This window comes from Danio rerio, chromosome 9 (assembly GCF_049306965.1).
Source record: "Danio rerio strain Tuebingen ecotype United States chromosome 9, GRCz12tu, whole genome shotgun sequence".
NCBI classification, from domain to species: Eukaryota; Metazoa; Chordata; class Actinopteri; order Cypriniformes; family Danionidae; genus Danio; species Danio rerio.
In genome coordinates, this window is record NC_133184.1 from 35,672,009 (window position 1) to 35,744,097 (window position 72,089).

General features: G+C 37.9%; 1 long non-coding RNA gene across 1 annotated transcript; it reads left to right on the forward strand.

Moving 5' to 3' along the window:
* The first annotated feature begins 16,218 nt into the window (after nucleotides 1–16,218).
* Nucleotides 16,219–25,809, forward strand: LOC137496485 (uncharacterized). Its single transcript, XR_011016878.1, has 3 exons — nucleotides 16,219–16,504; nucleotides 23,791–23,947; nucleotides 25,076–25,809. It is a non-coding gene; the product is annotated as an uncharacterized lncRNA (long non-coding RNA).
* Nucleotides 25,810–72,089: the final 46,280 nt, after the last annotated feature.

Consider the following 72,089-nt stretch of genomic DNA (forward strand, 5'->3'; position numbering starts at 1 on the left):
CTGTTTTAATGTTTTTTTTGTTTTTACGCATTTTTATTATTTGTTTTTATTTTTATTTTACTTGTTTCTTTTATTCTTGTTTATGTAAAGCACTTTGAATTGCCATTGTGTATGAAATGTGCTATATAAATAAACTTGCCTTGCCTTGCCTTGCCTTGCCTTGCCTTATTACAGGATCTGGTATAACATTGATGTTGTTTTCTTATGTTTACACAGATAAACATAGCTACGGTGTAAATGCACAGTGCAGTTATGATTTTATTGCCACATTAGAACGTTATGATAACATGATATATGCCTTCAGGGATTTCCTGAAGATAAATACCAATAAATAATGCAACTGGAATAACTACAGTAGCCACAAGCATCGATCTTATATGAAGCAAGAGATCGCAATGACATGATGATGTGTGCAGGTGCTGTAGTGCTGTCCCATTTCTTAGAGGTACATTTTGAAGCCCTTCCCCTTCACACTCTGTTTTTCAAGGACCAAGGGGAAGCGGATGTGGAAGAGGTACAAATATAGAATTGGGATTGGGCCTTAAGCATCCATTTGGTTGTGTATAGCGTAAAAAGAGACAAAAGACAGTTTAAGCGCAAGCGCCATCACTTGCTGCAGACTTGCACAGAAATCCCATAGAAAATACTGGGGTAAAATTCATTTCTATATTTTAAAGACATGGCACAGAAAAATATAATTTAATGAAGTGCTTCTTGTTTGGTCTGATGCCCACTTTATATTGTATCTCAGCCATGCAGTGAAGATCGCTGTTTTTCAAAGAAATCAGATCCTAAATGTGTCAATTTTGTATGGGATGACAATTACCCGGAAGCCTAGAGGCTGGCTGGCTAAAATTAAAAGTCTGTGTGCATATACCCCATTACAGTTACTGACAAAAATTAAAATTGAAATATATTTTGTTTGACCAGTTTTGTGAGGTGCGCAGCTCATTTAAAGGAACAGTTCACCCCAAAAAAATTAAGTCTGTCGTCATTTACTCACCCCTCACTTTCTTAAATTATTGTTGTTGAACACAAAAGAAAATATTTTTAAGAATTTTGAAGATATTTTTAAGAATTTTTTCCTTACTACGGAAGTCTATAGATGCCATCAACCATCATTCTTCAAAATATCTACTCTTGTTTAGATAAAAGAAACTCATAAAGAAAACACAAATAGAACCACATTTTCATTTTTCTGTGAACTATTCATTTAAAGGTTGTTTAGTAAGGTGATGTATCTATTAGGTCTGGGACGATAACTGGTTTCAAGATTTACCGCCATTTAAAAAAGTCAAACTGCCAAAGTTTTCTGTTATACCGTATAACCGTTATAAGGTATAAGAAACATTTATGTTTTATTTTTATTTATTTTTTTTACATGTTTTATTTTACTATTTATATTACTTTTTACTATTATTTAAAGAGCCCCTATTATGGGTTTTTGAGAATGACCTCCCATGTAGTGTGTAACACAGTTCTAAGTGAAGTGAAAAGTCCAGCTAATGCTTAAATCTGATAGTGGACAGTGTTTAAAACTATTGATTAATTTATAAAAGAGTTGACTCCTAGTACTTCAAATGAATCCTCTTGATAAATAGTCTTTAGCTGTTTCGGCATGAGGTCGATACAAAACTTAAGCCCCACCCAGTTGTTGCATGCAAAAACCAGGGAAAATTGAGCTGTCCTTAGCTGGATACTATTGTAAGTGTGAGGGAAAGTTAGTGGTATTTTCTCTACCCAAAATTGAAACTACACGCTCACGACAGGGCATTTGTTATTCGTTAAAGTTTGTTAATCAGGATCAGAAAAGACTATTGATGTAAGGGACTGTCAGTACATGGATCATCGATCAGTTTCTTCCTCCATTTCACAAGTGTAAGTAAGTGCGATTAAAAGGGTTGCCTCCTTGTTTTCTCTAGCTTGCAAATTATGTATTTAATTGTGTTTTGTTACTTGTAACAACTTGTACTGTATCAAGTTAACTCTTTTTATTCACATATCGCGAATAATGCCACCTTGAAAACGGGACACATGCCGCTTTGTTTACGGATTTAAATGCGTTTATGAGCTTGCGTTCCACTGCCGTTTGTCGTTGCTATGACCTCCTTCAGCTTTTCTTGCAGCAGTCAAGTTTTAAAACAGTTGGATTAATACTGGATTAATACTAAATGTGTGTCATGGTTAAGAACAGAGCAATAAGCTGGTGTTTAACTGCACACACATACCTGCCAACATCTGTCCCTGAAAATCCGCGAGACCGGTTATGTTCGGGGTGAGGTGTTTGAATAACACTCAGGGCCGGAGCAAGCTGAACTGGCGCTCTAGGTGAACGCCAATCATGCCGCCCTTAACCCGAAAGTGAAAAAGAAAGTGACCGGTTCGCGGATGAAAGTGAGGACCAGGGGGTTCGTGGATGCCGCTCTCACTATTCTGCCGCCTACTATTTGTATGGACGCACCGGCCCTGACAACACTCGTGAAAACCAGGTACTGTGTACTATGGTGTTAGTAACTAATATGAAGCGTGTTTGCACTCTGACTACTTCTATATTGTTGATAAGCTGTGCTGGGCATTTCACTCTGTCTCGCGCTGAATGCTGTCAGTGTCGACCAGTCGCAACAGGCTGTCATCGGTCCAATCAGCGCAGATTTGCTTCGCGCTAAGGAGGGGTTTGGGAACAAATGAATTGCTGAACGGTTCATAGGAGTTCATAGGAGTTGCTTGGTTAATTATGTAAAAATAAATTCAGATTATAAGACCATGAAAGTGTTTTTTGACCTTGCATGCATATTAGACTGTTGTTGGAGACCCTTACAACCAAAATATGACCCTATTTAATGGATAATAGAGGCTCTTTAACATTTTGTTTAGTTCAGCTACTGGTCAAAAATATTTTAAATGTTTCTAAATATAAAATACATTGTGTTCATGCAAAAAGAACTTATTTTAGAGCAGTAATTACAATAACGTGGTACAGTGAAACCGTGATATAACCATGATAAGGTTATCATACTATTTGAATCTAATACCAGCCCGTGCCTAGTATCAGTTCTCAGGTTACGACCTTTTTGAAAATTGCTACCTTGGATAGTAATGAATATGTGTTCTAGTGCTGAAATTATAAAATTAATTTTATCCAGAATTTTAAGAATGTTGCTGGCCCAAAAGATCTATTGAAATGTGTTGTATACTGCATACCAAATCAACCATTTAAACCAGCTAACACAAATAAATTCACACTGTGATAAAACAAACACACACAGGTATGTTCTGTCACAAAGGTGTCCAAAAATTGCAAATGCCCAAATGAATGATCAAAAAATATTGTGCCAGACAAACAAACTTCATCCCGAATCTCCCTATCATGTAACATCATGGAGATTCTGGGCTGCATCTTTCTCTCCCTGATACTCCACCCAAAATGCATCCTGTGCAGCAGATGAGAGAGACCACAGGCTGACAGTGCCTCGTCTCCTCAGTGGGAGAGCTGGTGGCAAGCAAATGACAGAGAAGGAGGCAACGCTGACGGAGGCCCAGCCTAAAAACCCACACACCAGCACAGGCCGTGGCCTTTCAGCCGAGCCTCCAGAGATGATGTAAAAACCTCAGAGTTCAATCAATCACGCAGCAGGATGAAAGTCGGCAGAACTTCTGCTACACGCCACTGCGACACCCATGTACAGACTGGAAACCACAACTTATTACACACAAAAATTGCAAAAGAAACAGCAGCAGACTTTATTTAGAGCGTAATGTTAGTTTGTGTTGTTAGCATTTCAGATGATATATTTTGCCGCTGGATACTATAGGGTGCTGTAAAACAAGCAGGTGGCTGACAAATGTCCCGCTCTAATGAGGCACAGCTCTCCAGTTTAGATTGCTACAACACCACAATGGCACAGTAGGACAATTGAACAAGCTGGCAAAACCCACCTGGCACGCTGCAGCTCTGTCATTGAGAGGTCACAAACTGGCAGACAGTGCCAAAGGACACTGTAAGAGTCTGGCTCACTCGCTTGTGGCTTTTAATGTCTCCTGGTGGAGAAAAAAATGTACTGGTGTCAGTTAAAATTTAGCTTGTTGTAGAGAGGAAGTGTATACAAAAAACGTTCGAGGTTACAGAAGTAACCCTTCGTTCCCCGAGGAGGGGAACGGAAGTGCCATGAATGGGAGGATTCGGATCAGAAGCCGCTTATCTGGAGAGTATTGAACGGGCCAATGAATGAAATTAATTGGCAGCGTAAGCTTGCGCAGGTGTGCGACATCTGCAATCATCTCAGCATATAAGCACACCTGAAGCCAGCAGACGCCATCCTTTTAAGCTGAAGAGACTTTCAAACAGCTAAGGGACAGTCATTATGGCGACGGAATATGGCACTTCCGTTCCCCTCCTCGGGGAACGAAGGGTTACTTCTGTAACCTCGAACGTTCCCCTTCGGTTGGGGAACTTCAGTGCCATGAATGGGAGAATATGGAAAGCGCCATAATGACTGCACCTTACCAACACCCCCGATGAGGAGATAGTCAAGCAAGCGTGACGCACCCACATCATGGGGGGCGCGGTCCTCCAACGTGTCCCTGGCCCTAATTTATCCTACTTCAACAGAAGTTTTACGGATTTAGATATATTTTTTGGGAAGTCGTGAGCATCTAGATAATTCTAGGAAATACGACAGTACGTTGGGAAGCGTGCAATCCCGATAGGGAGGACGCTGCGGAGGCCATCCGTTACCCAAGGGGGGGATAGATGGCAGAATTTACCTATGGACTAGCCCTAAAAAGGGGGAGTACGCATAGCAAAGAGTGGTTAGCGGAGAGGGAAGACACGGGTCCGCCCAGGGGGGGGACTTAACCGTGGCGGAATAAGCATATGGGATCGCCTAGTGGGGATCACGCATAGCAGGCACCTATACCCAAAACGCGGGCTGACCAGCGGGCAGACCTACAACGTAGTGGGCCAGCAAGTGACTCCTCCGCTGAGTCAGTGCTGGGGGCCACGGAGGAATCTGCAGGGCTCACCTGACGGGGAACTTTACTGACAGATAAAAAAGGCGCACGTACCTCCGTGTTAGGGAGAATGGCGCAGCAAGCGTGTTTCAACACCCTACCGAGTTGTCTCCTCAATCACCAAAGGGTTACCTAATACCCTTGAGGAAACCGGCTCCACTCGCAGATTGTAAAACCTTGCAAATGTGTTGGGTGTCGCCCAGCCCGCAGCTCTACAGATGTCTGTTAGAGAGGCGCCGCGTGCACGCGCCCAAGAGGATGCAACGCTCCGAGTGGAGTGTGCACGTACTCCCGGGGGACACGGCTGACCTCGACTCGAATAAGCGAGTGAAATGGCATCCACAATCCAGTGGGATAATCTTTGTTTCGATACGGCACTTCCCTGCTGCCGACCGCCATAACAGACAAAGAGCTGCTCAGATGATCTAAAATTCTGAGTACGGTCCACATAAATGCGCAGAGCGCGAACTGGACAAAGTAAAGAAAGGGCTGGGTCTGCCTCCTCCGGGGGCAGCGCTTGCAGGTTCACTACCTGATCTCTAAAGGGGGTGGTAGGAACCTTGGGCACATAACCGGGGCGGGGTCTCAGGATAACGTGAGAGTAATCCGGCCCGAATTCCAGGCACGAGTCACTGACTGAAAATGCCTCCAGGTCCCCGACCCTCTTGATGGAGGCCAACGCAACCAGCAGAGCTGTCTTCAGGGACAGAAATCTTAGAGATACTGATTCGAGTGGCTCAAAGGGATCGGATCGCAGACTCGTGAGAACGAGGGCGAGATCCCAAGAGGGCATGAGAGGGGGGCGAGATGGATTAATTCGCCTAGCACCCCTAAGGAACTGGATGACCAGGTTATGCTTTCCCACGGTGCCGCCAGCTACCGCGCTATGATAAGCGGAGATGGCGGCCACGTAAACCTTGAGAGTGGAGGGCGACAGCCTGCTGTCCAACTTCTCTTGAAGGAAAGAGAGCACAACACTAATCTGGCAATTTCGGGGGTCTTCTCTGCGAGAGACGCACCATTCAGTGAATAGACTCCACTTCAGGGCGTAGGCGCGCCTCGTGGAGGGGGCTCTAGCCTGAGTGATGGTATTAACCACCGCAGTCGGTAGGTTACCTAAGTCTTCCTCGCGTCTAGGGACCACACGTGGAGGTTCCAAAGATCGGGGCGAGGGTGCCAGATGGTGCCCTGTCCCTGAGAGAGTAGGTCCTCTCTCAAAGGGATCCGCCAGGGGAGGGCCGTCGCGAGGAGTGAGAGCTCTGATATCCAGGTCCGGTTGGGCCAAAGGGGCGCAACTAGCAGAACCTGTTCCTCGTCCTCCCTGACCTTGCACAGAAACTGCGCGAGCAGGCTCACTGGGGGAAACGCATACTTGCGCATGCCCCGAGGCCAGCTGTGGGCCAGTGCATCCGTGCCGAGAGAGCCCTCGGTCAGGGAAAAAAACAACTGGCAGTGAGCGTTCTCGGGGGAAGCAAACAGATCGATCTGGGCCTCCCCGAATCGCGCCCATATCAGCTGAACAGACTCGGGGTGGAGTCTCCATTCTCCAGGGCATAACAGCTGTCGTGAGAGCGCATCGGCTGCACGATTGAGCGTGCCTGGGACGTGAATGGCGCGCAGCGATTTCAGCCGCGGGTGACTACAGAGGAGCAGACGGCGGGCGAGCTGAGACATGCGGCGAGAGCGCATACCCCCCATGCGGTTGATATACGCCGCCGCTGCCGTACTGTCCGTCCTGACCAGCACGTGTTGCCGCTCCAGCACCGGTAAAAAGCGGTGGAGAGCGAGGAACACTGCCAACAGCTCTAGGCGATTGATATGCCAATGCAGCTGGGCACCCTTCCAGAGGCCCGCAGCCGCATGCCCGCGACACACGGCCCCCCAACCTGTGTTGGAAGCGTCTGTTGAAACAACAACATGGCTGGACGCCTGTCCTAGAGGCACACCGGCCTGTAGGAACGAGGGGTCGTTCCAAGGGCTGAGGGCGCGGCGACACAGCGCAGTAACCGAGACCCGGTGTGTGCCCGCGTGCCATGCGCGTCTGGGGACCCGATCGTGAAGCCAGTGCTGAAGTGGTCTCATATGGAGCAACCCGAGCGGCGTGACGGCGGCTGCGGATGCCATATGCCCCAGGAGCCTCTGAAAGAACTTCAGTGGGACCACTAGTTTGCTGTCGAGCTCCCTCAGACAGTTCAGCAACAGGCGAGCGCGTTCCTCGGAGAGGTGCGCTACCATGGTGATCGAGTCCAGCTTCATCCCGAGAAAAGAAATCCTCTGCACGGGGGCGAGTTTGCTCTTTTCTCGGTTGACCTGAAGCCCCAGTAGGCGGAGATGCCGAAGCACCTCGTCCCTGTGCATAATCAATTGCTCCCGCGAGTGGGCTAAAATCAGCCAGTCGTCGAGATAACTGAGTATGCGAATGCCCGCGAGCCGAAGGGGCGCTAGGGCACCCTCCGCGAGTTTGGTGAAGACCCGCGGAGACAGAGAGAGCCCGAAGGGGAGGACCTTGTACTGCCACGCTCGACCCTCGAACGCAAACCGCAGAAATTGGCGGTGGCGTGGAAGAATGGAGACATGGAAATACGCGTCCTTCAGGTCTATGGCTGCAAACCAATCCCGAGGACGAACGCATTGGAGAATGCGCCTCTGCGTGAGCATTCTGAACGGCAGCTTGTGCAGACAGCGGTTCAAAACGCGCAGATCTAGGATTGGCCGTGACCCACCGCTCTTTTTGGGTACGATGAAGTATGGGCTGTAAAACCCACTCTCCATCTCGGCTGGAGGAACCGGCTCGATTGCACCCTTCGCCAGGAGGGCAGCAATCTCCTCTCGCAAGACAGGGGCGGACAGGGGGTTGACCCTGGAGAAATACACGCCCGTAAACTTGGGGGGCCGTTTCGCGAACTGAATCGCGTAACCGAGTCTGATTGTGCGTATGAGCCACCGCGAGGGGCTGGCCCGCGCTAACCAGGCAGGCAGAGCCCTCGCTAATGGAGTCATCGCTACAATCGCTGACGTACCAGCGGTGGGGCAGCGCGGAGTGGGTGTGCTGATCCGGGAAGCACGAGGGTCCCGCGGAAAAGCTGGAGGAGAGTGATTCGCTCTGGCTCCGCACCCTGACTCCGGAGAGGGGGCTGGAGGGCTGAGGGAAGGGAGACCGTCCCCCCAGCGCTCGTGAGCCACTGGCGAAGCACGTAGAGTCTGCGAGCCGGAAGGCAGCGCGTCCCGGACTGGCAGAACTCGTGCAGTCACATCCGGGGAAGGGAAAAAGTGCTCTTTTACTGATGTTTTGGTGGCACTGAAAAGTACCGTTGTTATCGGGGCCCCGCCCTCCAGCGGGGAAAGAGCAAGTTTCCTCTTCTCCGGATGGCCTGTCTCAGGGACGCTTCGCGGTCCGTTTACCGGACTTAACGGCGCCCTGGGCAGGAGGGGCTGCCTGCTTTCGAGGTGAACGCCGCGCCCGCTTGGCCGGAGGCGCAGGCGGGGGCGGGGCAGCACTCGTTGGCGGGCGCCCTCGGCGAGGAACAGCGGAGGTGGATGGCTCGGCGGGCGGAGCGGGCTTACGGCCACGCCGATAGATGACATTGCCCATCGCATCCGACTGCTCTTTCACCGCCTTGAATTCCTGGGTGAATTCACCGACGGTGTCGCCGAACAGGCCAGCCTGGGATATGGGCGAGTCAAGAAAGCGAACTTTGTCAACGTCGCGCATATCGGCCAGGTTTAGCCAGAGGTGGCGTTCCTGAACCACAAGTGTGGACATCGTCCTCCCCAGCGCACACGCGGCGGACTTAGTAGTCCGAAGAGCATAGTCGGTCGCGGTGCGCAGCTCATGTAATAAGCTTGGGTTGGACCCGCCCTCGTGCAGCTCGGCCAGCGCCTGCGCTTGGTAGCGCTGGTAGGTGGCCATCGCGTGCAAAGCAGAAGCAGCCTGGCCCGCAGCCTTATAAGCTCTGGCTCCGAGGGAGGCAGACAACCTACAGGCTTTGGACGGGAGGCGGGGCAAACCCCGCCACGTAGAGGCGCCGCGCGGACAAAGATTGACCGCGATAGCGCGCTCCACTGACGGGATCGCCTCATACCCCCTGGCAGCTCCGCCGTCAAGGGCGGTGAGGGCGGAGGCACTCGCAGCACGGGCAGAGAAAGGTGCCCTCCAGGACTGCGTGAGCCTACTGTGCACTTCCGGGAAGAAGGGGACGAGAGGCTTCGAAGGCTTCGCCTTCTTGTCCTCTACGTAGCACCCATCTAGTCGGTCCGGCCGCGGAGCTGGGGGATAAACCATCTCCAACCCCACGGCCGAAGCAGCCCGGGAAAGCACGGCTAACATGTCCGCTTCAGGATCCGATTTGACAGCGCTCACCTGCCCGGAGGGGGCGAGCGGGTCCGGATCTTCGTCGGACAGTGAAAGCCCACCCTCCGATGCCGCGGAGGACATCTGATCTCCGGTGTCAGCGAGTGTGAGAGCTACCATCTGGTTAGACGGATCACTCTCACCACCCGAAGCTTGGATGGAGCGCCGTGAGGAGCGAGAGGTCCGCGAGCCCGTGGGCGGCGGATTAGCTCCCGCTGAAACCCTCAGATCTGCCCGAGCGCCCGCTGCTTTTTTAGAACAGGAGGCAACTGGGGTGGCTCGCTCTCTTGCGAAAGTTAGCCGCGATCTTAGCTGTGCAACGGTCATGGCATCGCAATGACGACATGAACCGCCCGCGAGCACCGCATTAACATGCTGGACCCCCAAACATGCAATGCAGTGATCGTGTCCATCATCCGGAGACAGGAAACCCCCGCATCCAGAAACGCACAGTCGGAGCGCCATCCTGAAAAGGACGTGCTGCACGACTGTGTTGCTCTTTTAGGAAAGTTGCAACTATACGCACCGCTCTGGAGGACCGGACCCAAAGAACCGCAGGCAAGGGAGTAACCCAGCTCGACCGTCTGCCACCGCGAAGACCCACTCTGGACCGGGAGACACACTCGTTCGCTCTGAAGTGCTGATCAGCAAGAGGAACCCTCATCGACTCACTCAGAAAGGATCTGAAGCGAAAAGGATGGCGTCTGCTGGCTTCAGGTGTGCTTATATGCTGAGATGATTGCAGATGTCGCACACCTGCGCAAGCTTACGCTGCCAATTAATTTCATTCATTGGCCCGTTCAATACTCTCCAGATAAGCGGCTTCTGATCCGAATCCTCCCATTCATGGCACTGAAGTTCCCCAACCGAAGGGGAACTGCATAACTCAGCCATATGATGATGATGAGGATGATGATGATACAGGAGAAATCAAACGACTTCAGTAATTTCACTTTCTATGTTGTCAAAGTACACAGGGGTACACAATTTATTCACTATTTAATTAATTTCAAGTAGTTATAAACATAAATGTGTGTCTTTCTTCTGTTGAACACAAAAATATTTTGAAGAAAGCTGAAAACCTGTAGCACGTTATCTTAAAGGTGCAGTAGGTGATCTGCCTAAATGCTAACCAGTTAGCATAATACTTTTGAAAAATAATCCCTTCCCGGCTCTCCAAAGCCACGCCTCCTGATATCACGAATGCGCACATTAAAGATGACAGAGACCACAAATAGATCATGTCAATCACCAGTTAGAAAACTTTATAGAACTTTATAATCTACAATTCTGAATGAAAAACTGTATCTAGCACATTTTTAGTTGTATAGTTAGCAAGTATAACTTGTCATAATGTGCAATATTTCATGCAAGGACTGCTGTCCCTCTAACGTGATTTGTCCTAATGCGACTGTACGCTTCGTGTTTGGCCGGCTGCATGCAGGAACTACACTTGAGCCATACTGACAGGCTATTTCAGAATATTCAAAGTAGCATGGTAAACAATATAGGGAGTGCGTCACAGGTTGTCATTGTTCAAAAATGAACCAATGTGAATATAAAACCAACTTCACCTCAGTAGAGCAGGCTAGGAGGAATAGTGCTTTTTACTGATGTTTTGTTGTTAAACTACAACAACGACATTATCGATGCTGTAAAATGTCCCTTATCAAATTGAAAATAGTCACATTCATTTTTCGCCTGAAGATTTCAGTGGCTGAACAACACATTCGTGCATAAAACCCATTCATAACAACAAAATCTACATGAGCTTTGCATGACTAAAAAAGATTTAAAACAGAACATGGCCTGTCTAAAAGAAATACTTCAGCCAAAATTGATTCAGGATTTTAAAAAGTTTTGATTCAGCATTTGTTTTTACTGCTCCGCAAATAGTGGATCTGTGTGAACGGCTGCAGATGTAAATCTACATTTGTTGACATACAGTTTGGGCTACTTATCAGAATTATGGGAAATGTCGGCCGGACAATATTTTAATTGGATGAACATTTTTAAGTCTTATGGCTTACACAGAATATAAAAATACATATACACTTAGATCATTTACTTTAATCATTACTATTGGAATGTGAAGATACTTTCAACCAGCACAGCAAAAAAATGTTCCTGAAGAATCACCTTTAACATACATAGAACAAAAAGCAGAATCTATGAAGGTCAACAAGTTTTCAGCATTTCTCACAATGTCTTTCTTCGTGTTCAAAAGAAGAAAGAAACTCTGATGTTTGAAACAAGTGAAGGGCGAGTAAACTATTCCTTAAGTAATGTTGATATACATGGTTTGTAGGGGTTCTATGAAGTAAAATCAAAGTCAAATTTAATTGTTAAATGTAAAATATTTAATTAAACATTTTTAAGGTTAGCTCCAAACAATTATGAATCATTTGAAATCAATACAATACAATATCTTCTCTTAAAGTGAATTTTTTAAAATTGTCACCAGGAATTATAAGGTTCTATCTGATATTTTTGTCAAAATTGAGTTATTGACAAATTCTTATTAAATGACAACTTATTTACATTATGGGATGTTTTTTAAGAAGTTGTTTACATTTTAAGACTTTTTATTTAAAAAAGAAATGTTACACACATACTGTTTGCTACGGAATGCAAAAATTTGAAGCTCAATATCTCAAAATCATTCAAAACGCAGATAACTCCATAGTGGTTTTAATTCCAAGGTGACGAAATAACTATAGTGTATCAAAATACAACTTTGTGTTGATCTTGGTTATGTTTATTTATTAATTTTACTTGTAATTTGAAATACTTGTCATTTTAGCATGTAATTCAAAAAACACTGCTCCTTAACACTAGTAGTAAGGGAATAGTATGGGAATAGCTTTACTGTACTTTCTGATCACAATGTAAAAAAGTCATGATTTTTCTCACTATTGTCAATTAGTGATACACTCGGAAATGATTTAAAGAGGATTCCTTGGATTTACTACCTTTTTTTTAAGTTAAATGAACAAAAACAATTTATTTAGGCTGAATTTATTTTTTTTAATCTAACAATTTAAGTTGAACATTACTAAATTTATCACTTTGCTTAAATTCAACACATAAAAAGATGTTTTGCAGACATCATTTTATTTTCAGTGTATTAATGTTTAATATTAGTATTTATTCTTTAAGACACAAAGATTTGAGAAGTAAAACATCCTTAAAGGATACTAGTAAGGCCTTTTTAAGATCTAAAAAAACTTTGAAAATAGTATACATTTGATTTTCTATTTATTTTCTTCGACTCCCTGAACTGTCTCTGAACTGTTTCTAGCAACAACAAAAAAAAAAGATCAATGAACATATGTATGCATGCAAGCATATCCACATAAATATGCAAGACAGAATGATAACACATTTAATTAACATTCTTTGCGATTAGTGATAAAGCGTGTATTTCATAAATTAAACATTTCCTTCACTATAATTTCAATTAATTCTAGCAAATATTTATATTTCTTGGAATATGGGGGGATGATTGTGTGGGTACAAGATTGCACCCAAAGCAAAAAGCACAAGTTACATTTTTGGTAACACTTTGGGTCTGATTTGTTAATTTCATTCACAACCTAATATGAACTAAGTATAGTTTTAACACATTTATTAACGTTTTGGTCATTAGTCCATGGTCCATCAACTCAACGTTAACAAACACAACCTTTGTTTATATTAATGTATTACTACATGTAAATATACATTAACTAAAATGAATAAATCCTGTAGAAGTATTGTTCATTGTTAGTTCATGTTTCTTTTCTTAACATTTACTGAATTTTCAAAAATGAATTTAAACCTAAAAATATGCAATTTGTTCTTTATATGTTTTGGATGAATCCATTCAGAGTAAAACCTTCAGGTCTTGATGTGCTCACTTATTTTTCATGCTGGTAGAGACAATTAAAGCAGAACTTGCTCCCTACCGGTTGATTAGGAGCAATTAGTCTCTGAAAGGATTTTATACAAGGTTAACCTACACTCTTAAAAATAAAAGCACCAGGAAGAACCAAAAATGAGTTTTCAGAGTTTTCAGAGTGATGTCATGAAATAACCTTTTTTGGTTCCCCAAATGACATGAGATCTTCAAAGAACTCATTTTCCTTAGTTTGAAGAACATTTTTATAATCTAAAGCACATTTTCCCACATTTCTCATGGAATGAAAATGTTCCATGAATGTTATAGTTTCTTGGAAGCATCAATGCCCATAAAGAATATCATGTTATAAAGGGATAGTTCACCCATCATTTATTGTTCTAAAACAGCTGAACAAGTAAGAAGATACTAGGAAAAAGGCTGGAAACCTGTAACCATTGGCTTCCATAGTATTTTTCTACTATGAATTTCAATGGTTACAGGTTTTTACCATTCTTCAAAATATATTCTTTTGATGACATGATGGCATAACTTTCAATTTTGGCTGAATAATCTTTTTTTGTTTTTTTGTAGTTGAACATGAGAGAAGATGTTTAGAAAAAGGTTGGAAACCTGTAAACATTGGCTATCAGGGTGTTTTTTTTTCCTACTATGGATGTCAATGGTTACAGGTTTCTAACATTCTTCAAAATATATTATTTTAGGTTTAAACCAAAAAAAAAAAATAATAATTAAATACTTGATCTGGTTTAATACATTTTGAGCATGAGTAAACGATGGCAGAACTTTGATTTTGCATGAGCTATCCTTTTTTCTGTCCTGTTAAACATTAAAGAAGAAGTTTAGAAAAAGTTTGGAAACCTGTAACCATTGGTTTTCATCATATATGTATGACAATGGTTACAGGTTTGTAACATTCTTCGAAATATATTATTTTGTTTTCAAAAGAACCAAAAAAATAAATAAAATAAAAATTCTATCTGGTTTGGTGCAAATCAAGTGTGAGTAAATGATGGTAGAACTTTCAATTTTGGATGAGCTATCCCTTTTTTATACTGTTAAACATGAAAGAGATATTTAGGAAAAGGCTGGAATCCTGTAACCATTGGCCATCCTATTGTTTGTTTTTCCTACTATGTATATCAATGGTTACAGGTTTCTAACATTCTTCAAAATGTATTATTTTGCATTCAACGGAACAAAAAAACACCCACTCGATCTGGTTTGGAACAAGTCGAGCGAGAGTAAATGATGGCAGAAATTTACATTTTGGGTGAGCTATCCTGTTTTTTCGCACTGTTGAACATGAAAGAAGATATTTAGTAAAATACACACCAGATGCGCCACGACACGTTGCGGATATGACAGTTAAAATATGAAAGAAGAAATTTTGAAAAAGTTTGGAAACCTGTAACCATTGGTTTTCATCATATATGTTTGTCAATGGTTACAGGTTTGTAACGTTCTTTAAAATATATTATTTTGTTTTCAACAGAACCAAAAAAAAAAAAAAAACACTTGATCTGGTTTGTTATAAATCAAGTGTGAGTAAATGATGGTAGAACTTTCAATTTTGGATGAGCTATCCCTTTTTTATACTGGTAAACATGAAAGAGATATTTAGGAAAAGGCTGGAATCCAGTAACCATCGGCCATCCTATTGTTTGCTTTTCATCCTATGTATATTAATGGTTACAGGTTTCTAACACTCTTCAAAATATATTATTTTGCATTCAATGGTACAAAAAAAACTCCACTCGATCTGGTTTGGAACAAGTCGAGCAAGAGTAAATGATGGCAGAAATTTACATTTTGGGTGAGCTATTCCGTTTTTTCGTACTGTTGAACATAAAAGAAGATATTTAGTAAAACACACACCATATGCGCCATGACACGGCGCGCTATTGACTGTTTAAAATATCACACACTGGACGCACATTCGCATGATATTTAATATGAAACAATTCAGATGGCGCTCTGTGGCGCAGCAGAAATATGAATAGTGTCCTGAATCGTGGCTGGGCACCGCGGCCAGCCGCTGACTTGCGGCGCCGGTATATGTACCTGATAGAAACCTATGTTTGAATTCTAAAATGCATGGTGCTGCGTGGCGCGTTGTCGAGCAATGCTTCTGGTGTGTGACCCCCTTTAGTGTTTGTTTTTCCTACTATAGATGTCAATGGTTACAGGTTTATAAAATTCTTCAAAATATATTATTTTGTGTTCAACAGAAGCAAAAATAAAAACTCAGTAAGGTTTGGTACAAGTTGACTGTGAGTAAATAAAGGCAGAACTTCAATTTTGCTTGTGCTATCCCCTTTTTTTGTACTGTTGAAGATGAAAGAAACCTGTAACCGCTGGCTTTCATTGTACTACGTACTACTATTCTACTATGTATATCAATGGTTACAGGTTTATAACATTCTTCAAAACTATTTATTTAGCATTCAACAAAAAAATTGGAACAAGTCAAGCAAGAGTAAATGATAAAAAGTAAAAGCAGAACTTTCAATTTTGAGTAAGCTATAAGTGCATCACATCTTTTGAATGCAAAACATTCAGAATGGATCACATTGTTCATGATTAGACCAAAAGTCTAATCATTACCACACTGGTTATTCTGTACATCAAAACTACCTCAGATAACACAGAATTAAAGCGCTTCATTTACGTTCCTCAATTCTCCCCGATTTCCCTCTCTGAAAACAGTGAAATTCCACAGCTTTGGTGGAATGTTCTCAGTGCCCCTTTGGAGCAGGGGCTTGTGTGGGAAGGAGGAGAGGAGGGACTCTAATAGCTAACAGTGGATTTACATTCTTTGTTGAACATAATGGGGGAGCCAGAGGGGCCGTGAGCCAGGAGGGAGCTGCCCCACTGCGATTCCTCCTGTGAAAACAGCAACCCCGTCACTCACCACACAAGTACCTCATTATCATCCACAGTCGGCTCCAAGTAAATCACTCCAATGCGCTGCAGCGGAGGTAAGCGGCCAGGCCGACATGTTCAATGCAAATCATACATACCGAAATTTCTGCCGCCGAGGACAGGACATAATACAAAACATAAGACAAACACGTCTGGTTTCCAAGCAACAGAGCCAGTCTGAACGCACCCTGAGGGAGGTTTTTCGTTTTTTTCGGGGTTCATCTCGAGGAGATTTCCTTGTGGTATTTGACTCCTCTGACCTCCCTCAAAAGGTCTGGATTTGCGTACCTTGGGAAAGCAGGAATTTTTTTGCGCCCGAGGTTCGTTTAAAGTACCATCAGACTTGTTATCTGTTGTAATGATTTATTGCAGCATCTGTCTTTGTCACAGGACCGTGAGTATTGACCTAATGGCTCCTTCATAAACACGTCCCTCATTTGATGTGAGCTGTTGCTCTGATTTATTTATCTCGCGGGCACCGTAACTTAGTTTGTGTTAATACTGTGCTGCTGTGCTACTGACCGAGCTTATAATAAACATCTCAGACTTGTACAGCTTAATATTTGACTGGAGAGAGGCAGTACTTACAGTGTAGAAGAACAGGATTGAGTTGTCTTTTGAATTTAATGGTACAAATCACTTTACAAATGGCCTGTCACGAGTGACAATCTGAGAAAGTTATTAATATACACAGAAATATAGGATTACTTAAATCTTGAATAGTTTAATCTACCAAACAAGCTTTTCTACATTGAATATGATACTTGAAAAAGCTTCTTATATTATGATACTTCAAAAAGCTTCTTATATTAGGATATTTGAAAACGCTTGTAAGTATAGCTTGGATAAAAAGAAAAAAAAATCACGGTTTCATGGTCTCACGGTATTGTGATTACTGCTCTAAATTATGTTCTTTTTAAATGTCTGGGTAAAAAAAAAAAAAAAATTTTCCCACATTGAACACAATATATTTTATTTTAGGAACATTTAAAATATTTTGTAACAGTAGCTTTTGATGTAGAGGGTCCAACAAAATAATATAGTCGCAAAAAAACATGTAAACATTTTAATTGTATATACTTTAGGAATGGTATGACAGAAAATTCTGGCGGTTTCTAAATCTTGACTTTTCCATACCGTGATAAAACTCCAAACTGGTTATCATCCCATGCCTAGTCAGCAAATTCATGAGATCACATTAATCAGTTATAGATGTATAGTAGATTGTGTAAATCCGATAATGCAGGACAAAAATATGCTCACGTAATTTCTAACAACATTTTAAGGACAAAATTGTTAGCTTCTTTAAACTAATTTTTTTCGATAGTCTACAGAACAAACCATCTTTATACAATAACTTGTTTAAATACCCTAACCTGGTTAACCTAATTAACCCAGTTAAGCCTTTAAATGCCACTTTAAGCTGTATAGAAGCTTTTTTTTTAAATATCTAGTAAAACAATATTTACTGTCAACATGGCAAAGATACATTAAATCAGTTATTAGAAATTAGTTATTAAAACTCTTATGATTAGAAATGTGTTGTAAAAAATCGTTTTTCATTAAACAGAAATTGGGGAAAAATAAACAAAGGGCTAATCATTTTGACTTCAACTGTATGTTGTGTCAACACTATGTGATTGAAAACACAACAACAACATCGACAACAAAACACAAGATTAAAACAAGTTTAACATACATTTTACAGGTGTAATTCCTTAAAAAGGTGGCGAAATTTAAAAATAAATTTTCCAAATCACGTTTTGTGGTAATTTCATAGAACACAGGTACCAAACTCAGGCTGTTTCTCAATTCCAAGAACGCAGAGAACAGACTCGCGTTCTTGTGAAGACTATTGCAAGGTCAACTCGGAAAACAAACTCGGGAGATCACAAGAACAGAGAACGTGTCCTGTGAGAACTGAGACGCTGTTTACTTTCACGGTCTCATTTAGGGAAACTCCTGAAATAAATAAGCTAAATCTCTGAACTCTAATAATACATCTATATAAAAAGTTGTGCTTCCCACCTCCTTTATTCATTTTAAGGCTTCTAGAGCGAGTTCTGTGCTCAAGTCTGCATCGGTGCATCCTTAATATCAAGAACACATTCGGGAACTTTTATCCATTCTCCGTTCTTGTGGTCTTAAGTTTTAGACCTGAATTTTGGTGGTTGATGATGACTTTACATGAGAACACGAGGACGCAAGATAACTGAAGAACGCATATTGAGAAACAGCCTCAGTTCCTGAATGGCTACAGCTCTGCACAGTTTAGTTCCAATTCTAATTAAACACACCTGATCAAACTAATCGAGTCCTTCAGGCTTGTTTGAAACCTACAGATAAGTGTGTTGAGGCATGGTTGGAACTAAACTGTGCAGGGCTGTGGCCCTCCAGGAACTTTGACAAGCCTGTCAAAGAAGAACTATTATTGTTTCCCCAAGAACCTTCTTTAAAGAACCCCTTTTTCACATTATAATCTAAAAAACTTATTTACACTGTAGCTTCTTTGGAGTGAAAAAGTTCTATAAATGAAACGGGGCATTCATGGAAACATTGATGCTTATAAAACTAATAAAGGTTTGAAAAATATTCTCTGGTTGTGCTCCTGATTAACAAATAATTACTTCAATATTCCACAAGACACTGGCTCTTTAAAATAAACTTTGAGAGTCACTCCACCGCTGAACTCAATTATTAGTGATGCATTATTAGTAATTGTAAATGCATTATCTTATTAATTTTTTAATGTAATTGTATTTTAAATATTTTTGTTCAAATTGAATATGAACATTTGAAAAATCAGTTCGCTGTCCAACCAACAGTTGCTTTAGAATAACTGTAATAATACCTGTTACTAGTGCCATTAGAAAAGTCAATGAAGTAGCTGTTGTCTAAATTCTAGTATACAAATCACATTCACGGTAGACGTTAAGTGCTAATAAATTGCATTGTGCCAACTCAAAATAATAATATGTCTTGCCATACTGAACTCATGGCACTTGTGGAACATGATGGGGTACAATGTCAAAACTAAACGACTGCTGTTCTATTTGATCTCAAGATTAAGGCATCCTGTAATTTGCAGTGAATAATATGATAATGGGACTTTTCTATAGACAGACATGTAACAGAAATGTTGTTTAATTTGAAATAAAAAAGTCAAGTTTATATAAATATATAAGAGCAATTACTAACACTTTTCTAACATAAGGTGCAGTGCATGCTAGTTGCAACTCTAGCTCCTTTATCCCACTTCGCCTTGATGTGAAACATTTCTTTAATGAATTTAAATTAACTAAAGTATTGTTGAGCTCAGTGCCAGAGCCAGAGCCAGACTCTGGGTAACAGCCACCCTGCTTTAGAAAGACTAAGAGATTAATTTGATGGATCTTTCAGCCGAGCACTTTAGTCTATGGCAGCCTGACATACGTCTCCTCCCTCCAGCCAAGTGTTCTTCGCACATTTCCTTTCATTTCCTGATTGAGGCCTTCCGCCTGCACTCAGTCGCTCTACCTGTCACACGTACAATTATTGCCAGCCACCCCGAACATTAGATCCGCTATTTGCCTTAAATATGAAAGGAAAAAAAAGCGAACTCATTTATGTCACATTTTCTTTTAGCTCAAACATCAGACACACGCGGGGAGAGCTAAAATGTAAGCTAAAACGGAAGGCAGCTCCAAGTACAGCGAACTATTTGTCGGGAAATGTGCTGTCTTTTCTCATCTCGAATTTCAGCTTTGAAAGTGTGTGCAACATAACCAGCTTGCAGCCATTTCTCTCCTGATTTTTTCGGCGAGTGTGTGATGCACTCGCGCACACCGCGGGGGTGTTCGCTGAATCGCTGAGTACCGAATTGAAATGCACTCAGTGGATTAGTGCTATTTGAGAGAGGAGTGCCTCTCCGAGGGGCTGAATGTGCCGCAGGAAAACTGACCTGCGCCCATCACGATTAAAGCCGCCCAGTTTGTTATGCAACAGCGCTACAAGTGCAGTCAGACAACTCCTACAGCTGTTTCATGCAGGAGTCACGACTCAAATGTGTAGGCTCTCCATTACCTTTTGTCCGCTAGCAGCGCTGATTTTTCACAGACTGCCGCTGCGACCCATTGTGGCCCTCCTCCACCCCCACACGCTGGATTGTGAGCCCCCGTTTTGGAGTGTTTCAAATGGAGATGGAGGTGGTGGGGTGACCCCTCAACTGAGTGTGGGAAGCCCGTTTGGGCTGATTAAGCCTTCCACATCCCCTGTTGTGCTCCACCGTGATGTAACACCTTCTCTCCTAGACCAACGTTGCGCACAAAAGCTTCAGCAAACCCTGATGGTTATAATAGGAGAAAGTGCTCGCTATGTGAGTGTTTGGAGATGAGAAATGAGAGGTGATGAATAAATATGAAGCCAGCCTCCGTCGCTCGATTCATCCCCATCTGGATGGACCGGGAAAGCGACGAACGAAGGCTCCGTTCGCCTCTTTGTCTTTGCGTTCTGCGCTGATGGTCGAGTGAATGTATGCATGCATGTGTGGGTGTTTGGTAATGTGATTCTGCGGCACCATTATCCTAACACTCCCTCTCACAGAGCCCAGCAATGGCGTCACCTGTCTAATGATCCAAAAGGTTTGGTGGCATACGAGATTTGTCCTTGATGGTACCTCAAATTCTTATTAAAATGAAAAAGAGAGAGAATAAGAATTCAGACTCCTTTTCTTTTGGCAGCTTTTATTCTGGAACGTTACGGTATTCAAGGGTTTGTTGATGAATTAATATCCATGAGCAATGTCAAGTGTGTTTATTTGGTCTGCTTAGGAAATGCATTTCAAAATCACTGAAAAAAGGCATTAGTTTTTTTGCAGCCCTCAAAATGAAGTCCAATATATTTAAAAATACAAATGCACCACTATTAGAAAATTTGTAGTTTTTTCATATTATGGTAGATTACTGAAAAATGGCAAGTCCTTATTAAATACTACAGCATTTATAAAATTGTCACCTTAAAAATTATAAGGTTCTATTTGACATCTTTGTCAAAATTGAGTTATTAACATATTTTATTAAATGACAATTTATTTACATTATAGTATGTTTTTTTTTTAATTGTTTACATTTTAAGGTTTTTTTATTTAAAAAACAAAAAAGGCTTTATCTACAAAGTCGAACTCTAGCTTGGCTCTATAAGGTTCTTTCTGTGAGCCATTCATTCTGTGATCCAAATGTTTCAGCATTTCAAATGCATGCACAAAAACCAATCAGGATCAGCTTTTTTATTATTCTACCACTGCTCCGTTTACAGGGGGAATAACTAGAAAGAAACACAAAATTAGTCGATTGAAATTATTCAGTCGACTAAATATTGCTGCATCACACAAAATTTAGAACTGAAAAAGGGTGTGAATGTGATGATTTAGAAGTGTTTTTTGACACAGATCAAATGCTACATTTTACCTTGTTGAAAAAGAAATGGTTATTAAAATAACATGTAATATATTAAATGAGTAATATTTTGATTTTTTGTGTGTGTGTGTGTGTGTGTGTGTGTGTGTGTGTGTGTGTGTGTGTGTGTGTGTGTGTATATATATATAGTCAGTGAGACATTTTTTTTTATTTGCTCATTGTCTGTTTCCTTTTAAAGTCTTTAAATTTGCTATTTGCCTTGAAGGGCAAAAACTTAATTTAATACATGGGACATGATTGATATCAATAGTGCCCTTTTAATTACATAGAAGTAACATCTGCATTGGATAAAATATTAAGCACAGCCTTGTATGCTTAATTTGAACAAGAAAATATAGTCATCCTAAAACATAAAATAAATGTTATAAATAACAGAAAATGTTCTTTCTCAAACATCAAAATATTGTTACAACACCATTTTTTATTGTATTTCTTGATAAGTATTGCTTCAGTGAATGATCTGCTAGATAGAATCTTATAATTCCAAGTGGAAAATTACTTTTCAGAATTAGAAGATTCTATCTACATTTGCCCTGTTTGTTTTACCCCAATTAGCAAATGTAAGGGAATGTTGATGATTTACATTTAAAGTACATTTAGGGTCTCTGTCATGCTGATGTATGAAAGAGAACTGTTACACACATATTGTTTGCTTTATGGAATGCCAAAACTTTGAAGCCTTGGACAACATGTGTGTAACAGTTCTCTTTCACACATTAAATTGACAGAGACCCTAAACATACTCTAAATGTAAATGATGCCATGATTGTTGCTCAGTGAAGTGATTGGTGGGCTTTGAAAGGTGAAAAGTTTTTCATTTATTTTAATATCCTGATTACGCGACATAAATAAAAAAACACATCCATATCTCAGCAGGGTCTGTCATGGTTTTGGGTCCCCTAGAAACAATTTTGTTGTGTTACGTGCCTATTTACAAGTGTTGTGACCAATTTTCTGCATGTTTCTTCAGTTGTTTGTGTTGTGACCAATTTGCAACACGTGTGCTATCAAATTGATAAAGATTGTGACGTTATTTGCTGGTGTTTTTTGTAAGTGCATGTGCTTTCTTAAATTGCAATGCGTTGAGCTCTCTCGGCCACCGTAGTTTCTTCTCAATTCTGTGTGGTGCAGCATTATTTAGTCGACTTTGATTTTGTGTTTCTTTCTGGTCTTTCCTTCTGTTAACAGAGCAGACTGGCAGAAATGCTGTTTGGACCTTGTGCATTTGAAGTGATGATTGGATCACAGAAAGCACCTTATAAAACCTATATACTTTTTTTGTTTTTTTAAATAAAAGTCTTAAAATAAAACAAATATTAAAACAACTTATAAAAAACATCACACAATGTAAACAAGTTGTCATTTAATAAGAATATGTGAATAACTAAACTTTGACAAAAATGTCAGATAGAACCTTATAATTTTATTATATATATATATATATATATATATATATATATATATATATATATATATATATATATATATATATATATATATATACATACATACACACACACACACACACACACACACACACACACACACACACACAYAYACAYATATATATATATATATATATATATATATATATATATATATATATTTAAAATTTACACCTAAAATAAACATGCAATTCAATTCAGCTTTATTTGTATAGCGCTTTTACAATGTAGATTGTGTCAAAGCAGCTTCACATAGAATATCATAGTAAATTGAAACAGCGTAGTTCAGTTTTCAGAGTTTAAGTTCAGTTCAGTTTAGCTCAGTTCAGTGTGGTTCAATAGAGTCCAAACACTGTAGAGAAAGTCCATCGATGAGCAGCTCTACAAATCCCAAACCATACAAGCCAGACAGCGGCGAGGAAAAAACTTCACCAATTGTCGAAAATGAAGAATTAAAAAACCTCGAGAGAAACCAGGCTCAGTTGGGCACGACCATTTCTCCTCAGGCCAAACGTCTTGTGCAGAGCTGCAATAAATATGCATTTTTTTCACTAAACCGCTTACATTTTCTAATATCAGCTTATAACATTATTCAGATATATAACGCACATCCATATTAAAATAGTTTAATAACAGTGGTAGAACCACTCAAACTATGTGTCCTAGATTTAATCATATTCTTTTGTTCTTCGGCTTTTCCTTTTCCAGCTGGTGCAAGGATCTTATGAAGGGGATGCATCTGAAACATCTCTATTATCAGTCTGACAGCGGCTCGCTCTCCTCAAGACAGCAGTCCAGAAACTGCAACAAGAGGCCCGAGATCCTCTTGATTATTTTTAATGGTCTGTTTTACACCCTTTCAAAGGTACAAAAGCTGCTTGTTTTTTTGCAACCCACTAGCAACATACTTCTATACTCAAGACAAGTCTTATTATTAGAGAACAATAGAGCCTAAACAATAGCATCTTATTATCGATTAACAAAATAGTTTTGACTCATCTCTCAATTTTTTAAAGTGTATAAAAACTAGCTTACTAAAAAGACTGCAGTGGAACATTGTAGCATTTGACTGGAGATTTTACATTTCCATCAATAATGGGCAAGATTTATTAAATTTTATCAATTATTTTAGTCTAAATGTGGGCATGCATTAACAATTTGTTCCCCCGTTTTAAAACATCTTGGCTATGGTAAACTAATTCATTCTCCTGTTTTAATTTCAAGAACTGTTTTACAATGTGGACACAATTTAGTAAAACGAGGGAAAGAAGAATTATTGGCTATAGTTAAACTGTCCTTCCTGTAGTTAAAAGCTACAGTTACCTGCAAACTGTGCAGATGCAAATATTAACTATCCTTACCTGCATAATGTTACTGTACATCACAAATAATTCTTTTTGGTATTGTAATATGTGGTTAGACAATGTCTGTACTTAAGTTATGCACACAATTTTTACACAAACACACATAATAATTTATGTTTTAAGTGTATTAAAAATGTATTCAACCTGCTGCCTGTTTTCTGCCTGCTAGAGTTCTATTGTAAGCACAGTACTGTGAACATCCATTGTTTTACAAAATGAGGGACAAGACTAAATTACTGTAATCAAGAATGCCACAGATGCCATCCATAGAGATTTAATTGTAAATAATCCAGAACATTCTTTAGGTACATCAAGATACCATCAGAAAGAGTATTAATGGCTTTAGAAAATCAAAATAGATAGATTAATTGATTGATTATTCTATCTATCTATCTATCTATCTATCTATCTATCTATCTATCTATCTATCTATCTATCTATCTATCTATCTATCTATCTATCTGTCTGTCTGTCTGTCTGTCTGTCTGTCTGTCTGTCTGTCTGTCTGTCTGTCTGTCTGTCTGTCTGTCTGTCTGTCTGTCTGTCTGTCTATCTATCTATCTATCTATCTATCTGTCTGTATGTCTAATATGAAAATTATTCATTCATTCGTTTTCTTTTTGGCTCAGACCCTTTATTAATCTGGGGTCGCCACAGCGGAATGAACCGCCAACTTATCCAGCATATGTTTTACTCAGCGGATGCCCTTCCAGCCGCAACCCATCACTGGGAAACATCCATACATACTCAATTACCCAATTCACCTATAGCGCATGTCTTTGGACTTGTGGGGGAAACCAGAGCACCCAGAGGAAACCCACGCAAACACGGGAAGAACATGCAAACTCCACACTGAAACACCAACTGACCCAGCAGAGGCTCAAACCAGCAACCTTCTTGCTGTGAGGCGACTGTGCTACGCAAAAGATGATGACATTTAAAAGAGAACAAAATCCATGTCTGTTCTCTGACTGTTAACAATCTGTAATTGTCAATTGTTAATAACAGACGTTCAAGCATTCTGCCCAGCAACATGTCAGCAGCATCTATTCAAACCAGGTCTCAGTCTCTTCATGCATATCGCTGGCATTTCACTACGAACATACACTAGGACAGGAACATGAACCAACAGGATTGTTATCATTTTTTTGTACTGTTTGCCTTGAATGAACTTGCAGGATGGTATGATTCAGTCACACATGCTTAAGGGGCTGGAAGAGTGACAGTGAAAAGGAACAATAACAAAAACTAAACCTACACCAAATATACATGTGCATCCAATGCAACAGATTCCACAAGTAAACTAAATTTAGGTGGGTGGTGTTTATAGTAAATTGTAAAAAATATTGTAATAGATTAACAGTGGTGCTGTATATATATATATATATATATATATATATATATATATATATATATATATATATATATATATATATATATATATATATATATATATATATATATATATATGATTAAAAATGCCATTGGCTATCTTAAAACAGCATTTTTTGTTAAGATTCTTTAATGTAAAAATAGCTCCTATGATCATTGAAACTTACATGGTCTACAGCTCTTAACATAGTAAGAAGAGAGGTTGTTGTTTTTTTACAAGTTGGCTCAATAATGACACTAAATGAAAATGATTGTGAGTCAACCATGAAAAAGACATTTGAAAAGGATGGATGTGTATAAATGCCCAAGGTAATCCCAAAGTACTGCATAACATACTGTAGAATGCTTCAATACATGATGAGTCAAACATTAAATAAAGCAAAACGACAGGAAATAAAAAACTAAAGTATTTATCACAGATTTCAAATCGATTATTTGGCATTAGTTATTATTCTTCCATCAAATGCATGTGATTTCAATTACAACAGCACAATTCTTTTGAACCAATTTGGAACGTCATGATTAGCTAGTCAGCGTTTTTCAGTGATGCACTATTGTACTATGGTAGGTAATCAGTGAATTGTGTTGCTGTAGGTGTAATGCACCCGTACCGTTTCTTTAACGGCTCTTCCCCGCTGATAAATCCAGTTAGGTTAGAGCTGATGTGGTTCTGGTTTAGCTGGAGGACCAGCAGGTGTGGTTCTGAATGGAAGCATGGGGTGAGATGGATCAGAGTATAACATCTGCGTGGGCAGTTCGGGTGCATTCAAAATATCACACAGTTTTATTTATTTTAGCCAATTATTTGCCGTAGCGTGTTAAAATGCTAAAATGTGGGCTTTTAAAAATGTTTGCATTCATTTATTCATTTTCTTTTCAACTTAGTCTTTTTATTAATCTGGGGTCGCCACAGCGGAATGAACTGCCAACTTATCCAGCATGTGTTTTACACAGCAGATGCCCTTCCAGCTGCAACCCATCACTATCAAACATCCATACACTACGGACAATGTAGCTTACCCAATTCACATATAGTGGATGTCTTTGGACTTGTGGGGGAAACCAGAGCACCCGGAGTAAAGCCATGCAAACGCGGGAAGAACATGCAAACTCCATACAGAAATGCCAACTGACCCAGCTGGGGCTTGAACCAGCAACCTTCTTGCTGTGAGGGGATTGTGCTACCCTCTGCGCCACTGCTTACACTTCCACATTTCACTTTCTCCAAATTTTAAGATGTATAAATCTAAAAACCTCTTTGTGTTGAATGAAAAAACAAACACAAAATCAAACAAAAAGTGCTCAGGGGTAGCTTAAATAATGTATCAGTATTCGGTTTGGGTAAAGGAATTATCAGAATAAACAGCAAAAATTAGTCCAAGGCACTCGAAATATGCAGAAAAAAATATTAAAAAGCATTTATTCATATGGCTAATCCTTAAAAACCCTGCGTGTTTCAGCAAAAAACTGCATTCATTATGGTAACAGTCATAAACAAATGCTTTATTAATGTCTTATATTTTCCATTTTTTCACATTTCGATTGTTTTGTCTTGATCAGATGAGAATATAGTTATTTAAAATAAAAAGTTGGCTTTTACCACATGCTTTACCATAGGTTCCATTGACTAGCCACCCCTCTGCCGTCCCATTAAAGAAATCCTCATGGAGTCAATCGAGACTCATATACCCGGACCTGGACCTGCCTCTATTTAAGCAACGTCATCACCTGGAGACACAGTATCAACGAGGTGGTCTTACAGGGCAATAGGTCCGGGTCTGCCGTAAACGCCCAAGTAAGTATATTCCGCCATTGGTGAGCATTGCAATTGACTAGATGAGCTTTGCAAAGGCAATACTATAAAAATGTTTTGCAAATATATATATTATATATCATTAAATAATATTAATTTGCACTGCTTGATTTTTATTTTCTGTTCTTTTTTTGTTGGCAAATTTCATTTTTTTAAAAAATAATAATAATTTTCCCTTTGCGAGTTTTGTAGATTTGCATTCATTCATTATTTTTTGCTCAATACTTTATTTTTGCTTGCAAAACTCTCTTTTTGCAAGAATATATGGCCCCAGATTGACTCCATAAATCCTAATTGCCCCTGAGGACCAGCATAGTCATGCATTTCTCAAGCAGATCTCAGGTGCTGTATGTTACTTTCAAAGCTGTATGTATCAGAAATGTACCATCCCTCATAATATTTGTGAATTCCAGCAACCTAAGCTTCAACAGCTATTTTACTGTAATATTTTTATGCCAAAGTCATATTTGAATAATGTGGAGGAACAGAGCCAACTTTGAGAGAACGACTTGTGCAAAATCTTTCAAAAAGGTGTATTTTATTTTGTATCTCTCAAAACACTTTCTGTTCTTACAACATAGAAAACCTACACGAACATGGGGAGAAAATACAAACTCCACACAGAAATATCCACTGACCCATCTGGGACTAAAACCAGCAACCTTCTTGCTGTGAGGTGACAGTGCTAACCACTGAGCCACTGTGCCACAACTCAAGATATGTTAGACAGAATATTTCCCTTTGTGGCAGACTAATGTAATGCTCTGTAACATTGCAGATCTTATAGATACACAAACAGACACAATACAAACTAAACTAAAAGGAAAACAAAGCATCAAATGGACTTTTAAATATTCTCATCTTCATGAACAGATCAGCGGGTTCAAGCGAGATCAACCTGGGGGGCCGTTCAGAAGTGAGTGCCATTGGATCAGGTGCCTCTGAGGTGATTCACTAAGGGTCAAGTAGAACCTTAAATAAAAGCCTTCGGAGCCTAACATAGACACCTCAGCCCAGTCCACACACCACTTCCCACATAAATTACACAAAGGCATGATCACCCTCTCACTTCCTCTGTTTACCCTGTGCTTAGTGATGAATGACCATTAGTCTGCTTCCTTTCAAAGGCCCCGCGGGGAACTCTGCCGATCGGGGTCAGAGGAGTTTGGCATGTTATCGGATCAGTGCTCTAAGTCTCGAAAGTGATGATCTACCTTCACCCTTCACACAGACTTTCAGACATTACAATGTGCCCATGAAAGTTACTCAGATGATGTCTGTACAGTGCTCAGCATAATTGAGTACAGCGCATTTTGAAAATTAATATTAGTATCTATTCCTCAGTGAATACAGGCAATGTGTTCTGGTCAATTAAACAAAACAGATTTATTAAACTCATACATTTTTTTCAAAGAATATTTTGGTCACCAAATTTAGAAATTGAAAGATAATACAATTAAATTCAAGATAAATATTGCAAAAATTAAATCAATAAATTTCTACCTACAAAATTTCAACTAGTTTTAAAAAGGTTTTGCTTCTCTTGATTTTTCCTCTTTTTAAAATTTTTATTTAATATTTTTCTATAATATATAAATTTGGGTGAACTAGTTTTTGACCATTATCATAAGTTATTTTAAAGAAGGTGCTTAATTTTTCATGTCAATCTCAGGGGGGCCAAAGGCAATAATACTTAACAAGCCCAACCAGGACTTAAACAAGTGATCTTCTTGCTGTGAGGCAACAGTGCTAACCACTGAGCCACCGTGTCGCCATCACAAATATCATTCACCACAATTTCAAGAAGAAGCTATTTTTTGAGTAATTGAAATGAAGACATTTATTAAACACTCAGGTCCATTTTATGTTAGAGACACGTATCAGATAATACAGTAGGATTTGTGGCTTTAACACTTTAACATATTCTTCGAAAGCACTGTGTTATTTACATAAAAAAACTTTAAAAGCAAAAAGTACTAATGCTGAATCCAATCCACAGGTGCATTAGTATATCAGTGAATTTAGTTGCCTGGACTACGGACATTTGGATGTAACTTGGCAAGGAATGAGAGAGAAGGAGAGCGAGTGAGAGAGAGAGGCGTCATCTCTCTGCCTCTTCACCAGCTGCTCGGTGGAGCCCGGCTCTCCTCTCCAGGACTCAGAGAAGTGGGCAGCATTGGCGCAGATAGGCTGAGGAGGGTCAGAGGGCTCCTCTCCTGGGACAGCTGTGCGCGGTGGGGGCCGTGGAGTGGGCTAGAGTGCTTCAAGCAAGGTGGGAAGTTCAACCGCAGAAAAGTAATTCCACTGAGACGAGCAGAGAAAAATAATAAAACAAAGAGAGACAATAGATATTTGTGGGCTTTTTTTGCCATTTCTCTCTCGTTCCCACTGAGAGATTTTTATTTTTTTATTTCAGAAGCGTGTTAATATCATCCTTAAGTGCGATGATGGTAAACAGATTTGGCTTGCAATTTATTATAACTCATGCTCTAAATTCCCCTTGGGTTTCCTAATTAATTAAGAGAAGTTAATGAATGTGCGATGAAAATATTACACATAAAGGTGGAGTTTGAATGGAGTCAGGGGCACAGAAGTGAAGGAAGCGGCTGTTCGTAAATCTTCACACTGTGATTCACAGGATTTGACAGTTTGTCACTTTTGTCAAAATAATAGTTTAAAAGGAGGGGAAATGATGATATTTAATTATATATCACACACCTCATCATAAACTCAAATCACAATTGGTGCTGGAGGGCAATTGGTTAGCAAATCAAGGCAAAGGCAAGTGCAACTTAGTGTATTTAGCATTGGAATTGTTCGTATTCAATTTCATTAATAATTCCATCAAAAAGTCTTATATGTTTTTTTTTTTTTTTTTTGGCTAGAATAAAAGCAGTTTGAATACCATTTTAAGGACAAAATTATTAGCCCCTTGAAATTATATATTTTTTCGAAAGTCTACGGAACAAACCACCATATACAATAGCTTGCCTGATTACCCTAACCTGTCTAGTTAACCTAATTAACCTATTTAAGCCTTTAAATGTCACTTTAAGCTGTATAGAAGTGTCTTAAAAATATATATTCAAATAATATTTAATGTCATCATGGCAAAGATAAAATAAATCAGTTATTAGAAATGAGTTATTAAAACTATTATGATTAGAAATCTGTTGAAAAAAATCTTCTCTCTGTTAAACAGAAACTGGGGGGAAAATAATAATAATTCAGGGGAAGCTAATAATTCTGACTTCAACTATATATATATATATATATATATATATATATATATATATATATATATATATACATACACACACACACACACACATATATATATATATATATATATATATATATATACACACACACACACACATACACACACACACACATATACACACACACACACACACATATATATATATATATATATATATATATATATATATATATATATATATATATATATATATATATATATATATATATATATATATATATATATATATATATATATATATATATATATATAGTTGAAGTCAGAATTATTAGCTTCCCCTGAATTATTATTATTATTTATATATATATATATATATATTTTTTGGGTAATACTGTAAAATTAAAAAATATTTTCTAGTTTTATTTAAATATTAGGTAAATACCCCATGAAAACTTTATTGTAATACAGTATGATATATTTATCTTTGGCCCACAGCACTCAATCAAGTTTGGTCTTTGGCCCTTCATAAGAAAAAGTTTATGCACCCCTCTAACATATACTACTATTAAAAAAACAATAGCAATATCACTCTGTATCCCTAGACTGTTTGCCTGCTAAAAGAAGGTTGAGCCTAATCAGTAAACCCCCTGGGAAAACTAGGTTTAGTTTAATTAGTTTATGAAGCATTTTCAAAACAGCTTGGGGCTGACCAAAGTGCTGACATAAAAATAAGAGCAATATAAGATGCAGAAATATAAGTGATATAAGTGATGTACTGCTCAATATAGCATAGACCGACAGATTAAACAACAGATGTGAAAACCAACAGAAAAAATGCCTGTTTCAAGAGTTCACACTTAGCTGATGATTTATAATAAGCTTGTTTGGCATGCTGTCCCAGGAGAGAAGCCTGAGCTTGAGGATCCCTCCCGTTCGTAGGGTGAGAGGGGAGATTGATCTCGGTAGATCTCAAAAAATCCCCCGCTGACATGGCTAAAGGTGAACTGCTTTAAGAAGGAAATATACTGGGATGCTGGGAGCTAGATTATGGTGCCCATTTGACTTAGTGGGTTTATGTATGACACATGTCTTTGGACATGGAAGGAAATCGGGGAACTAGGGGGAAACTCACAAGGACACGGGAAGAACAACATGCAAACTCTGCACAAAAATGCCAACTGGCCTGGAGAGGACCAGAGCCCGTAGTATTCTTGCTGTAGGGCAACAGTTCTAACCACTGGGCCACCATGCCGCCCAATCTAGGTAAAGCGGGTAGAAGAAGGGGGGGTTTCTTCCAGCCGAAGATGGTTGTGGAATAAAGACTGTGGTTATTTATAGTGACTTAGAAATCAACTGACTGGAAGATCAGGTATTAGCTAATGAGGGACCGGCTGTGGTCAATTATAAGCACATGGTCCTCTCAAAATTAGTTCATAAATAAACTTCACTTAAAGCAAAGGAAAACAAATAACCTTTAAAAAGAGAGCTTTAAAACTGGTAAAGAGGGTGTCATTCTAAGTTGTGTAGGCAAATCATTGAACAATCGAGGACCCACCACAGAGAAGTCTCTCTGTTTCAGGCTCAAATAAGGAATTTTCAATAGGATACAATTACAAGATCATAAACTTCTAGAAGGGTTAAAAGGATGCAGATCTTGAGATAGGTATTTTGGATTCAGATTGAGTAAATATTTGAGCACAAATAAAAATGTTGAACTCAATCCTAAATTGGATTGGAGGCCAGTGGTTGAAATGTAGAATGGGTTGACATGGTCATATTTGTGACCATTTCTGAAGAATTTTGTTGCAGCTTTATGGACCACTTGAAGTCAAGTTTCCTGATATTTGTCATTAAATAGAGAATTTCAGTTATCTAAATGCAAAGTTATGAAAGCATGAATTACTGTCTCCCGACAGAAAACAAAACTTTTTTGTTTTCGAAAATAAACTAGAAACTTGAGGCAATGACAGAGGATACATGATGTTTGTCTAATGTTAAAAGATAATACAGGCACCAAGACTTCGAACACAGCTTCAATTAAAAACTTAAACATTCAAGGAATTATTCAACTCTGTTGTAGCAGATGTGGGCAAAAAATATAACTGTCTTAGAGTCCCTAAGAGTTAAATAGTCATCTGCATTGAGGTGGAACGATCTCAGAAATCGGAACTTTCTTAGTATCACACCCAGGGGGAGAACAAGTGCCTTGGGGAAGACCAGACATGAGCTGTTGAGGTTGCTGGTTGGGCTTAGTGTTAGTGATGGCAAAAGATGGTGCTTACCCTTCAGTCTAACGCCCCAGTATATTTATAGACACTATTAGGAGGCATTATTGTTCTGAGAAGATGTTAAACCAAGGTTCTGACACATTGTGGTTTTAAAAAATCCTATGGAACTTCTCATAATGTCTAAGTGATTAACCCTGGTGTCCTGCCCAAATCCCTCTGAACTGGTTCTACCATCTATCTCTCCTTGCATGCTGGTGAAGACCCTCTCATGTGACTGTAAATGCTTAAAGCAGTACACAGTAAAGCACAGTAAAGCATAACAATTTGCGACCTTGGAACACAAAACCAGTCATAAGTGTCCATTTTTGAAACTGAGATTTATTTATAGCATTAAAACAGAATAAACAAGCTTTCCACTGATGTACTTGCTATACTGTACATTGATATATGCTTTGCTGCACACTATATTTAGGACAGTACAATATTTGGCTGAGATACGTTTACTGTTTATGAAATCAGTAAAATGAAATACTGAGTAAATCAAAGTTGTCCAAATAAAGTGCTTAGCAATGCACATGTATTAATCAAAAACTAAGTTTTAATATATTTACAGTAGGAAATTTTAAAATGCCTTCATGGAACATGATCGTTACTTAAAATCCTAATGAAAGAAAAATCATACATTTTCACCGATACAATATATTCAACATGTATTAAATTGATCAAAAGTGTTATTAAAATAATCTATTATGTTACAAAATATATATATCAAATAAATTGTTGCATAAATTGTTGAAAAAGCTTTCAATGAATCCAAAAGTCTTGAATTATTAATAAAAAATCCAAAAGTGGAAGTAAAAATATTAATATAATTGTATGCACTGAATGCATGAGAATAAAATAATTGTTACTAAATGATGTAACACTAAAAACTGGTGTGATGGCTGGATGGCAAAAACTCAGTCTTAACATTGTATTTTAAAACATAACAAAAAGTCTAACAATAGTTCACATTACTACGTTTACTATATGCTAAAAACATAAAATTAATAAACTGTCCATTAATAAATCATCCATTCCAGTTCATTTCTTGTTAAGAAAGACACATTGGATCTAAGTTCTAAATAAGCTTATAAAATAAAATGTAGATATTCAGTTGTTCATAAATGATGTACCGTGTCCAATGGTTCTGGTGGTTACTTGATCTCTGCATTTAAAAATCTAATATTTTTTTTAAGTATGCGAACCATGTGAACGGGGGAATTAAGTGCTGAAGAGTCATACAGTGGGACATAAATTAGTCAATGTCAGGGTCTTTCTCTGGTAAACCCCAGTGGTCCTGTATGATCTATGGAGGGGGGTGTCATTTCACGACAATCTTTTCATTTTCCTGTCACCTGAATGTTTGAGACATTTCCGACAACTTCAGTCTTCTGAACCAACTGATTAATATCAAATACTGAGGAAAATACGATATAATGTTTGCTATGATTCTGGACATTTGACATTTTTTTGGAGGGAGGGGGGGATCATCTCCAAAGTAACAGCTGAACCTCAGCATGAAATATCAGACAGAAAGAAACGATTCCCCATTAGGAGAGATGGTTTGCGCTTTTCGACAGTGGGTAAAACGGTCTTCCCTTTTTCTGAAAAATCCTGCTAATTTGTCTTGGAGGATTATAAAGACATGGCAGAGTGCTGACAGATGCTTTTCGCCTGCATCCCACTTGCTTTCTCTTCGGTCTTGGCCTTGATAAAGGGAGGTCTGTCTGCGGGAGGTTTCTAAGCTATGACAAACAGGGCTCCCTGTTAATTCAGTCCTTCAATAACAGCAAATCCTCAGCACATGTACACCTGCACAACCTGAGAGAGGCGCCTTTTGAGATGAGGCATCAAACTCAGTCGTACGTTCTGTCTCATTGCATGCCAGTGGGAACGAGAGGCTTTGTTCAACTAAGGAGGGACACTTGTCCAAGATACAGGCAGCGTTACTCAAGGCAGCGGCTGCTGGAGAGATAAAGTGCTTGCTTTTGCATCACAGACATAAAATGCTTCATCATAGTAGAAACGGACCTTGAATGTCTCATTTTGCAGAAAAAAGGAGGCAGTGGCAGACAACTTAACTATTTAAAGTCTGCATGAAATTAAATTATAAAAAACTTACCAAATAATTATGATCAGATGAAATGCTGTGCTGTGGGGCACTCAGTTGTTACTAAGAAAACACAGCCCAATACCATTATATCACTGACACAGTCTGAATTCTTTATTCAAGGCAGAATTGATCCATGCATTCATGTTGTTTATACAATTTTTTGATCTCATCAGACAAGGCAACCTTACAATGTAAAACTTATACAGATGGCTGTGCATGAAAATTTCTGTCATACTAAGGCACCGAAAAGTTGAAGGCACTTTCTTCTATATTTATTCTCAAACTTCAACAGATTGTCTTCACCATTGTCTTCAAGTCTTTTTGTTTGCTGTTGAAGGATCTTGTGACTAATTTAATTCAATATTACAAGAACACATGCTTTTTTTTGCAAATAACGTAGACAGACAGACAGACAGACAGACAGACAGACAGACAGACAGACAGACAGACAGACAGACAGACAGACAGACAGACAGACAGACAGACAGACAGACAGACAGACAGACAGACAGACAGACAGACAGACAGACAGACAGACAGACAGATAGATAGATAGATAGATAGATAGATAGATAGATAGATAGATAGATAGATAGATAGATAGATAGATAGAGAGAAGAATACATGAGGTTCCCTTAAAACATGGCAATTTTGATTTTGTAGTGACTTAAAAATTTGATGCAACAAGGACCATTCAGTGAGCCTGAGGGGGAAAAGTCCAAGTCTCCCCTGGCATGTAAAAATACATCAGCGCCATTGACATATTCTAAATTCTGGGAGCAACATGTAGCAACAAAGAACACCTGGGTGAATCATACAGAGAGAAATTGGTCTGACATTTAACAATGATGAGCTAACAGCTCTTGATAAGTGAAAAGCTTTCGCATACATTAGCACTCGTGTCATCCCTTCCTACTTCAGACACCGCTGAGGGCGGTGAGTCACACAGAGACCCTTATGCGAGTCTGCCTTGATAATGTTTAGAGGTCATACCATGGTGACCATTTTCTACTGTTTACTAAAGGCCACAAACTTCTCCTCTCAAGCACCAGAGCTTGAAGCAGGCATCAAAATCACTTTTGTTCTAGAAAAGAAAAAAGATTTTTTTCGACTGCAAAAAATAAATAAATAAATAAATAAAAATCTAATAACACAATACAAACTAACCCCATTCACTGTCTTTATGCACATTCCTGGTGAATGATTCATTGATGCACATTAATAATGTAGTCTATAACCTTCAAAGAAAATGTAATCGTTTCTTTTCCTCTGAGAAAACTTGCTTTTTGTGTTTTTTTACTAATGTCACTTAAAGTATTGGCTCAGTCTAAAATTAAGATTCTGTTACCCTCTGACACCTTCTTTGGAACATGCATTGAGATATTTTAAATCAGAGTGCTCTCTTACCTCTCCTCATACAAAGCTCCAAGAACTCTTTTGTATGCCAAAAAAAAAAAACAACAACTTTGCTCGCCTATGGTTTCACATCATGTTTGCTATTGTCAATACAGCGACTGCTTATTGCACAGCTGACAATAATGGCAATATGTTGTTCTGCCTATTGTAAATGCATACCCGTACCTGCCATAAGCTTAACGATATTTGCAAAAAAAGTTTTATTTGCTGCACAAAAGTGTCCATGGAGCTCCGTATGAATAGTTGAACTACTGAAGTCACACAGACTGTTTGACAATAGTTTTAGTTCCTTTTCTGGACTTCGAATGCTTTGAGACTGTTGCCGTCTATGGAAGATGAGAGAGTAAAATCACCGATGATACAAAGCATTACTGTATGACCTCTTTCTTAATGCTGCTGTTCCTTTTCAATGCTTAAAAAACTGTGCTGACCAACCTAGGCTTGGACTCTGCAAAGGTGTGTCACCTTAAACTCCTTATCAGGCTCTTCAAACTACTCCTGAACAATGTGTTCAATATGACAAGACACTTTATCCTGTTGAAACAGGCCACTTCCACCAGGGAATGCTCTATTGTCATAAAGGGTTTACCTGGTCTTCAACAATTTATAGGTCCAGTAGGTTAAATCAGCCCAATTTACATTTACATGAACGGTTAGACCAGCAGAACACTGATCAGAGCATCATGCTCAATCCATGCATTGACATCCGAGCTAAATACTGCACATTTGCATAAATGCACACCCATCCATGCAATGTAAAAGAAACCGGGACTCAAAGTCCCTGTTCTTTTGTTCACAAACATGTTGATTGGTCTGCAGCTACAAAGACCTGTGTCAGAGTATACATTTGTAATGTTGAATCAGACAGGATAGTCTTTATTACGCTCATGCATTGCTGACTCTTGGGCTCACAACGCCTTGATGCCGGTTTGTGGTATCCCGATCTTCAAATCACTCTTGGAAAAATCTGACTTGCTACATGGGAGCAACCCACAAACCTTGCTTTTTTAAAAATAAGGTGAATTATCTTGCTATATTTGTTCCAGTTCATTTCTCCTGCATTAAACATGACAATTTTGAGAACTGTTTGTTTACCATCTAATCTACGCAGACACTAACATGTGGCCATGTTAGAAAATGATCAGCGAGTTTTGCTTTGCCAGTGACTGGACATGCTATTTTGGCTCATCAGTGTATTTGCAATGCAAGACTTTAAAAGTATCCATTATAAAACACAACTTACATCTATTAGGCTATGCATGGTTTCTAAAAAAAACCTTGCAACTAATACCAATGTTTAAACAGACGCACATTTCAGATATCCTTTACATATACTTTTGCATTTCACAAAGGCTGTTTAAGACTGCAAAAAACATTTAGCCTAAAAAAAAAACATTTTATGGAAAATATGATTAACAGAGTGATAGACAAAGTAGGCATGTTTCCTTTAAGAATTGTCCCCAGAGGTCAGGACTCATCACTTCAGCCACAGTCATTTTTCCCTTCACTCACAATACAAAAGCTAAAAGTGCTCATCTCTGGACATCCCAGAGTGGCCCCAGAGAAGTAGTTCATCATGTCTCATCTGCAGCATGTGGGTGAAGGGACATAACAGAAAATCTGTCTTTCCTGGAAACTAAGACACTATTGATGTCACACTTCTGTGACAAGTGTGCTCATCCTTTGTACAGAACTGCTATAAAAACAACACTGAACACAAACCAATGACACATTCTCTGGGTGTCTCTGAGAAATATAATTTTAAAATTAAGGTTCAGAAAGGAGAGGTTTTGCCATTTGCTGTTCCCATAAACAATTAAAGTAACCATTCTTCTTATGGTGAAGAACTAAAAATCCAAAGAACATTTTGTGTTGTTGAAATGTCCCATGGCTGGAAAAGGTTTTTCGTGAAATTATCATTTTGCTGCTTTGACACAATCTACATTGTAAAAGTGCTATAGAAATAGTTTCATTGAATTGAACTAACTCCATTAAAGCACATTGTGTGTAACACAAGATAGTACCATGGGTCTTTGAATAATAAGTACTTCTGAGTGGCATGTAAACACAGTGCTCTATGATCTGCATGTCCATTTAGAGAAACACATTGTACTAATTATTCGCAAAAGCATCCTGTTCTAAGAAAACCGTCTGTACTTTTTCCAGAGGTTCGAGGCCTGTTAGGGCCTACACATTGAGATTTAAAAAAGGTCAAAGAGATCTGAGGTTTAACCTTTGCTGGTGTTTTTGATGTGATTGCAGTTTAAGATGCATGTGGGATTGGGAAATTCTGAATGTGGATTTTTGACAAACACTTTCTCTCACATGATTCAGATACAAACATTCAAACGCAATCAAAGCCCATTGGAAGACAAGGCACCCTAGTAACCATGGCCACTGCCAGGGGGAACAGCAGAGACCAGAAGGGTGTCGAGTAGGCGTCCAAAATGAGAGACAGGATGGGCTCAAAATGACAGAATGACAGTTTTAGCTTTTTTATTGAGGCTTTGCCCTAAAATATACAATGTCAACAAAAAAATATATCAACGATTCATTGCTGCTAACATAACATTAAGGCAATACTGCTGCCAATCAAATGATTTTATTTTATGAAAGCAGTTTCACACTTTCAATCATTGTGGTTCAGCTATGGAAAATAAAGTTTTACATAATACGTATAAAATAAACAACTACCCATTCAGAATTAATTACTCAAAAGAGCCATTTAATAATGCCAGCTAAATTTAGGTATAATATAATATAATATTCATTAATTTTCTTTTCGGCTTATTAATCAGGGGTGGCCACAGCAGTATGAACCACCAACTTATCCAGCACATGTTTTAAGCAGCAGATGCCCTTCCAGCCGCAACCCATCACTGGGAAACATCTATACACTCCCATTCACACTCATACACTACGGACAATTTAGCTTACCCAATTCACCTGTACCACATTTCTTTGAACTTGTGGGGGAAACTGGAGCACCCGGTGCAAACCCACGCAAACACGGGGAGAACATGCTCACACAGAAACGCCAACTGACCCAGCTGAGGCTCAAACCAGCGACCTTCCTGCTGTGAGGTGAACATGCTACCCACTGTTCCACTGTAGCCATAATATAATATAATATAATATAATATAATATAATATAATATAATATAATATAATATAATATAATATAATATAATATAATATAATATAATATAATATAACCGCATTATAAAATCTTCATTTTACTCTATTAAAATATTACCCTAGGAAAAACAACAAAAACACTAAAAACAGTAGTATTACTGTTGTTACAATAATATTATTACAAAAATATATAATTTATACAAATAATAAACCTGCTGTTTGAATGACAAACAGTCAACTTGCATTTTGGACAATCAAAATCATTAATCCCAGAGAGATTTTAATAATATAATATAATATAATATAATATAATATAATATAATATAATATAATATAATATAATATAATGGCAACGCGCTGGTGCAGTAGGTAGTGCTGTCTCCTCACAGCAAGAAGGTCGCTGGTTCGAGCCTCGGCTGGGTCTGTTGGCGTTTCTGTCTGGAGTTTGTATATTCTACACACGTTCGCTTAGGTTTCCTCCAGGTGCTCCGGCTTCCCCCACAAGTCCAAAGACATGTTGTACAGGTGAATTGGGAAGACTAAATTGTCCATAGTGTATAAGTGTAAATGCGTGTGCATGGATGTTTCCCAAGGATGGGTTGCAGCTGGAAGGGCACCTGCTGCGTAAAACTTGTGCTGGATAAGTTGTCGGTACAGTCCGCTGTAGCGACCAAAGATTAATTAAAGGGATTAGGCCAAACAGAAAATGAAAGAATATAATATAATATAATATAATATAATATAATATAATATATTATAATATAATATAATATAACATAATATTATATAATGAATATAATGAATATAATATAATATATTATATATATATATATATATATATATATATATATATATATATATATATATATATATATATATATATATATATATATATATATATATATATATATATATATATATATATATATATATATATATTCATTAGTTTTCTTTATTAATCAGGGGTGGCCACAGCAAAATGAACCGCTAACTTATTCAGCATATGTTTTACGCAGCGGATGCCCTTCCAGCTGCAACCCATCACTGGGAAATAATAGAATAGAATAATACACTATAATATGCTAATAATATATTAATTATATTTTATAACTATTTACTAACAACTATTTAATTATAACTATTTTAACAACAGAATACAACATAACATCATTCAAAAATAAAGCTAGACATATTTACCTAAGATGCAGAACTGTAACAGTCTTTGAGAAAATCAGTCAGTGTATTTTTTTCTTGGCATGTATTTTAAACATAAACCCAACTAAATATATCATTTGTAGCAGGGCATGCACGCACGTTTACATATAGATTTGCTGTACATTTATCTCACCCCACAGCACACGACTATGAAAGGACTCCATCATGCGAGAGTGAAAGGATCAGAGGACCTGAGTATAGCCTGCGCTTTTTACATGGCGAACATTGAAAGGGCTGTACGACTCCTCTAAGAGTAGAGTGACAGGGAGGTGAGAGGCATATCTACATGTGTCGGTGTGTCTAAGTGTGTCACTCTTTAATAGAAGTTGTGTGGGCTGCCATGCATTCTTCGTGCCTTATTCACAGCGCTCGTGTGGGCGGCTAATTCGTGTTTGTATTCCGCAGGTTTACCTTAGGGGGGAAACGTTTTATTATACACTCTCTTTGAAATCGATGACTAATTGCTTTCTTTTTTCCCTCTCCCTTCTCTCAGCCACAGTCCATTTCTAGATACATTTCCTTGGGTTTGGGGGTGAGAAAGGTGGGGGTGGTGGACGTCTCAAGGTGAGTGGAGCAGACGGTGATTTGCGCCGGCGAAGATTTTTTTTATTTTTTATTTTTGCATGGATTTATGGAGAGAAGAGCTTTTTTGGAGAGAAAAGACGGGGCTAGAAGAAAGAGCTCCAAAGGGATGTGCAAACACAGTGTCAGTCGCAATGACTCAACAGCTGAGCATTTGCATACAAGTGCATGCGGATAAACTGACAATTCACAGAAATATGGGCAAAAATATGTGGAAATCAGAGGTCCACGCAGGAATGAATGGAATTAGTGAAAGCAAAAATCAATTAAAGAAGAACAGACGTCATTCATATGATTTTTCTATTGAAGGATTCTAATATAATCTTACTTGTAGAGTGTTGTCTGAATTGGGTAAAAAAAAAAGTATTCTCATGTGGTTACAGTTTTTTTAATTATCATTCTTCCATCCATGGTCTACAGACCACAGATTTTGAAAAATATTCTGGTCATTTTCTTTTAGATTAATGAAGTTGAATGACAACTGAAACTATAATAAAACCCAAAAATTACTGCTATGATTTTATTTAACAATTAAATTTAAGTATTAAATCAATAATGGCCACAGCCATATCACCCTGCAGCCCAAGACCGGTTACTCACTGAAGCTAAGCAGGGCTGAGCCTGGTCAGTACCTGGATTGGAGACCACTAGGGAACACTAGGTTGCTGTTGGAAGTGGTGTTAGTGAGGCCAGCAGGGGGCGCTCAACCTGTGGTCTGCGTGAGTCCTAATGCCCCAGTAAAAGTGAAGGGGACACTACACTGTCAGTGGGCGCCGTCATTCGGATGAGACGTTAAACCGAGGTCCTGACTCTCTGTGGTCACTAAAAATCCCATGGCACTTCTCGTGAAAGAGCAGGGGTGTAACCCCGGTGTCCTGGCCAAAGTCCCTCTATCGGCCCTTACGATCATGGCCTCCCAATCATCCCCTTCCACCGAATTGGCTCTATCACTGTCTCTCCTCTCCACCAATAGCTGGTGTGTGGTGAGCACACTGGCGCCGTTGTCCTGTGGCTGCCGTCGCATCATCCAAGTGGATGCTGCACACTGGTGGTGGTGTGGAGAGACCCCCCCTCATGATTGTGAAGCGCTTTGGGTGTATGGCCATACACAATAATTGTGCTATAAAAATACACATTACATTACAATAATTTGGAAATTTGAATAAAAAATATGAATTTACACTTAGATCTGAACAATACTGGGGGGTGATTTTGTAACAAAGTGAATCTGAATACAATTAATTAATGTGCAAGTTACAAATGAAACAGTAACCACAATATTCAGGTACAGAAATTAGATAACATTTTACAATAAGCTTGTATTTGTTAATGCATTTACAAACATGAACAAACAATGAACAATACATTACAGTATTTTTGAGTTTGTTAATTAATATACAGTTGTTCATGTTAGTTCATTTTAACTCATTGTGCATTAATGTTAACAAGCATGAATTTGGATGATAATAATGAATTAGTAAATGTTGAACTACGATTAATAATACATTTTGTACAAGTATTGTTCATAATTAATTCATGTTAGTAAATACATTAGCTAACATTAACTAATGAAACCTTGCTGTAAAGTGTGACCAGAAATAAAATAAGCACAATGTAAAATAGCACTTCATATTACTGTATTCACTGTATAAAATAAAAATAATTAATTAAATTAAGGGCGACACGGTGACGCAGTAGGTAGTGCTGTCTCCTCACAGCAAGAAGGTCGCTGGTTCGAGCCTCGGCTGTGTCAGTTGGCATTTCTGTGTGGACTTTGCATGTAATCCCCGCGTTTGATAAATTGTCCATAGTGTACAGTATGTGTGTGAATGAGTGTGAATGGATGGTTCCCAGTGATGGGTTGCGGCTGTAAGGGCATCAGCTGCATAAAAATGTGCTGGATAAGATGGCGGTTCATTCCGCTGTGGCGACCCCAGATTAATAAAGGGACTAAGCCGAAAAGAAAATAAATAAGTAATTGAAAATAGAATTTAGAAGCTACTGTTACAGGCCTTTAAAAACTCTGCAAATTATAAACTTTTACTGTATTATGGTTGCACTTTCCAATAAATTTGCATGTTCTTCTGAACTGAGGTGCGTGACCAAACATGATCCCAACAAGACGTTGTAAATTCTCTTTCTAATGTCTTTCTAAAGTTAAATTTAACCATTTATAAGTGGCTATATGTTGACAGTACAACAAAGATTCCAGTTATTGAAAAAAAATATCTGGTTACACCTGATTAATCACTCACATGTAACACATATGAAAGAGCATCAGAATATTTAGCGAGTCCTACCGTAGATGTCTTTTCACAAGGAATGTGTTTTTGCATTGAAAACATGAAACGGGAACAGGAATGCTATTGAATGCCCCATTACACCTTTTCAAATTTCATGCAATGTAGCTGATTAGGAATAAAAAGGAGTATGCTCAAAGTTTTAAAGATTAAAATGCATGGTCTCTCTTAAAGAGGAAGAATCAGTTCTGAATTGCTAAAACGGGTCATCAGCAAATCCAGTAGTGTTGAGCGATTTTGACCTATTTGGATCATACGTTGTCTGTGAAACATCGCGATTGACGATGACATCTTCGTTGTAGGTGATGGTGAATTAATTATCTATGAATAATTCATAACAAATTCATAATTCTTAGTTTACCGTTTCAACTACCTGACCCGCATGGTCTTTTTTTTTACCCATAATTAAATCATAAATAGATAAATAAATAAATAAATAAATAAATAAATAAATAAATAAATTACACACATATTACCACCTGTCAATCACTTTTTCTGTGGTACTAGGCAGAGTGATCTGTGTCGTTATAATGGCGTCAACAAACTGGCTTGGTAAAAAAGGTGCACAACCAACAGCAACCAATTAACAGTATCTGAGGTTTTCGCAAAAAAGTACTGATGCTGTGACACGCTACCTGATAGATTCAAAAGACCGAAGAGTCATTAGATAGAAACAAGATTAATGAAATATCTTGTTTAGGTGAGACGCGATTCAGCGGTACATCCTTGATAAACTGTCCAACATGTACTGCTCTCAAGGGGTTTTGTGCTCAAAGCACCCGCTGACTGCGTGGAGCTCAGACGTGTGCAAATGCTAGAGTGCATGACAGAGTGTGTGTGTGTGTGTGTCCATGTGATGTACGTTTTCAGCGGTGTGGAAGGAGGGCTTTTCAGAAACGCTAGATGAAACACTAGTGGGGAAGTAGATCATTTTCATTCTAAAATGCCATTTTTCATGAGGCAGGGGATCGCGATGTCTATCTAACAAATTTGCACAATATTAGACAGTGAACTTCGTTGACTGGCTGCAAGAAATGTCTCTTTTGACCTGTTCTCAGCCCCAGTGGTTGACTTGTGTCAATATTATGTTAAGATTTTTTGCCAGCAGACATTATTTTTGAGCACTTTCATGAAGACTATGTTATTTAGAACAAGTTCAATGTTAAAAAAAAATTCAATATTGAATCTGTCATACTATGTTTTTTTTTTTTGCCATATCACAGGGAATGGGAATCACCCATGCATTGTGGCATTCACAAACACTCATAACTATGGCGCACGTCTTTGGATTGTACGGGAAACCAGAGCACCCGGAGAAAACCCATGCAAACACAGGGAGAGCGTGCAAATTCCACACAGAAATGCCAACTGACCCAGCTGAGATTCAAACCAGCAACCTTCTTGCTGTGAGGCGACAGTGTTAACCACAGAGCCACCATGCTACCTGCATTTTTTATAAATATTTATAAGATGTTTATATTTAAATGTATATATGATGTTGATATATCACAATGATCTCATCATGACAGTCCTCAAAAGCTTGCTGGAGGTTGAAGTTATCAATAAATATAAAGCCAAATTCCACTCCATTTTTACAGTATTTGGTTTACCATTTTGGAGATAGACAGTCCCAGTCCTCATTCCTTTTCACCATATTCCTTTTCAGAAATTTCCCTTTTGTGTTTCACAGATGAAAGAACATCAGATGGATTTGAAATCATATGAGGGTTAGAAAATGATGACAAGATTTTCATGTTTCTGGATGAACTATTTCTTTTTTGAGATTGCTGATTGTCATGTCTGTACTTACTAAATAGAGAAATTTTTTGGTTTTGTGAGGCATACATACAAGCAAATAGAAAACACAAACCTGCCCTAAATCTACACATACCTGTAAGGTTTTTCCTAAGAGTAACACCAAACAAAATAGACTGTAACATGCTGCAGTACATTAGAAGGCGCCTTCAAACAAAGCAAATAATCTGGCATCGTTCAAAATTCATTTACAATGCACAAATGAGTCGAGGATATCAAAGTTGTCAAAATGTAAGAATGATTGTGCCTACAATTATGCTCTTGCTGCATGATTTTTCCTGCTTCTTATTTCAATTGATTGCGCTGGCAAAATAAAAACATGTTAAATGTGACAGAGTAAAAGCTGATTTTGGCACCTTCCAGAGAAATGTGTCTATCAAGCGCTAGCTTAATTATACTTCAAACTTTTAAACAGAGCTATATTCCTTGAGAATCACAAATATAAGATAAACATTTATAAATCTTTCAGTTTTAAAATGGGTTTCTTAAAGCTGCAGCATAAATTTGTTTCTTAGCACATTTAAATACATCCAAATATTGTACTAATATTGACCAACGCCTGAATAAAATGAGAACTTTGTGCAAATTTCTTTTTGTCTTTTATAAAACATGGGGGGGGGGGGTATTATTGATTTAAATAGATTTTAATAGATGCCTGCTAGAATAAACAGTAGGTACCAAGTTAAAGAAACAAAACAAATTCTATACAAAGAGCAAAGTGTTAACAACAAGACAATCAACACTTATAAATAAAGGTTTATGCATGATAAACTAACAACTAACTACAAACTACAAATCCACCAGTGTATGGACTACTAGTCCTGTCATGCAACACACACACACCTGCTCCAAGTTACCATTGATTACACTCACACAGCTGAAGCTGCTCAAAGACGGATTAGTTGGACTATTTATACAGCACACAAACACGCAGACTATGCTGAGTCTTGTTAAACAATTTTGTGAACATTACAATGCGTTTTTCTTGACTTTTCTTGCTGTGTTTTCAACTCTTGCCCTGTTTGTTTGTTTGCGTTAACTGCTTTCTGCCTGTACTGACTATTGCCTGTGTATTTGTTGTATAAATGATCAATTATGGAGCTAGTATATTTTTAATTAACATTACATACATTAATGAACTATAGGTAAAAATAAGGGATGGTCCGATTGATCGGCCGAAGATCGGTATCGGGCGATAATTTTTTATTCATTTTTGATCTCATGAACGGTTGCAGGTGTTTGTTTATGAATTTACCAGCAGAGGCAGATGCACAAGCATTCCCATATATTATATAGCCTAAGCCTAAGTAAAATGTATGAATAAATTGTTTTCTGAAAAGCTGCTTCTGGCCATGCCATACTCAAACCTAAATGGTTATAAGAGATGTGTTAAGGTATTATATGCAGCATCTTAAATTTATTCTCTTAGGTAAGGTGAGATCTTCCCTTAAGGTTCATACTTAGAGGGAAAATGTGCTTAATGCAATATAAAGCTTGAAGCAGCAGAATTGGTACTCGATATCGGCTGATCGGAATCGGTACTTGGTATCGGCTGCAAAAATCCCAATTGGAGCATCCCTAGTAAAAATGTGATTATTGTTCAAAAAGTATGACTGTAAAGTGTTACCTAAACAATAAATATCCTGTATTATTGTTTCAATGGAAATAAAGGAAAATAGTAACGTGGACCATTGATTTAATTGCATAAAAAACACCCAACGACATTATCATTTCTGAACATTATTCATTGTTTATTGCATTAAAAAGTTAACTTATCTCAAATTTAGGAAAAGATTTTTCTATCCATAAATATTTCTTACTGGCCACAAAACAATACTGTCTTTAAAATAAAGGTTGTAATGTTTTTTTGCTGCAATGCCATATCATAACTATATTAGATTCCTTGTCAAGTCAACACTAACAAAGCTATTAGAAAGTTTTTTATACATAGGTGTAAATATACTAACACCATTTCAGAGTCTCATAATAAGAAAACAATTAAAACTTCTAAAATATGTGCTTTAATTAATATTCTGCATTAACTTTTGAATATTTTCATGTGTCCTCTCTCTCCTTTTTGTTTTACTTTATAATTTTATTGTTTTGTTTTCTTTCTCACTATCTTTCACTTTGCCATAATATAATATGTAATACAGTAATATTTGCATTGTTTGTATTTGACCTATTTTACTGTATTTTCATTGTAATTGCCTGTTATTGCAATAAAATAAAATTTTAAAAACACAACTGAAGCAGCCATGTTGAACATTTTTACATGTTGTAATTTACTAACCGTTAAAATAAAACCCATATCACCCCGTATGGTGAATCCCAAAATGCCTGTATAGTTAATTCTAACATTTTTATTTTATTAAAATTATAAAACAGAAGTTGTCATGTGTATTTCTACCTTGGATTGCCATAACAGTCAAAAATGCCGTATGTATTTTTCAATGTGCCTTTGAATTTGCATGTCTCTGTTGCCTAGCAATTTTCTGCTAACAAAAACTCAAGTTTCTGATACCAAAAACATAACTAACTCAGACATGCCTTTCAAAAAGCATTTACCTCACAGTGAAAACTGTTCTCCTGCTTATTGAACAAATTGAGGCACAAAGATTATATATGTAAGGTAATGACTTAAATATAATGACAGATATTCTAAAAACTCATTAAAAACTTTAAACATAAATATGATGTGACATTCTCATATGAACAGTCAGAATTTTGGTAGTTCTAGTCTTTAAAGCAGTGGTCACCAAACTTGTTCCTGGAGGGCCGGTGTCCTGGGGATTTTAGCTCCAACCTTAATCAAACACACCTGAACAAGTTAATCAAGGTCTTATTAGGTATAGTTGAAACACCCAGGGAGGTGTGTTGAGGCAAGTTGGAGTTAAATCCTGCAGGGACACCGGCCCTCCTGGACTGAGATTGGTGACCCCTGCTTTAAAGAATCATTTTCTAGAAACTTTTATATTACATTCTTGGGCATTGCAAGTAATAATAACAATAATTCAAAAAACAACTGCCGATAAATATTAATGCACAGCTCAGATTTTTACTCACATTTGGCATCATAGACGAATATTAATTTTAGACACTAGTTCAAATGTTTGGAAGTCATTACTAGGCCTACACGGAATCTGTGCATGCAGATTTTTTGCCCATAATTCAGTTTATTTAATTGCTTGTGTAAATGTGTGTAAATTTATATTTATTCAGTTTTTAAATTAACTTCTGCAATATTATTGAATAATATGAAAATGGCGACACGGTGGCTCAGCATTGTTGCCTCACAGCAAGAAGGTCACTGGTTCGAATCCTGGCTGGGTCAGTTGGCATTTCTGTGTAGACTTTGCATGTTCTCATCGTGTTCGCATGGGTTTCTTCCAGGTGCTCCAGCTTCCCCCCACAGTCCAAAGACATGCACTATAGTTGAATTCAATAAACTAAATACCATAGTTCTGTTCAATTCAAATCATGTTTATTTATTTTAGTTTATTTTAGCGATTTTTACCATGTAGATTGTGTCAAAAGCAGCTTAAAATAGTAAAAAGTCCAGAGTAAAGTCCAGATTTCAGAGTTGAAGTTTAGTTTAGTTAAGTTCAGTGTTAAATGTGTTACTAGTACATAGTTAAATGTTCAAACACTGAAGAGCAAATCCACCGAAACGCAGCTCCACAAGTCCCGATCATAGCAAGCCAGTGGCTTGAAAAAAAAAAACTTTACTAATTGACGAAGTGAAGGGGAAAAAAAACTTGAGGAAAACCAGGCTCTGTTGGGCAAGACCACTATTCTTTTGACCAAACTTCCTATGTTGAGCTAAGGTCTAGGCACCGGAGGCTGGAGAAGCTCGTCCATCATAAAGAAGCTATATGTGTGAGTAGGGCACTGGCGGGAGGTCAGGCCGGCCGACAGGATCAATGCAGGGACTCGTTTGTACTGTGGTCTTTCATCTATCAGATTCCTCCATGACCACAACAGCATCAGCTCGGGATATGGCCTGGTCCAGGATTATGGATACCTTGGGATCATCTCTTCAAAGGTCTTGGATCACATCAATTGCGCTGCATAGTCTCTAGGGTATGAGTGTGAATGAGTTTCCCAGTACTGGGGTGCAGCTGGAAGAGCATATGCTATGTAAAACATGTGCTGGATAAGTTGGCAGTTCATTCCACTGTGACAACCCCTGATGAATAAAGGGACTAAGCCGAAGGAAAACGAATGAATGAATGAATGAATAATATGAAAATATCCATTTGATTTATTTACAATACAGTTTGTAAAGTAATATTATCTGCCTTTTATCATAGGAGACTTGCTTTGTTTACCAAATTATCTAATTGGATTTGCATTGTAAACATTAAATAAAAGTTTAAAAAGTTAGTATTTATTAGGTTTTTAGTTATGAAACTCCTCAAATTATTTAGTATAAATCCACAGATTTTTAACAAAATTCTCAGCAGAAATAGCAAAAAATGTCTGCAGATTCTGTCTGGCCATAGTCATTACTGAGCTACAAAAAGGGACCCGTAAAACCCAGACATATAACCAAATAAAAAATGTATAGCTACAGAATATTTGACACACCTACTCAAAAAACACAAACAAACAAGAATTCTGTATCAAAGGCTAAACCCAAACGTGTTTTGGTTTCTGACAGCAAGCTGGCATGTGAGAGTCGGCAGTTTCAAAGGTGACGGTGATATATGACGTACATTTGTCACTAACCTCGAGGTCAGCGAATCAGCTTGTGCGTTTGTTTATCTGAAGGGGCAGAAAAGGATCACCACACAGACATCAGTCTCCAGCCCTCACATGACTAAAGTCTCCATCACAGCAGCGTCATGGTCTTCCACAACCAACAACGCAGAGTAAACTATTCAGATCTGCTGAATAATGGAAGGTTGTGAGTGAAAGAAACAACCAAATGAAAGAGTGAGGTAGTGCTTTCTTCCTAGTGGTCCAACCACAGTCTGTCCCAGCCGAAGATAATATGACCTACACTGTGAAGAGGGACGTCAAAGGCCTTTGACACGTTCAGATCTGTTTGTTTTAGTGTGGGCTGAGTGACGTTCAGTGTTATCGAGTCCTTTTTTCACATGACAGCGGACGCCTCCTGTAAAGGTCTCGGTTGGTTTTTTGCATCACAAATGTTTCAAACTATTTCCAAAAATGCCACAACATTTGGGTAGCTTTACAAGGCAAAAATAAATGTCTGCATGACATAGTTGTGGTGACTTTTTCCTGAGACATGGAATGCTAAACACATGCAGAGGGGAGAACACTGGGTGTGCAGACCACAGAACTGACGACAGAAAACTCGCCTGGCAGATCATGAAACACACAATTCGACGTTCAAAATCGCTGCAGAATGATAACACGGGTGCAGGTTTGCATTTTTGTGTAGCGTTAATGGGTCACTGCTAAACAACGAGCAAATTAATTGAAAGGCTGAGCACAGTTCAACGCACTTAGCAAGAGGCTTTAAACATAATATTAGATTTAATAACCGCTGTGGTTGCTGGAACCATATCCGGTAGGAGAAAATACTGCCGTAACAGAACAAAGTGATTTCACTGATTTCAGGACTCCATGCTGTCAAAATAAGCTCATCTTTCTTGAGGAGCAGCTAGTATCCGTCTAATGAGCGGAAGGCTTTAGGTGCGGTCACAGCGGACTTTGAGCTCGTTCACTTGCGATACGCGTGCAGATGTGGGAGAGAGGAAACGCAAGCACGTGAAGAAGCTTCATCTTCCGTGGTGTGTGTGCCAAAGTTCAAGTTCCCTGATCTCTGACCTAATGAAAATCTGACAAACAAAGCATCATGGCTCAATTCAGAGAATACAAGCTTTGAAGCCACATGACTTCCAAAAGTTATGCATTTATTATACAGTGGCTTTTAAAACTTTGGGGTCAGTAATGTTTTTTTATTTTTTTATAAATGAAAACTTTTACTTAGCAATAAAACTGAGCACAACGGACAGCGAAATAATTTATAATATTATATTTATTATATTATAATAATAAATGACCAATGACTTTAAGCTTCTTCTGACATTAAAGCACTTAACAATAAAACTTATTGATAATGTACACTGTAAGTCAATATGATGTTAATGTAAGCAGCTTAATCCTAACTAAAATATTGAGTTTACTTGGATAAATGTTTTAGTTATTTTGAATGAATCAGCTTTGCAGAAATAAATTACAATTTAAAAAAATCATAAAATATGAATCAATTGGATGGTAATACACTGCAGTTCAAACCGAGCAGCAGAATAGGGAAGAAAGGGGATTTAAGTGACTGACCGTGCCACGGTTGTTGGTGCCAGGCGGGCTTGTCTGAGTATTTCACAAACTGCTGATCATCAGGGATTTTCATGTACAACCATCTCTAGGATTTACAAAGAATGGTCCGAAAAAGCCACAGCAATGCCACAGCCTACCTGAGTATTGTTTCTGACCATGTCCATCCTTTTATGACCACAGTGTACCCATCTTCTGATGGCTACTTCCAGCAGGATAACATGCCCTGTTGTAAAACGCGAATCACCTAAGACTGGTTTCTTGAACATGACAATGAGTTCCCTATACTCAAAGGGCTTCCACAGTCACCAGATCTCAATCCAATACAGCACCTTTGGAATGTGGTGGAATGAGAGATTCGCATCATGGATGTGCAGTCGACAAATCTGCAGCAACTGCGTGACACTATCATGTCAATATGGACCAAAATCTCTGAGCATTATTTTCAGTACCTTGTTGAATCCATGCCATGAAGGGTTAAGGCAGCTCTGAAGGCAAAAAGCAGGTCCAACCCGATACTAGTAAGGTGTACCTAATAAAGTGGCCGGTGAGAGCCATTTCCAAAGCAATTTAGTTTGTTTAATATCTATCATGACACCTTTTGTCGTAGATTAATCAATATGTAGCTTTACAGTTGCTGTGACAATATCTAACTGACAGCAACTATTCTCTTAATTGATTGTATACTTTTTAAATAAGTATCTTAATTCAACTTGATTATTCAGTACAGAAATCACCTACAAAGGCCCTTAATACTTTATTCTCACACTTGTATACAATAAGCAAGTCTAATCACTTCCTGACCTAGTTTGAGAAGATAAGACAGTAGTTAACAGACCATCGTCAACTTTAGTACAGATTTCTTCAACCCAGAGGAAATACAGGAGTAAAAATTATATAATTGCTAAAAATTTGTTTGAGCTATATTCATACAAAGACCTTATCAAAGTCATTAAACGATTTTTTAGAAGCTCCTTTATTTGTGGCCATTACATCATTATGCAAAACTGTGCCATTAGTCATTTCATTATTAAAAAAAACTCTTTCCTTCTCCAATTAAGTAATGTTATATCATCAGTGATACAAAAGAGAGAAAAACACTGCTTAAAATCGCACACTGAGCAGAATGTGTGAAGATGCAAAATGAAAGAATTAATAAATAAATAAATCACAGCCAGCATCACACCTGCCATGTTGGCCGTGGTTTTATTCTCTGCCTACAGTCAGCAAGAATTCTTTCTAAACACCAGCTGAGGCCTGTCATGGTAAAGGGACACTTGTATAATGTGTGATATTGAAGTTTCTGGGCTGCTCTCTGCTCAGAACTGTGATCTCGACACGCCACCCATGGTCTCCCGACTGATCAGATCTGGGTGAACCGATAAAACCACACCACGTTTAGTCAGAAATGAGAAATGATTTGCCGCAAACGTTTCATGTGCGCCTAATCAAACGGTTTCCAAGGACACGGAGGAAAACACAACTCAGATAAGACCATCCCCTGCCCTTTTATTTAGCTAGTCAGGAGGTCTGTTTATCAGGTCGGGCTACTTTGAAACACTTTACAAGGCTATAAATGTGTAAAAGAAAAAAGTATTTGAATATTGGACAAGGCAGCCCACGCATACTTACACCTCACTTGCTTTGTGGACCTTCTTTATTGATTTTTGAATTCTTTGACTGAACTTTTGAAAGTTTGTGAGAGCTAAGTTTCTAAAGTAATACCGACTTGAAATTAGGCAGGAATTGAGTAGAATAACCAGTAGATTTGCACAATACAGGTCATTTTTGCAGGTGAACAATTAAGCAACTCGGGCTGCTTATTGTTGAAGCAGTGAATGGGGGAATAAAAAGCATTTTGTTTGTGAAACCTGTGATTTTGCGGATAATAAAAGAGATTAAAAGGGACAAGGTTACTCGAGTGCTTAGCAACAATGTTCATTTAGAGTACACAATTAGAAAAAATTCACAGAAGCGAGCTGTGTTTGTTAGCGCACCGCTGACATCAGTGGGCTTTCACAAGCTGATGTGACAATCAGACTGTAAACTGGAAAGGGCACAGAATGTCATTGACCTCTTAGAAAAACCACTGCGTGGAGCCAAAACAAAGAAAATGCCAACAGCGCAAAGCATAGTTCAAACCAATATGATAAGAGACATGGTATGTAAAAGATCACTCTCAAGGGCTCATTTAATTTAACGGTTTCATAACTCATTGTTTTCCACATACAGTGGGCCTAAAGTTCATCCTAAAACTTAGGACAATGTGATGACAGTATAACCCAACGTATATTTAGATATTTTATACATACACAGAATACACTCAGTTTGGACTTGTATCCAAGTTATGTGCACATCAACTACTAACTAAGTATAAACAAATTCCTTTTTAAGGCAAGTCATTTCACTCGGCGGCCATCTTTGAAACACCTCTTAGGCATGCTCGGGCATTCTGTTCAAATGAGGAAATATCAAATTTTCCAAAATTGCTTGCCAAGCTTTTGATTAAATTTATATTAGGAAACAACAATAAAATTAAACAACAGTGTCTTTAGCCTCTCATCTGTCTGTCTAAAGCAATACCTGATTGGCTCCTGTACTAAAAAGCGTGGCTTAATTTGCCATGTTGACCGATACAAACACAGTAAGTTTGGTCAGAAGAATAATGGTTTTGCTCAACAGAGCCTGGTTTCTCTCTAGGTTTTTATTTTCCCCTTTACTTTGTCAATTGGTGAAGTTTTTTTTTTCTTGCCACTGGCTCCCTCGGATCAGGACATGTGAAGCATCAATTGACAAAGGTGAAGGATTATGGGACCTCATTTGGCACCAAGCACAACTTGAACTGTTTTGCAGAGTCTGTCCTAAGATTTTCTGAAATAATGTGCTTTGTGATATCAGGAGTTCTCTCACCTGATCATTTGAATCAATGAATATAGACATTTGGAGACTCTCTCACTGGATCATTTGATTCAGTGAATTGTTAACTGTTTCCCAGAGATGGGTTGCAGCTGGAAGGGCATTTGCTGTGTAAAAACGTGCTGGATAGGTTTGCGGTTCATTCCGCTGTGGCGACCCCGGATTAATAAAGGGATAAGGGTGTCACGATCCTCAAAATTCTCGATTCGATTACATTTTCGATTCTAAAGGCACGATTCGATTCGATTTTCGATTATGAATAATTAATTAATTAATGACCAATAAATTATTTGTAGCCTACCGTTTAAACTACCTGACCTGCATGGTCTTTGTTTTACCCATAAACAAATCATACGATAAAGGCAAGATACACACATAATTACCACCTGTCAATCACTTTTTTCTGCGGTACTCGTGAATAGGCAGTGATCTGTGTCGTTATAATGGCGTCGGTAAAAAAGACGCACAACCAACAGGAACCAGCCAACAGTATCTGAGGTGTTTGCTAAAATGACTAAGTACAAGTGAGTGAAAGATTGAAGCAGTCCTCTGACTGCCTGGACCTGCTGTCTCGAGCGCATGGCTGTGTGTGCGTCTGTGTCTGTGTGGTCACGTGATGTGCATTTTCAGAGGTAGAGAGGAAGGAGGGCTGCTCAGAAACGCTACACGCCACTGTGGATGTCAAATCGTTGTCGTTCTAAAATGCCATTTAAAAACAAAGACAGTGTCAACAGGGCCTGAGTGTGTACTTTTCGCGAGCGGATTTGCAACGGGGGCGCGTGGAGGATCGCGATGGCGGTGTTGTCTATCGGACGAACCGTACGTAATACGTACATAGCAGAGCTTGCAAAACTGTGTTTTTTTTGTCGACAACACGAACGTTGTCAACATAACTCACTGGAAATCCAAAATGCTTACACACCGGCGACTTCATTGAAAGAGGAGAGGGTTTAAGTTCTGTCGACGGGTCTCCTGCTTCTGCAGTTTAACAAGCACTTCAACAAGCCTGTTTTTTTCCCGCTTGGCAAGCTGACATGACATGGGGGCGTGGCAGCATAGACGATTCTATTTTTTGATTCGATAATCAAAATTGAGCATAAAATTTCGATCGATTTCGATTAAAAATCGAAATCGTGACACCCCTATAAAGGGACTAAGCCAAAAAGAAAATGAATGAATGAATTGTTAACTGACTCAGATGCAGCAAGATTAGTTAAATTAATGAACTAATCTTTCAGTGTGTAAACTGTTTGGTCAGGTTTGGTCAGGTTGAAAGAAATGAGCTCATTCTCAAACTGAACACCAGCAACCTTTCACCATGGCCAGGTGATTTTTCACTCTGTTACATTAATGAAACACTCATTTTAAGAGTTCTCATTTAGCTGATGACTGATAATAAAGCTTGTTTGGCATGCTGTCCTGGGAGAGCTCTTAAGATCCTCGAGCCTTGGGCTCACTTCCGTTAGCAGGGCAAAAGGGGAGTTTGAGCTCAGGTAGATCTCGATGAACTCCCCTTGTTAAGGGCTAAAGACAGATTAAGGATAGCTATACTGCTTACTAAATGTCATCTATAGCAGTGGTTCCCAAAGTGAAGGCCGGGACGCCCCAGGGGGATCGTGGGACAATAAGGAGGCTCCAAAAATCGATTGGTTCCAAAAATTAAATTAATTTTATTAAACAATAATAAAAACACGTTTTATCCCTGACCTTCAGAAGATACAAATTAATAGTCACATTACAATAGTTACATGAGTTTACATTTATAACAACATGCACCTTTACGGCACTCACATACATTAAAAAGAAAAGCCACGACTGAATATGGTGGAAGGTCTTGTGTGATGTTCTCCAAAATTAAACCAAGTATAGACTTGGGCCTATTAATGTGTGTGCGCTGTTTTTATAACCACCTCAGAGGAGATTGGGGGTCGCGAGTCATTGTCATTGTTAATTTGGGGGTCACAGGCTGAAAAGTTTGGGAACCTCTGGTCTATAGTTCCAATTTGGTCTGGTCAAATTACTTATGTTGCGTGTTTTTGGACTGTGGGAGAAACCCAGGGGTAACCCACGCGAGGACAAGCAGAACATGCAAACTCTGCACAGAAATGTCAACTGATCCAGAAAGGACTTTAAACCAATGACAATCTTCTGTGAGGCAACAGTGCTAATCACTAGGCCGCCGTGTCACCCAATCTAGAAAAGGATGGCAGAGTAGGGGTGGGAAGGGGGATTCTTCAAGATGAAAATACTGAGGTAAGAAACTCTGGTTATTTATAGTGATTTAGGAATCATCTGATAGGTGAATCATGTGTTAGCTAATGCGGGACCCGCTGTGGTCAATCATAAGCATGTGATTCTCTCATTATTAGTTTTTAAATAAACTTCACTTAAATACGCGTTAACAATTTCAACTAAAATCTGCTCTTTATATATTTATTGGCCTTTTTTTGTAAGCAAAAAATTTGTTTCAGCAAAATATCAACATATATATTTATAAGCCAAATCTTCCATTAGCTTAAATAAATATCTTTTTTTTGTTCAAAATATGGTTACGGCCTTGCAATACACCCATCATTCCTTGTGCGAACAGGTCTTAAACCCAAAGTTTTTCAGACATGGAAATTAGTCTACTTGAAAAAATGTTTCTTGAAATTGGTGGCCTTCATCGAGCCGCTGTCCTGTGCTCATCTCCCCTCACCAGGCCTCCTCATCATGTCTAAAGTGGAGGTCTTTACGCGAATCGCTGTGACATCTTAACAGCATCAATCAGCCAGGGGAACGGAGAGGGTGGCTACAGTAGATGCTCTTGACCCGAGGTAGGCAGTGTGTGTGTGTGGGCTTGTCTAATGAGCACACACTCCTGGGCTCCTCAAAGCATGTCATCCACACAGGTCTGAGTTGAGGATACGGCAGGTTAATGAGGACTGGCTGAGAGCTGTATACGCCACTCTGTCGGATTATGCGCCGATTTGACTGTACCAGCTGATGCCTGCTTGTAGAGGCAGAGTCTGAGTTTAGGTCTTGCACGTGGGTTTGACAAGATGACAGAAAGCAACACGTGCAACAAACTTTGTCTCAGACGACACACCCACAGACCACCTACTGTTCAATGGCCATCATATGCATACTGCAGTGAAATTGCTACTTCTGATAGGCCAATCACCTCGCTGTGCATGTCACGTGACAGATTATTGGGCACTACAAAAAATTACCTTACTGACAGTCACGATTGGCAGTTCTTAAACACACAAACATCTAAAATTATTTTAATAGCAACTGCCCTGTGATGTAGAATCACTGACAGAGTTCAGGGAAAAATGATAAAGTCATTTTCACACTCACAAGCAAACACTATAAAAATACACTAACAATTGCACATAATAGAAAGTGTGGTTAATTCATCCCAAAATTAATATTTTACTCACACTCATGTTGTTCCAAAACCCCTTATTCATCTTTGACACACAGATTAATACTTTTTTTTATGAAATCTGAGAGATTTCTATTCATCCTTCAAGTCTATTCATCCAAAAGCCATGACATCTCAAAACATTGCTAAAGTGATAAAAACATACATCCTTACAAATTTTGTGGTTTAATCCAACAGACACGATTGCTTTGTAAGATAAACAGTTTTTATTTAGTTTATAGATGCATCTAATTTTAGAAAAAATGAAAAAAAATTTCCCATTCATTTACATGAACCTGGGAAAGTGCAACTTTTGTAAACAAACTATTAAAATGGAAGTTTTTTTAAAGATACTCTTATTGTCTCTTTGTAAACACCAAAAAGTTTTTTTTTAATTCAGGCTATAGGGCATGCACCAGTATTTGACAACATATTGACTTTTTGCATTCACCATTCTGTAGGATAATGCATATATGTGTAAATGCATAGTGTTTCTTAGGGGTGGTCCACAATGCAGAGGTGAGTAGAGTCTCCAAAATCTATATTGAAGTAAAAGTACAAAAACTTGCGGATGTTTTTACGCAAACTATAGAAATGTGCTGATAAAATCTTCTTTCTGTTAAATAGAAAGAAATAGGAAAAATATATACATAATTCTGAATTCTATGTAGGCTATATGTTGCAATGTCATTTGCAGCATCCATCACATCATCAAACTATTCTTGTTGAACTTTTGGAGTGAAAACAGACTGCACTTGAGGCTGGTCCGATAAACTCACTGCATGGACAGTGTGACTATCCTTCTCAGAACCAGCCATGGTATGACCACAGAATAAAGTATATGATCATTTATGTGAAGCTGCTTTGACACAATCTACATTGTAAAAGCGCTATACAAATAAAGCTGAATTGAATTGAATTGAATTAAACTCGCACGTCTTCCTCGACTTCAGCCATCATTCCAACAAAGGCACGTACTTTAACCAAAAGCGGGAGACTCGTCTCTATAGCAACCTCTCTCGACACAACCTCTCCAATGCAGCATCTTGCGATAAAAGCAGCAAGCAAAATTTGCAAACAAGTCATATGAATCATATTTATTATCATTTAACATAACGGAGGAACACCGCCAAATTAGCAAAGTAAGAGGAATGAGTTTTCTCTAATAATTTACTGGAGTAGAGTAAAAGTACACATTTTTGAATGTACTAAAAAAGTACACGTTACCCAACAATTTTACTCAAGCAAATGTAACGAAGTAAATGTAATTCGTAATTACCCAGTCTGCCACTATAATATCATATTTTAAACTTTAGTTGATGTGTAATGTAGCTGTGTGAACATAAAATACAAACAAAAAAAATACATCCAGGTTAGTGAGTTTTTAGATTTAACCTCATTTGTAATCTTTAACATTTTCACAAGTAACTAATTTCATTAGACATTTTTTCTCAGCAACTGTAACGAATTACTGTTACTTTTATTTTGTAATTAAACTACGTAACGCCGTTACATGTAACTAGTTACTCCTCAACACAGCGTCAGTCTGAGCGTATACACCCCGCACAAGCTATTGCAGAGAAATCTAAAATGCTGCTATTTCCACAGAGCTTGTTCTGTTTCTTATTTGGGCTTTCAAAGGGCATGACACAAAGAGAAAAGTACTTAAAATTTAATTTTAATTATGTTCCAGAGAATTATTAAAAATACAAAGCTCTAGCATTTGACAAAGGACAGCTTTCAGAAACTCTCCCAGCTTAGTACGGGATTCGGCTAAAAACTCCTCATAGAAAGAGCAGCTCCAACCATAATAGATTAAACTGTGGATTGTGAGCCACAACCTGTAAGTATTTTTATTTGTTAAAATTGACCTATTACATGCATAGTTTCTATCGTTAATGTTATGTTGTAGCAAGGATGTAAACAAGGATGTAAACAACAGGAAATGCTGTTTGGCACCATTAACAATTAAGCTACAAGTTCATATTTATCCATCAAACCACATACGTATAACATGAAATATACTTGTTAGATTTTATTTTAGAGAGCAGGGGTGAAGTTCAGCTATGTCCTCTTATGTTATGTCTAATTCAGTCTCACATTGACACGGCTACAGTAACTGACAGTATTTACACAGCAGAGGCACAGAGCATGCTAGTGACTGGACATGATGCTTCCTGATGAGGTGGAGCCGATCCAAATCACAGTACATTATGTTAGCTGACCAATCAGAACCTCTTGAGTGCAGGCTTTTGGAAGAACTAGGAAATATGCCAGTCATTTTCATGTAAGCTGAGTAGCAGTATAAATATATGAAAAGTAACATGATTTTTTACAAATGAAGCATAAGCACACATTGCTTTGCATCTCATAAACACAACCAAGCCTTAAAAAATACACTCTGGACGACCCCTTTAAAAAATGGCAATACCAACTATTTGTTTTTCACGTTAATTTTAGTTGTTTTCATGGATCAGTGTAAACATTTATTAGTTCTGACAACAATGTCATCTTTATGCAAAAACTTTTCAATAAGGCAAAGGAAAAAAAATTTATTACATTGCTGTTATAGCCTACCATTGTAAGCTTGCTTAACTGTATTAACTAACAATACCTAACAATACGTATCCCTGTGAAATGTAAACTGTAAATTAATTGTTTTAAATGTCACACAAACAATTTCCTTTTTCCAGATTATAAATTAAATTACTAAAAAAATTTTAATGATACCTAAATCATAATCATTGATCGCTATACTTAATAAATGACTAATTAGAAAATATACTATTATTTTCCTGCATTTATAGTGTAAGACAAGGAATTTACAGGTGCATTATAACTTTTCTTTCAGGCAAAGGAGTGTGTGTATGCTGTACCATGTATGTGTAGTGATATGTGCGTGCATGTGTGTGGAAGTATGTGAGAGGATTGGGCATGAAGTTACGCCCCACAGTCCTGTTCCCACAGCTGGGTTGGGCCAGGCAGGGAGGATAAAACAAGAACCACAAAAGCCCTCAGGAATGCACTTCCACTAGGACTGGGAAACAAATCTGTTTCATTCACTCATCAGAATTAAAAGTGCATTGATTTAAATGCAAAAATCAATAAATTAAAAATACAAATTCTTGATCAAAATAAAAAGTCAGACTGTTTATGAATTGTGATCCGATATAAAAACAAATTCTCATTTTAATTCTTCTCAGCTGTCTGCAGTAGGCAAGGACAAGGTACTGAATGTTGTAAAAATAGAGCGTTTTGAGGCAGCAGCAAATAGAAATCATCTAAAGCTGTTTGCCAGAGGTGCCTTGAAAAAAAAATTGTGAATATAAAAGACATCTAAGCATATCCTGGCAACCGCTGAACGCAGAATGAAGAGAAGACCTTGGCATTTCTCTTCACATACTTCGTTTCATTCAAAGCCGTCCATCTCCATCCCGTATCTGGGAAGAAATTAGCTTCCAAGACCGTTTCATTGTTTCCCACACAAGAATTGTGAGCTTAATAAAGCGTGGGTGTAGTTTCGATCAGTCAGGTAGGTCAGGTTTCTGTTAACGTGACTGCATACCTTTGAGCCATATCGGAGCACAATGATCTGTGGAATTCTTGGCATGCCCTTAGTCGCAAAGACAGCAGTTTAAAGAGCAAACAGTGATGACCCCTTCTTTCAATCTGGTTTCTGCGTTTGAGCAGCGAGTCACAGGTCAAAGCATTCAGGATTCGCACACAGCGGAAGCACTCAATATTAATGCAGCTTTTCCCTCCATAATCTCTTCAATTGGTACAAACATGTAAGCAAAGATGTACAGAGCACTTGACGCAACCGATCTGGCATGCTCCAGTTTGAATGTGTGCACGCTTATTTCTTCAGTTTAAATAAGACAGTAGTCCTGCAGATGCTCCTTTCTTGCTGTTAAACATTAGCGGTGTGCCATACTTGGGTTAAATAGCAATTAAGCTGTTGTCATTGCTCTATGCAACCATTAGTGAGGTTATGAATGCTTGAAATGTTACCGCATTTATCAACAGTTGAAATAAATTGTATATTTATCGTCCATGTAAACTTATTTTATTACTGATACTTAAAGTGTACAGTCAGTGTCATTTTAGTACTCAAACTATTGAAGTTTATATTAAAAGTTTATCTTTATATTTCGTCACCTTAGATTTATAAGGTTCTATCTGACATTTTTGTTTAATTTGAGTTATTTACATATTCTTATTAAATGACAACTTATTTACATTATGTGATGTTTTTTATAAGTTGTTTACATTTTAAGACTTTTTATTTAAAAAACAAAAATGGTTTCTACAAAGTCGAACTCCAGCATGGCTCTATAAGGTTTTTTCTGTGAGCCAATCTGCATTTTTAATGAACGAACAAGGACCAATCAGGATCAGCTTTCTTTGTCATTTCGCCGGACTGCTCCATTGACAGCAGGAAACACCAGAAAGACAAAATCACACAAAGTCAGAGTCGGCTAAATAATGCCGCACCATACAAAATTGAAAAGTGTGTAAATGTGATAATTTAGAAGTATTTCTTGACATTGAGATTCATTCATTAATTCATTTTCTTTTCGGCTTAATTAATCTGGGTTCACCACAGCAGAATGAACCACCAACTTATCCAGCATATGTTTTACGCAGCGGATGTCCTTCCAGCTGCAATCCATGTCTGGGAAACACCCATGCACACTCATTCACACACATACACTATGGTCAATTTTAGCTCACCCAATTTACTTGTACCGCACGTTTTTGGACTTATATTTGGACCGAACACGAGGACAACATGCAAACTCCCCACAAAAATGCCAACTGACCCAGCTGAGGCTCAAACCAGCGACCTTCTTTGACACCGACATTGAGATGAAATGTTAAATTTCACATTGTTGAAAAATAAATTAATATTAAAAAATGTATTAAATGTTAAATATATTGATTTGTTTACATATAGTCAGTGAAACACTTTTCAGTGTTTATTAAAAACATTTGGTCATTGTGTGTTTCTTTTAAAGTCTTTAAATTTAATATTAAGGCTTGAAGGGCAAATACTTAATTTAATTCATGGGGCATATAATTCAATAAATATAATTCAACAATTCATATAAAGCAAAAAAATATATAAATAATAACATATTAATTAGATAAAATTAACATCTGCACTGGAAAAATATTTAGCTCAGCCTTGCATGCTTAATTTAACCAAGAAAAAATATTCATCCTAAAACATGAAATAAATGTTATAGAAAGCAAAAATTTAACTTTCTCAAGCATCAACATATCGTTACAACACCACCTTAAATATATATTTTATTGTATTTCTTGAAAAGTAAAGCTTCAATGATTTATCTGGCAGACAGAACCTTATAATTCCAAGCGGAAAATGACTTTTTAGAATGAGAAGATTCTATCTGCATTTACCATGGTTTATTTACTCCAATTTGCAAATGTAAGAGAACTTTGATCATTTACATTTAGAGAACCCTTAGGGTCTCTGTCATGTTAATGTATGAAAGCAAACTGTTACACACATACTGTTTGCTATATGGATAGCAAAAACTTTGAAGCTCAATATCTTAATATCATTCAGAACACAGATAGAACCTTATAATTCTAAGGTGACGATTTGCTCTTTTTAATTATTGTGAAAAATGTAGCAAATATGGTTTTAATTTTTTTTTTAACAATTATGGAAGAAATTAAGAAACCACTTGCTAATTCTCTGGATTTATTTGTTACATATGGGTTTGTGTAAAATGTGAATATTTGCTTTATTCTATAAAGATTTCATGAACAAATGACGAATATTAATTTCTAACTCTTCTGTGATTAAAATATTGGTATTGTCTTGAATGTACTGTAAACGTGTCTTAAATCATGGCACATTTCTATGCTATTTTATGCAGTCAAAAAGCTCCCAATGACATTAATTTTATTTAAAATAATTTGACAGGAATGTCATAAGTGATTTATGAAATTAAACAATAAACAACTATACTGTAAATTGTAGATCAAAAGAAACTGAACAATATTAAGTGGACTCTTTTTTTAAAACTGTATTACTCCATAGTTATTAAATAAACAAGTTTTGCTTTCATTTCACTTAATTTAAGGTATACTTCACACTTCACAATCATCAAGACGTTTAGCTCAATAAACTACTAATTGTTTATTAATAGTTAGTAAGGTAGTTGGGTTAAGGTATTATCTAGGATACGATCACACATTGTAATTACTCTTAAACAGTCAATATCTCAATAATAGACAACTAATCGCCAGTTAATAAATAAGTTTATAGTGTGAATTCGTACTTAAACCAAAGTGTTACCTATTTCTCTGGGTATTAAACTAAATCAACAACAGGTTTGAGCTAATTTATTTAAAATGGAGAGGCAGACATTGATTATCATATTCAATATTTCCAAATGGGCTGATAATTTTTTCAATTTGTATGACTGCACAAGGGCGCACAGTTGCACTGTGGGTAGCACGTTCACCTCACAGCAAGAAAGTCGCTGGTTCGAGCCTCGGCTGGGTCAGTTGGCATTTCTGTGTGGAGCACAGCAACAATCAAGACTTTTAGCTCAATAAACTACTAATTGTTTATGACTATTAGAAAGGTAGTAGTTGGGTTGAAGTATTAGATTGGGTTAAAGTATTAATCACACTCTTTAAAACTGATAAACAGTCAACATCAATAACACACAGCTAATAAGCCAGTTAATAAGATAAGTTTAGAGTGAATTCTTGCTTAAACTAAAATCTCACCTATTTCTTTGGTTACCCCTGAACTGCCTGCTCTATCAAATGGTTGCCCATATTTTGACTGTTTTAAATGGTTTACACACACAGCATTGTTGGTTTACAAAAACAATTCAAACAAACATAATACTGGTGCACTGCTACACCTGATTTTGGCTTTATTGATAAAAAAATAAGAAAACAAGTTAAATGAGAATCTGAAATATTTTTTGCCATACTTCAAAAAATAAAAATGATTTTTAAAAATGTTTTATTTTTATTGTTTTAATTAAATGGGTCTTACACTTAATATTTTCAGATTTATCATAGTATATGTATTAATTGTGGTACTTTTAACATAAACCAACATATCAACAATGGTTGTGTTGGATGTGTTGGAAAAATGCATTGAGTGTGTTAACTAGCGGCATTAGGAGTTAAGAAATACAATCCAATAATTTTTTTCTGGGAGGGGCAGTTAAAGAGTTAAACTAAATTATAAACAGGCTTGAGCTCATATATTTAAAATGGAGAAGCAGAACTTGATAATCATATTCAATATTTCCAGATGGGCTATTTTTTCTCAATTTGCATGACTGCACAGAATGCCACTTACCCAAATGTGATGTAATCTAATCAAAACCATGTGCAGGTTGAGAGTTGGTCAATTTTGTCTGGACCAAACACACTATTTGTTATAGGACTTAAAATGTATAGAAATATTTCTTTAGTTCAATTTTAAAGCCTAAGGCAAAAGTATCGGTAGCCATTTGTTACAGTATATAGCCATTTATTCATTCATTTAACTAATGTCAATAAATGGAGGAGAAAATGTCCTTCCTGTCCAGTTTCTCAACTGGAAACAAAAAGAGAAAAATCTCAGGTCTGTTTAGATAACATGTCTTGCTTTACAAACGAATTAATAGAACATTAAGAAGTCAACAAGGGGGCGAATTGCGACAGTCGCATTCTGAGGTGATTTGTCTCTAACTCTTATAAAGTAGCAGAAACTGTGACTTCTCCAGCAACAGCTGCCAATGCGCCTCTTCTTCGAGTTGTTTTCAATTCCGGCATGGCAGTGTTTGTCTGCACAATAAACTGATTTTACAAAACCTAATTCATCCAAACAGTTTTTTTTCCTGAGTGTGGAATGGCTGTACTATTACCAGAGGCCAGAAAAATAAAAGCTAAGTGAAATCTAATCAACTGCCATTGAGGCGGAATCAGTCTGAATGCACGCAGAGCTTTTTTCCTTCAGCTGCTGATGTCCCTGACAGAGAGGAATAGATAGAATGCCCTTCATGCTAACAATGAGCACCGTCTGCCTGTACTCTTCCACCGCGAGCGTGGAGATGTCAGCCGCTTCTCCTGAAGACACAGCTGAAGGAGATGGTCAGCATCCAGCAGCTCTCATTTTATGCCACACTCTTGCAGGAGTGCTCACTTTCACCGTCATGCTGTCATCTTCCTGCAGCAGGAAGATCTTTTACAGCGGGAAGAAATAAATAGAAGTTTGGAAAATAATATGCACAGAATAATGCCAAAATGTCCTGCGATCTCTTGTGCTGCATGAATTGGAATGAGAATGGATGAAATAGACGGGAAGCATTGCATGCTGTGGTGAATTGCATGCAGGGAAATTAATGAAAAAAATTTACAGTTCGGCAGCTTCACAAATGCAAGACATTAGTAACATTTTAATATATTAGTATTATTATGCTGTCAGTATTTTGATATTTTGCAGAATATCTAAGAATAATGTTTTTTTTTTCATCCTGCCAAAAAAAATTCTAATCAAGTAACATTTTTATTTACACCTAAATAGATAAAAATCCTGAACAAAAATTGCCAAAAAGCTGAGATGGATTAGTCTAAATCAGCGTTTCTCAAACCATTTACCACTTTGGAGGTTGGAAAAGGTTTCAAGCTCTTTTTGTTCCCTATTGCCCTAACAAAAGTGTTCAGGGTTTCTTTTAAAGACTTTTAAAGACCCTTTACGACCATTATGAATTAAATTTTAGACTTATACAGGGCTAAACACTAAGGATTTTTTTTATAAAGGCCTGGATTCTTCTGTAAATAGTTTTTAAATTAATAAAAATCATGCAAAGCAGTGTTTCTCAACCACGTTCCTGGAGTACCACCAACACTGCATGTTTTGGATGTCTACTTTTTCTGACACACCTATTACAGGTCTTTCTCTATGTGCTAATGAGCTGATGGTCTGAATCAGGTGTGTTTGGTTAGGGGACTTGGAAAATGTGCAAACCTTGTGCTTCTCCAGGAACATGGTTGCGAAACACTGATGTAAAGGGATGTGTTTCTTCACTGTAAAATATTTGACCTTAAATTTACAGTAAATTTTTGGCTAATAATTTCATTACTTTCACAGTAAATAATAAAAATTTAACAGTTAAATGAATAAATAAAGTGACACTATTGTTATTTACTGTGAAAAATTACAGTAACATGTTGTGAAATTGTGGTAATTTATTGAGGTGATACGTTAGACCCAAGTTTCTGACAAATTAAAAGTCCTTCTGCATCCTTCTGCATATACCCTATTTAAAGCCTGTCCATGCTTTTGGACTTTTGTCATCCAGCCAGACAGCAGTAAAGCTCTGTTTGTTGTAATTTGAGAAATATCCACTAGGGTGAAAAGAGGCATGACAGTACTTCCAAACACAGAAACAACATTTTCAATGATTTATTTCACAATTATTAATTTGTTTGCCAAAATTTCATTGATTATATGGTACAAACGAAGGATTACACTTACTAATAAAAGTTAAAAATCTATTGTAGAATTGCAAGCTTTAAATAAGGATTTTTTAAAAATATGTCTGTCTAATATAATAGTGGTTTTAGAGGTAAAAGAGAAAAACAAAAACAAAATCCCTATTTATTCGCTATTTACTCTCCCTCAAGTGGTTCCATACTTCTTATGAGTTTCTCTTTTTCAGTTGAACACAAAAGAAGAACAGAAAACCTGTAATTATTGACTTCCATAGAAGAAACAAACAAATACTGTGGAAGTCAAGGGTTACAAAAGTTTCCAGCTTTCTTCAAAATAAATTATTTCGGGTTCGACAGAAAAGTAAAATCAAAGGTTTGAAACAAGTAAAGGGTGAGTAAATGATGACAGTATTTTAATTTCTTGGTGAATTGGGTGATGTTTATCCATTATAATGTACAGTGGATTTCAATAATGTGCAGTCTATAAAACAAAAACCTGAAAAGAAAAGCCTAAATGTTATATTATTCAAGTTTGCAAACTTCAGAAGAACATCAAGATCTTGCCCATTAAAACGGACATACAATAAAATCAATTAAAGGTTACTGAAATTTTTATTTTAATTTGGTCTAATTTAAGGAAGCCTTAAGAACAGTGGAAATGTACTTTTACATTTTTCTAAAAGTTGGAACATAATTCAGGTCTGATATTATGGTTTAACCAACACAAACTCAATCCAATTCGTAACTTTTTGACTTAGTGGCTAATTCGTGTGAACTTGTAACATCTCATTTTGTACAATTTAGTATGATTTGATATTCCTCCAAAGACGATTGGGTTTAGGGGTGGGGTTGGAGGCCATGCCTTCAAAATTGTACATTGACAACTTAAAACATGAAATAGGTTTCCTCATGAGATCAGACTGGGTTTAATATGACATTTCATTGTAGAACGAAGTTGTTACCAGTAAGTTTTACAGTTATGTGAAGGGCTCTGGAAAACGAAGTTGAAGATCCACGTGCAGTTTATTACAAGAATGGTCAGGCAACCAATAATAAACAGGATCAAACAGGTACATGCAGAGCAATACAAAGTCGTGGTCAATCAACAGGCAAATAGTCGGTACAGGCACCAATGAATCAAAACAAACAAAGAAAAGCATCAAAACCAACACAATCTCACGGCAATTCGTAACTTTTTCATTTAGTGGCTAATTCGTATGAATTCGTACGATCTAATTCGTACAATTTAGTACGGTTTGCTTATCCCCCAATGACGGTTGGGGTTAGGGGTGGGGTCAGGTGCCACGCCTCCTTTTTTAAAATCGTGCCATTTCGTACGACTGAACTCGTACAAATTTGTAAGAATTAGCCACTAAACTGGCAAAACGTAAAATACTGACGTTTTCGCATGAGATCAGGCAGTCAAAACACAGCTAGGCTAAACAAGGACAAACAAACCGTAATGCTCACAGATAAACAACACCGGACAACAAGTACAGGTGTGAGTGTGTGGTGCATGACAGGATTTGTAGTCCATATGGTGACAGATTTATAGTCCTGAGTGAAAGTGAATGATTCCCAGCGGCCTACAAGCCTGAATCGCTGGTGATTGTGACATTTATATTTAAATGTGATATTATTTTGTTTTGAGTGCATGGTATATATTTAAAGGAAATAGCAGAGATGGGCTCGTCCTACAATTTGAGAAAAGCTGATCTAAACTGAATACAGAATGATTATTAAAATGTGAAATATCAGAGTCCACTAACACCATCAAAACTTGCATGAGTGTCTACATTTTCTCTGTAACATTAGGCAGCTTTTATTGTCTACATCTTCATGAGTGTCTACATTTTCTCTTTAACATCAGGCACCTTTGATTTATACAGTAAGTTACTTTATTTGGTCATCATATTACCTTAAAAAGCACAAAGCAGAAAAGCACACTATTTGATTTTCTTTTGAAATATTAAAACAGGAGGGCGGGGATGCAGCATTCAAATATTTTCTAAACAAAAGTTAACATTTTGGATCTTGCACCTGGTTACGCTCTTTTAATGTGCATTCTTTGAGGTTTTTATCATATTACCTTACTTGTGCTTAAAAGTCTGTCCTTTTAATTTATAAAAAACATTTTTCTTCACTTGCCTTTTTTTGGGGGGATCCAATGTTTCTGTAAAATTCCCCTAAAGTCATATCATTGTTCTCTTCTGAATAAAAGTGAAAACACAGATTGCAGGTGCTGCATTAAATTCTTAAACTGATGGGTCACAGAAATTAATGTCTCACGCTGGAATAGCTTGCTAATGGCAGGCAAGCATTGAGTCATACTGTAAATAACTTAATGGGTGAGGGAAGAGTTGAAGGGATAGCTCATCCAAAAGTGAAAATTTGTTAATTTGCTCACCCTCAGGCCAGCCAATATAAGATGGTGTTTTTTTTTCTTTAGTAGAACATTAAAAAAATCAATTGAAATCATGGTACTTGATGAATCATAAAATGCAAGTCATCAGCTACCAACAGCTCACAGCCTCGGCAAACACTTATGAGCACATTCACAACACAGTCTGGAGAGCAAGCTTCCTGCCGCATAATGATGTGTAAACGAGAGCGAGCAATGCTTGTGTACTTTTTATATATATTAGAATGCATCATTTAAGGATAATTCAATTCAATTAAATTCAATTCAGCTTTATTTGTATAGCGCTTTTACAATGTAGATTGTGTCAAAGCAGCTTCACATAAATGGTCATAGTAACTGGATCAGGGTAGTTCAGTTTTTAGTGTTTAAGTTCAGTACAGTTTAGCTCAGTTCAGTGTGGTTTAAAGTCATTACTGAGAGTCCAAACACTGAAGAGCAAATTCATCGATGCGTAGCTCTACCGATCCTCAACCATGCAAGCCAGAGGTGACAGTTTGGAGGGAAAAAAACCTTCACCGATAGGAGAGCGAAGAAAAAAAAAATTGAGAGAACCAGACTTAGCTCGGCACGACCATTTTAATTTCTCTGCTGTAATGCTGTAATTTCTGTTACGTGTCGAGACAAGTCTCAAAGTCAGACCTTACTGTCCTAATTAAATAATTAAAAAGCAAGGCATGGTCATATTTTATTTTGGCAAAATACGTGTAACCTAGAGGCCTATATAGAAATATTCTTCAAAAGATCTGCTCAAGAAAAAAGCTGCCTATATATCTTTGGTTTGAGAATAATTATCATCATGTTCGGTTAGGCAATCACTAAAAGGAAAAAGCTAAATAAATATATATGACTGTTTCAAATAATCCAATCCTTGTCAACAATGTCAGGGAATAACCTGCTTGAGGGCATGACATGAGGTAAACTTGAAGAGCGAATGAACAGCAGAAACTAAAGCACTTTGGTAGCAGATTCAAAAACACATTCAAGTGTATCCAATTCAGTGCATATGAGAAAAATAGAAACAAAAACAAATGTAATTCTACTTTATCCATCATGCATTGTGTTAATAGACAAGGGAACTATATAATGTGAATAAGCTTTGCACTAAGCAACACACTAAAACAAAATTAACAATAATTCACCCATTATTTAACTGCTTTCTCAGTGAGGATTGTTTATTTAAATAATTATTAGGTTTTGATTAAGAAATTTTTTGCAAAAATGATTGAAAACATTGATGGCAAGGTTCAATGTCATGTACAGGAAAACATACTACATTAAATTAGAATTTTTTTAGAGATTAACAAAACAAGGACAGTTTTCATGTTTATGTTGAATGGTAATGCAATGTTCGTGCAAATGAATACAAAAAATATGGTTTGATTTTGTTCTGTGCAGAACACTTTGCAGAATAATGGAGTGGATTTAGCGTCAACTATGCCACCATAATGAAGTAACATCTACAGTGCTCAAAATGATCGTGATTCTATTAATTAGCCATTGATTGCACAGAAAGGGTTCATTTCCCGTCGTGCCCTTTCGCCTGACTCTTAAGATGTTCATTATTAACCTCCTATACAGGTGGCTCGCATTCCTCACCCCTTTACTGTGAAACCTTGAAGCAATGTGAACTTCAACTGCCACCATCACGCTCCAGTCTAATTTAGTATATTTAATAACACCAATGTTGATACTCCAATATCGGATGGCACTCCATAAACGTGGCACATTAAGATCTCCAGAAAGCGCTCTCCGAAAGAAAAATCTTCTACATTTATGTTTCTTTTAGTGGGCTCATCAAGAAAGCACACAAAGACAGCGAGCGCGACGTCT